Source organism: Urocitellus parryii, unplaced genomic scaffold, assembly GCF_045843805.1.
Source record: "Urocitellus parryii isolate mUroPar1 unplaced genomic scaffold, mUroPar1.hap1 Scaffold_67, whole genome shotgun sequence".
NCBI lineage: Eukaryota > Metazoa > Chordata > Mammalia > Rodentia > Sciuridae > Urocitellus > Urocitellus parryii.
The window spans coordinates 1,328,330-1,400,418 of NW_027554122.1; the positions used below are offsets into that span (position 1 = coordinate 1,328,330).

The 72,089-nt window shown below is 38.1% G+C and overlaps 2 protein-coding genes and 1 long non-coding RNA gene across 3 annotated transcripts in view; all 3 read right to left on the minus strand.

Moving 5' to 3' along the window:
- Nucleotides 1-23,960: 23,960 nt before the first annotated feature.
- LOC144252929 (uncharacterized) lies at nt 23,961-32,264 on the minus strand. Its single transcript, XR_013343081.1, has 6 exons — nt 32,204-32,264; nt 29,018-29,064; nt 27,954-28,010; nt 27,722-27,791; nt 26,588-26,661; nt 23,961-24,226 (listed from the first exon to the last, which is right to left on the minus strand). It is a non-coding gene; the product is annotated as an uncharacterized LOC144252929 (long non-coding RNA).
- A 2,876-nt stretch (nt 32,265-35,140) lies between these two features.
- Nucleotides 35,141-52,075, minus strand: LOC144252904 (uncharacterized). Its single transcript, XM_077794948.1, has 11 exons — nt 51,963-52,075; nt 51,446-51,921; nt 46,089-46,243; nt 45,590-45,632; nt 43,137-43,221; nt 41,551-41,604; nt 40,485-40,605; nt 38,020-38,112; nt 37,336-37,400; nt 36,339-36,475; nt 35,141-35,301 (listed from the first exon to the last, which is right to left on the minus strand). The coding sequence occupies exons 1-3, from the start codon at nt 52,073-52,075 to the stop codon at nt 46,101-46,103; spliced, it is 732 nt and encodes a 243-aa protein (XP_077651074.1). The 3' UTR covers nt 35,141-35,301; nt 36,339-36,475; nt 37,336-37,400; nt 38,020-38,112; nt 40,485-40,605; nt 41,551-41,604; nt 43,137-43,221; nt 45,590-45,632; nt 46,089-46,100.
- Nucleotides 52,076-68,273: 16,198 nt separating this feature from the next.
- Nucleotides 68,274-72,089, minus strand: part of LOC144252905 (PR domain zinc finger protein 8-like) — a 17,538-nt gene continuing 13,722 nt past the window's right edge. The window contains 2 exon segments of the mRNA XM_077794949.1: nt 68,274-68,822; nt 68,825-69,936. Coding sequence (XP_077651075.1) covers nt 68,274-68,822; nt 68,825-69,936 — 1,661 coding nt within the window.

The window sequence follows — 72,089 nt, forward strand, 5'->3', positions numbered from 1 at the left end:
TTATATGAAGCTCTAAAAAGATTAACACTTAAAATTCATGACATAAAGTATAAAAGTTAATAACAAACATCATTGTAATAAAAAAAAAGCATGCCAGGCATGGTGGCATATGCCTGTAATTCCAGTGTCTTGGGATGCTGAGAAAGGAGGATCATGAGTTCAAAGCCAGCATCAGCAAGGGAAAGGTTCTAAGCAATTCCGTGAAACTATGTCTATAAATAAAATACAAAACAGGGCTGGGGATATAGCTCAGTGGTAGAGTGCCCGCCTAGCACATGTGGAGCACTGGGTTTGATTCTCAGAACCACATGAAAATAAAATAAATGTACTGTGTCCAAATAAACAAAAAATTAAAAAATAAAAACATTAATTGAAATCAAATTTTCCCATTATTCTCACAATTAGTATTACTGTCTTTAATCTTTTAAATATCCTCCAAACAGAAAAGAGACTCATTGTCCAAAATATGCCAACACAGAAAACCCTTTGAAAGCTTTTCCCATTATCTTAAAATGCAAAGGTTTTACCATGTAAATTAAAGTAATCCATGATCTTATCCCTGCTTACCTTACAGTATCACTGCTGACTAAAAACATATCCAAATCGTTAAACCTTCTATTTGGTATGATAGGTAGGTGTTCAGGGAATAAGTTGCAGGGAGGAATATAAAATGTATGAGATAAAAACATAAAATGTAATGTGGGTGACAGCTAAGAAAATGTTGCAGTAATTCAGTGACAAGCTAATTGGAAAAGGTTAAGTGTAGTAACTGGAGTTAATAATAATGGTTCACTGTTAAAAATATCATTTCACATGGAACAGATTTAGCATATTGGAATTAGTAAAATAATGCTTTACAAGTTTTTGACATGGGAAGCTGGTGTTACAAGGACATGTATGAGACATCATTATAACAAAACTAGCAAGAGTAGCTTACCATATTTAGTAGCACTTCTATAATTACTTCTTTTGTCATTACAGTTACTATTGTTAACCTACTAGATATCAGGTTCTATACTACCTAGTACACACTGTATACCAGGTTGCATGCCATTCACTTCTATATATGGTCTATAAGCCACACAAATCTCTATAAAGAAGTTATGGAAGTTTAAACTCACTTTACAGAAAGAAATTATTTTACTGAAATTTTGCCCTATCTAGAAAGAATTGTGACCAGGAATCAAACCCACATTTTAAATTTCATAAAACTACAGAAAATATAAAACTAGAATTCAGCAGTGTTGAAAGCTAAAGAGACAGGATAAACAAAGGAATAAAGGTAGAGAAAGATGAACAGAAGATAAGGGAAAGGAGGAAAAACCAGAGATAGACATATTAGATTGAGTTTTCAAATAAGAATGGGTGATTAAGAAAATCATTAAAATATAATTGAAATATATTGCTTTCATTCTGTTACCATTAAACTATAGAGGGTCCACAAGATAAAGGGCTTACAAGTATAATAAAAGGTGTTAAAACTCTATTGAAATATTAAAGTATCTAATTTATACATATGTATTTCCATACTTGAATTTCTTTTCTCCAAATATTTTAGCACCCTCTTCAATATGTGTTCCTGTGTCTGCAGCATTGTTTTCTCTAATAATCTTATAATTTTTCATCCATGCCTAAATCAATTCTTTTTTTGATATCTTGCTATACAGACTTACCTAAATTTGGGGCAAGTCAAGTAATTGTTAATCTGACTGAATAAAATTAAAAAGGAAAAAAAAAATTGAAAACAGAGAAGGTGGTATCTTCAGAATTGTATTCTACTGTGAATTAATTCCTTCTCTGAATTCTCTGACATTTCAGTATTAACCACTTCCACTTATATGACCAAAGTATCAGAAATCACATTTCCAATTCTGGAGTTCCAATGAGTGGCAACCTTAGAGTAACAATATTAGGAGTATTTTACATACCTTAAAAGGTTTTATGCTTGACATACAATATATCGATAATTCTAAAAATAAATTTATAAAACTGTATACTCCCATTTTATACATAAGGAAACTGAAGGTTACATAAATAACCTACTTCCTCATAGTAAAAAAAAAAACTGGTAAAGATAGAAGTTGGATTAAAATACTATTGTCTCTGACTTGAACTATATGCTCTAGGAAGAATTTACTGCAAAGTTTGCCTCTTGGCTATCCAAATATTAAAGACTAAATCCCTTATTTCGGGGCTGGGGATGTGGCTCAAGCGGTAGCGTGCTTGCCTGGCATGCGTGCAGCCCGGGTTCGATCCTCAGCACCACATACAAACAAAGATGTTGTGTCCACCGAGAACTAAAAAATAAATATTAAAAAATTCTCTCTCTCTCTCTCTCTCTCTCTCTCTCTCTCTCTCTCCCCTCTCTCACTCTCTCTTTAAAAAAAATAAATCCCTTATTTCAAGGAAGTACTGGGAGGATGAGTTTTAATGATGTCTTCTTGTAGTAAGAATACAAACTTATACAGCTTAAAGGTATGCTTTCTCATAGAAGTGACATCTAGGCCACATCATTTAAAATTTTCTAGTAGCCACATTAAAATAATTAAAATGGATAAAATTAATTTTAAAATATTTTACCCAATGTAACAATAATATTATTTGAACATGCAATCAATATGAAATTTGAGATTTCACCTGCATCTAAATTCAGAATAGCCACAAATGCCTAGTGGATATTGTAAGGGACAGTGCAGAAAAGAAACAGTTACCTATACATGAAAAACTTTTGTTTTGGTACTTTGGGTTGAACCCAGGAATACTTATCGACTGACCCATATCACCAGCAATTGTAAATTTTAATTTTGAGACAGGGCCTCACTAAATTCCTGAGGATGGTCTTAAAGTTGTGAACCTCCTGCCTCAGCCTTCATTCTCTACCACCTTTCCCAGTACTCACTTAGTCATTGTATATAGCAGCACATAATAATCACTAATTTTTGGAGCAAATTTTCTTTTTTATTTCTTTTCTTTAGAGAGAGAGAGAGAGAGAGAGAGAGAGAGAGAGAGAGAGAGAAGAGAGAATTTTAATATTTATTTTTCAGTTTTTGGCAGACACAACATCGTTGTTTGTATGTGGTGCTGAGGATCCAACCCGGGCCGCAGGCATGCCAGGTGATTGCGCTACCGCTTTATCCACATCCCCAGCCCTGGAGCAAATTTTCAAATATAATTTTCTAGCCTACTTTAAATCAAAAGGTTTAGATAAAGAAAACTAAAGTCGTATACAATAGTGAATAAAAGTCACTGGAGAAATGAAATGAAATTAGTATTTAACTGTTAAATAATCTACAAGTACAGAAAACACAAGGTTTTCATTTTAATAAAATTATTAACAAGCAATTATCTATAATACACCAATATCACTATTAACATATTGCACAACCCTAATTTAACTCTTTTTGGAAGAATGTTCTGAAAGTTACAAAATGAACACATTTTCTTTAGAACAGGGTCATCTATTCCACAAAACCATGTTTGTTTTTATGTTGTTTATGTGCTTGAAGTACCATGGGAAAATACCATATGTAATTTATAAGAAATAGTTAGGAAATATATCAAAGATGCCAATTATAGCCTATGTTGAAGAGATCACTAACAAGTCAATGTGAAATATTAGTAAGTAGGTTCACTATTCTTCTCCATTCTGTACTATGTACTTCATTATAAATAATGGCAAGTAAGAATATATGCAATGTGTAAGGACAGGCAGAAGAAAAAAATGAGGGCAGAATAAATTTCTAGGAAAATAAGAATAAAAAACTTGATTTAAAAAATAGCATCATATCTCTGATTGTATATAAGGTATGCTGACACCAAATTCATGTCTTCATACATGTATTTTGTATAATGATTAGGGAAGAGTTATGAAAAATGGAGTTGTGAATGGATAATTGTAATAGTAATGCATTCAACTATTGTCATGTATGTAAGAAATAAAAACAAAATTAAAAATAAAAATAGCATCACTTGTTTCCTGATGGCAAAAAACGATAGTATTTAAAGACACTTTTACTATCAAATGGCCTGCACTTGTCATAAATCTCTACTCACCTATGGGATTTACACTCAGTATCTTCTCATTTTCTAAATTCATTTTTATACTGTTTTTTCATTTCACTTGCACTGATTAAACAAATTACCAAATAGAAGACTTCCTTTAGTACCTATTTTTTAAAACACAAAATTTTAACATTTTCTAAACTGATAAAATAATGTAAATCCAACATATTTAAGAACATGGTAAAGATTACATAATTCTATTTTGGGGGCTCACTGATGATTGAATTCAGGGGCACTCAACCACTGAACCACATCCTCATCCATGTTTTGTATTTTTTTTTTTTTTTAGAGACAGGGCCTCACTGAGTTGCTTAATGCCTTTCTTTGCCTGAGGCTGTTTTTGAGCTTGTGATCCTCCTGCCTCAGCTTCCTGAGCCACTGGGATTACAGGCATACACCACTATGACAAGTTCAGTTCTATTTTTATGAGTTCAATTTATATTCCAAGAAACCACGAATAAATTAATTAACATTTGATTCAAATTTTCTCGACAAGTTTAACTATATGAAATACCACAAGATTTCAGTGTGTGGCAGTGCACCCTTTAAACTTGGAATTAAAACATACATTTTCTGTATGTATATATTTCAAGTTAAAGACATACACATATCCCAAATCTTTTAAGAATACCAAGCCCCAAAATCTGATGTTTTCATACACACACATACATAAATATGGGGAAGCTCTCTACCAATTACTTACAAGAACTACTCATTATTTTAAAGAAAGACTTTACAATTTTGTTTCTTGGGAATATATTTTAAAATATATTGCCAGATGTCAAATCTGAAGTAAGATTTCAAAATTTCTGGATATATTTTTTTTAAAAAATAGTTTAAAGTACATAAGTGTTGTATACTGTTTAAGTCATAAATTCTGGATATAAGTTCTTCCAGTAATTTTCAGTGATTACAGTTGCAGTGTGCTTATCTTTCAAAATAAAATGCAACAATTAGTGAAAAACTAACTTCAGAATTTTTTTTCATATACAATGACTTACTGTTAGATGTCATTCTAGGATAAAATGATATATGATGCTTCTAGGAACACAAAGATGAGCTGACTTTTTAATTCCTCAATACTCCTTAAGTCCATAGCTCTTTTCTCAAAATAAGAGTCTATGAAATTGTGAAACCAACACAAATACTGAGTATGCTAAAGTTATAAACATATGGTAAACCTTAGTGTAAGATGTTATCATATTATAGATTCAGAAATTAAGAAAACAGAAATATCATTATCTAAGTCTATTCGGAATAAACTGGCATATGTGATTCTATATAATCACTTTTCATTATAATTCCAAGCAACTCTGGATTTAGGGGAAAACTGAATCTTGAAATATGAATAAGAGGGCTGTGGTCATAGCTCAGAGAGCTTACCTAGCACAGGTGAGGCACTAGGTTCCATAATCAGCAACACAGAAAAATAAATAAAGGTATTGTGTCTGGCAACAACTAAAAATAATTTTTAAATGCATGTACACTGATTCAAACACATATGAACAAAAATAATCTGTAAACCAAAACATTTAGCCCTTTCCATGTCTAAGAATGCCACACACTGTTTAATTTCAGTATATTATAGGAAAGGGATAATGTGTTATATTTGTTATATGGTATATGTTGAGTTTTTTTAAACTAAAGTTATATTTTAAAGTGTTTCACTCTTGATGCAAATATAATCTATGAGATTTTTTCCTACAGAACCTTAGAAATAGAAATATAAAGCTCATAAAGAGAAATATAGAAATATAAAGCTCATAAAGCCTTTATATTTCAAAATCATTTTACATTCTTCATTTCATGCACCTCACAGGACAATTTTGAGGTAGTTTATTCTGCATTTCACACAATTAAATAGATTGAGAGAAGGTAGGTAATCAGTCCAAGGAGAGACAGCTGCTCAATGGAATAACCAAGGTTAAAATTCAGACCTAATAAATGAAGTAAAAGATTTTATAATATTCTTCATGAAAATTCTCTTTAGAGTTAATAGAGGGAAGCTTATTAAAGCATAGACTTCTATTGTTAAATCAAAATTTTAAGTACTGCTTATTGAACAACAAAATTATTTTAAAATATTATACAGAAGACATTGAGTTAGATAAATAAAATTATCAGGTTTTGCTTATTATCTATAACTTACTAAATTTGTTCTTATTAAGTAATTCTTTAGACAATGATAACCTTATGAAGAAATCAAGAATTCAGCCACACATTTGGTAGCAGCAAAGTAGTTGAAAGGATCAAGATTAAAACATTTTTAAATAAAAAAAGAAAAAAGAAAGGATAAAAAATCCCACATTCCCACTCTTCAAAGTAGATTTTTTTTATTTAACAATCTTAAAATATTCTCAACTTCAAATTAAGAAAATGTATAGGGAAAACCCCTAAACCCTAGTTCTTTCATACTAATCTATAAAAGTTAATTTTCAATGAGGAAACAAGAGGTGGAAAAACATTAAGTTGGAAAATATTAAGGCTGAAATTGAATATTTTTTTGTCTCCAATGTTCTTCCTGATATTTATCCGATAAATTACTCTGCCATTTTTGGAAGTCATTTTTTAAATAGAAAATTACATGTTTTTTAAAATATAAAATGACATTTTTGCATTCCCTGGCTCCAATCGTCCTTATCAGCAACATAAAATCACCCGGAAACACTCTAGGAGTGTAACGCAAAAGTTTAGAAATTATCCAAGTAGCACTATAGAAATTATCCAATAGCACTTATTTTTGAATTCCTATTTTCCCTTGACCTTTACTACTACATGAAAACAAAGTATATCTTCACACCTACTGAGATACTTAGGAATTAAATTAACCATAATGAAACGTCATTAAAGGCATACATAACAATAGTTAAATTTAGAACATATCTGCTGTGGGCCCTTTTTTAAAATGTATAAGGCGGCTTCCCAAAGAGTATCCCTTTAATAAAAACACTAAAATTTCTGGAAAACAACAGTAACAATTTAAAGTTAAAAACAGGTGGCAACGTTTCATCCTGACCGTCCTGACGCACTGCATTGTTAATCACCTGTGGATCCTATGGATGCTGCTTATGCAGCCGGTTGGCACAAGGGCAAGAGGGAGATGGGAGACACCGACGACTGCAGAGCGGCTCTAAGCGCTTAAAAAAATATCCTGCATCCTACAGCAAACTGATATATGCAGCAAAACAAGGACCCCTTCCGTCCTGTTTCTTTGAGATTATATTTAATTTACCCAGACCCTTTTCCAGTGGAGGGACACAGGACAATCAGAGCGGGGCTGGGCGGTGGGCACGTGTCTGACTCCCCATGAACGTGCTGCAATGCAGCCGCATGTTCTGGACTCCCAAGGCCCCCAGCCCCGAGACTCCTGGGAGGTGCCTGGGCTTCTCTGGGGGAAGGAAAAAGGTGGGGACCGTGTAGACCATCCTCCCAGAATTTCAGCCTCACGGAAACACACTTTGATCCTTCTCCAAAATTAAAACTCTTCTGCAAATATAACTCTTGATTCAAATATAATCTGCATCCCTGACAAAGCGCCCACGCCCACAAGCGCCCCGTCGGTGGGGAGAGGTCTTGGGAGAGGGGAAGCGCCAACCCCCTGCAGCACAGGGCCATGGGACAGGCCAGCCCGCTGGCGGGTTTGGATCAGGTGGCGCGCCCTGCCTGCCAGGACCCTGCGCCAGGACCCCGCCACATCCTCCATGCCCCTTTCCCCTCCCCATAGCGTGGTGTCCTCCGAGGAGGCGCCAGGACGGGGTCAGAGGACATGGTCTTCCCGAGCCTGCAAGCGGTGCCCAACATTACTGACCCCTAAGTCCCACCGCCACTAGCCCACGCGGGTGGGTTTGGAGGGGCCGAGAATCCCTGTCCACCGGCCAGGCCAGGACCCCGCCTCCTCCCCAGGTGCTGTGGCCTCTGAGGAGGGTCCGGAGCTCCGGGAGAGGGCAAGGTCTTCCTGGCCCTACAAGCCGTGCCCACTGTACTGACCCCTCAGTGTTGCCACCACTCCCCAGGTACCTGGTCGTCCGGCCTAGACCTGGCTCCTCAGCCTCCGCTGCCACCTCGGGCCACCAGGGCCCCTCTCACAGTTTTTGTATTCTTCTACCCAGTAAAGGCTGTGCACACAGTGGAGTTTATTGGCCAAGACACAGAGGTCCTCTGGTCAATCATAGCTGTGGAGCTAGAGTGCTGAAGGGAATTGGGGGGAGGGGCACAGCGGGGCACCTGCGCATTTTGCTCCTCACAGTGGAGGCACTGGGATTCCAGGAGCTCGGAATTGTTGGGACACTTGTCTGGATGAAACCTGGGCAGAACCTGGGATGGGAGCTAGGGCAAGGCTGCCTTGCCCCAGCTCACCCATTCTCTCCAGAAGGCGTTCAACAGACTCAGCTGAAGCCAGGGTTTTGGGCTTCCTGAGCGCCCAAATTTCGTTCTGAACTGCCAACTCTCCAGTTCCTTCTCTCAGTGTCCCATGCTCACTCCTTGGCTGTGTGAAGTTCCCGTGCTAAGAAGTTTCTCTTTGTGAATATCCACAACCGTTTGATATAGAAATAGTTCCCATTTCACAGATAAAGAGACTAAAACAAGCTTTGAAGTCCCTTGGCAAATTAGGCAGGTTGCTGGAATTCAAATGCACCCATACAGAATTTCAAGGCTGTGGTTCTCCACCATGCAGGCGGTTTTTGTATTGAAACAGTCTCCTGTGGCTGGTCTCTGTGACTTTTCCTCACAAGCTGTCTGATGGACAATGTTTGAGTGGTGTGTTGGTCTCTCCAAAACTAACTGCCTCCTCCCCTACCAGTTGGCTCTTTCTCCTGTCTTTAAACCTCACCATGCCTACATATCACCTCTAGTGCTACTATTTCTCTGCACAAAATAAAACACTCTTCACTAGTTTCTCATCAATTTCTGGAGTGTCAGAACCTCAGCTAAACTTTCAGGAACCACAGTGAGGTTGAAGGCTTTCTGGCCATGTCTCTATGCTCTTTCCAGTACATACCCACCTTGACTCCAACCCACTTGCATCAAACACAGCTACATATGCTTCCCCATTTTCTTCATCATATCACCTTGAAATGGGTCTGCCCTACTCCATCTCTACCTGGTGCAATCCTATCCACGCCTCATGCTGCACCCACTTAGTCTTTATTCTGCCTCATAATTTTCATGATCTGTTTTCCTGTTCCCTGATTTCTCCCAGTACCACAGGCCCTGATCAAATTTTACCTAGTTTTATTTTATATGAGTCCCTGTCTGAACTCTTCTCCCTAACAAGAATGTAACCTTGATGAGGACAAGATTTGTCTCACTCATTATTATTGTGGTGCCTAAGAAATTGCCTCATCAACTTAATACACCCATGCAATGAATACATCTTGATACGAGTCCATAAAGGTTCTCAGCAGTTGGTAGTCTTCCCCATCATTTAGACAAGGGCGTCTGAATTAGCCTCATGGGTCATGTTTGCATGTTAAGATCACAGCTTCCCACTCAGTTTTATGATTTTTTTTAATCATCTGCAACCATCCTTTCTTCTCTCAGTCTCAATTCCATCGAGAGGCTATTTTTTCCCCAACCCTCTATTCTTTTCATGTTTTTTCCTTCTCACTTGATTTCATTTCTTGACCCTTTCCTTCTTCCTTCCTGTGATCAACCTCCTTTTAAAGCCCTTCGAGGAGCTTTCACTTCCATCCTCATTTAGCATAAATACTAAGTACCAGTGTCATAGCCATGCTGTGTTGGGCAGATATCCTAAGATTTATTATATAAGAATAGGATATAGATACCATTTTTAAAAGAACATACAAAAAACTCTGTTTTAGCAAATCAACCCAAGAAGAACTCATAATGGAGTAAGAGGTTCATAGCACTACCCATGATGCCTGGCATCCTAGGACACATCTTAGGGTACAGATGACCATTTAGGCCAAATAGTCAAATAGGAGATGGGGTTCTAGTTTCAACTTCCCCTCTAACAATATCTAAGAACTTCAGCCCCTCTCAGGTGTCTGTTTCTCCATAAGTAAAATTCAGAATTGGGGTTAGGTCAATAGTCCCCAAGGTATTTTCCAAAGAACACAAATTTTGCAGAAATTTAACAGATGTCATGCAAAAATGGGGTAGGGATTGTTCCATGTCCAAAATCTTGGGAAAACCTCTTTCAACAAACTTAAAAACTTTCTTTTCTCCTAACTCTTCACAATACTTTTATTAAACTATGCACCTTAAGACTCTTGGCGGACAAGGTAGGAAACAATGTGTTGACTGGTAATTCTCCTTTTAATTATAGAAATTATTTCCAGAAGCCATTTCTGTGCATATTGGAGACAATAAAGACGGATATATCAGAAGATTTTGAACAAGGAATAATCTACAAATTTATTTCCCCTTTCTAAAGCCTTATTGAAACTAACAATTTAGAAAATTTTAATGCAAAGATAAGGGAGGAACAAAGGAAGAAAAAACTTTCTAAAACTGAGTAAACCAGTTTGAGAAACATATTTTTGAGTAGAAGAATTTTGCAGGTGACACTGAATTTTAAGTAGGAATCTTGGAGAATAAGGTTATTCTCAAATATAGAAGAATTAACAAAAAATAAGAGGAAAATATATAAAAATACACTTAGAAATGTCATGTTTTCTAAAGAAATCTTAGTCAAATGGATATATAATAGGAGAGATTAATTTAATTGACTTTAAACTTAATTATATGGGCTAATTTAAAATGCAATGTCAGTCCATATTTTGATGTGTTAAACTGATTTCTCAATGGTTCTGTTGAAAATCAAAAGGAAACAAAATTAGTTCACACCATTAATTTGGCAATTTGGGGGTAAAATTCACTTTTTTAGCAGAGATATACAAAGCAATGTCGTGAAACATCCTCAAAAACGTGTTCCAACTGGAAAACATGCATGTATATTTATATATGTATGTATTCCAATAGAAGCATATATGTGCATTATATATGTGTGTGAAAATGTGTTTGTACACATACAGATGTCATGGACATTTACTGGGACTTAAGAGGTTAAGCAGCTTATAATTTGAAATGGTGATTTTAAAATACTTTAAAGCATAAAAAGGGACCTATGTCAATAGGAAGGAAAAGACACAGAGTCTAGGGTATGCAAACTGCTATTCTCTTTGGTTGTTGAGTCAATATGTAGGCAAAGCTTTTATGTGGAACATTGTGCAAACATGAAACAAAGTGATTACTCCTTGGTTTGCCTTTGGACTGTACTATTGTCAGGGTTCAGAGAACAGATTCTCCACACCCAGGGTTCTTTTATGAGTCTTAATTATGAACCCCTGAGGAACTCAGTGGAGCCTGGGGTTACTGGAGATGATGTCTTTCTTGGCATATTTATCATCTACAAATCATCTTCTATAAATATACCTCAGCAGGCTCATCATCAGGCCAGCTCAGGAACCTGTGATTTATGAAGGTTACAGGAAACAGTGTGAAGGCTGAAACACTTTATTAAGGGTAGCTTTCTTTTCTGATCCAGCCCTGCACTCTACTTGAATAGAAATGATCCTGAGAATGAGTGTTCTTTTCCATTTAGAATTAAGCCTTTTAAAATTCTCTTTGGATGTTATTCTTACATCACTGAGTTTTGACATTTAAGAATTTCTTAGAAACATCAAAATCACTATGTTAAAGGATAATGTGAGAAACCACTAAATGTAAAATAGAAGCATATTTAAACCTTACTTTTCTTTCATTTTTTTAAAGTACAAACTGTGCAAAGCATTTTTTCTTAATTTTTATTACATATCTATCATTAATCTGTATTTTTCTCTGGATAAAATAACAGAACTGACCAAAATGTTTTGTAGATACCATGATTTCAATCTCTGGAAGTTGAAATAAATAAAATGTGTACCTTCTTTGTATTGCTGAATGTTCTTTATTTTTTAAGAAAAATGTGTTTGTTTTATAGAGTTTGCCCTGAACATATAAACCATATATTCTTTGCACATTTGTTTCAATGAATTAAAATTGTTTTAATGAACCAAAAATGACACAAAACAAAAATGCCACCCAAGTTTCTCTCACTGGTGATTTGTTCCTGCAAATACTCTTAAAGCCAGCCAGGAAATGATTAACGTTTCCTTTGCAGGGTTTTTCTTTAAACACTTATCCTAGAAAAGAAAGCCTTGAAGAGGGTCATTCTATTAACATGTATTAAGAAGCAAAGGGCCAATTTTAATATTTCAAACCACTATGTTGTTTTCACTCAGCTGTTTTCACTCTCTAACATTTTAATAAAATATCTTTTTCTTGGCTACACAATCGCCCCAGGAGAGAGGAATAAAAGAATAAAAATGCAGAAGAGCAAGGAGACAAAATGATAGTAAATTGCTTTATTCAACTTTACCTGTGGCTCAAGCAACTCACCCTTAAGAAGACTCCACACTTGAAATGAATTACCCTTTATGGCCTCCTCCCACACATCACTGAACTATTTGAGCACTTGTTTTGCAAACCACCAATTGAGTCTACAAGCAGAGACATAGTAAGGAGTCCAATGATATTTTTGCAGCCCATATTTGAAGCTAGTTCAGCAAATACTTCAAGAGCCTACAGTTTAGGAGGCTAAATAAATAAATAATAAAATATGGGGCGGGGCAGTGGAAATTTAGCTTTTCCTTCCCTCTTACATGGAGAATCAGGTCCTTCTCTTGGTTTTCCCAGGTTTCTTCCCACTTGTTCCCCAAGCTTGTTACTAGGGAAAACTTGAAAAAGAAAAAGATACATTAAGACCACAAAACAAAACAAAAGTTTAGATGTCACAACCATGATCCCATTCCCATGCAGAAATCAATGCAAGATTACCAACCTAGGTCTCTGCACTGCAGTCCCTACATAACCTGTACCGAACCTGAACAAATTAGATGTTAAGTGTGTCCTTGCTGAGAAAAACTACTATTTCCAGGCCAAGACCCACAGCAATGGAAGCTGAGATATAGCCCCTTCTGCTCGGCCTGGATCAATTCTGAATCCTGATGCTGAAATGACGTGCTGAAAGACAGAGAAGGATGGTCAAGTCCAGCGTTTACTTCCCACCCTTCAGAGTCGCCTTCCCATTCACCATACGCTCCTCACCCCACCGGACCCCCGCCTCACAGTTTCTCTTACAGTTGGTCGCTGCCAGCCCGAGCGTAGGAACCAAGCACACAAAACATTCCCAGACGCAGAAACTACCCCTTTTGGCACTTGCCTGGGTTTGAGTAGTGGTGACCTGCAGGCATGGCCCTGGCTGGATCTCCATGGCACACTCCTCCAGCATGCTCCCTCTCTCACCGGCCCGCCCCTCTCCCTCTCTCTCCCCCTCGCCCCTCTCTCTTTGCCCGCCCCTCTCTCTCTTTGCCTGCCCCTCTCCCTCTCTCCAGCTCACCCCTCTCTCTCTCTCTTTGCCCACCCCCTTTCTCTCTCCCGCCTGCCCCTCTCCCTCCCGCCCCTCTCCCTCTCTCTCCCGCCCCTCTCCCTCTCTCTCCCGCTCGCCCCTCTTGCTCTCTTTGCCCGCCCCTCTCTCTCTCCCGCCCGCCCTTAGGGCCCTCCCTCTTCTCCCACCCAGCTGCTCTCCTCACATGCTCTCACACACACCCGCCCTCTGGAGACAGAGCTCCTAGAAGGTTCCCCAAACGCGCGGTGCACAAGGAGCCTCAGGCCAGCTTTTCGGCGCACAGAATGAGTGCTGGCAGCGGGTGCGGGCGCTCACTAGCACGCAGGGGGACATCTTGCGGGCGCGAGCTTGGGGAAGGGCAACTCTCTAGCGTGTACCCCGGGGAGATGGAGCGCAGCTCGCCAGCGCGCACAGCCAATACTGAGCTTTACCGTCTCTCAACGTCTCTCGCCTCCCTCCTCGCTGAGAATTCAAATAGCTTTCTGATATCACCAGCCAAAGATATTTTCCCCACCTCTCCTTAGTCACCTTTTGTCCATCAGTACTTATGGGAGATGGGTGGGAGGAGGTAGAGAGAGGAAAGCGGAAAGAGGGAAAAGCATAAGCTTGAGCCTTTCCATCCAACCAGGAGTACTCCTGTAATAAATCCACCAGCCCAACAAATCTGCCTTAGCAGCTGCCACCACCACCACTGGTCTCAGTGCTTTCTTTACTTCTTGGCTATTCGGTTTTGGGGGGGATAGATTTCGTAAAGCAAATCTTTGTTCTTAATCCACTTTCATTTTTTTTTGTGTGTGTGTTTATTTGTTGAGAGATTTATATCTGTGCACAACTGGGAACATATCTGCCACTTAATGATATAAAAAAGCTAGGGTAGACTTAGGCCTTAGTCCAGCCTTAGACAGTATGCTACATAATTGAAACAAAAACATCAACAGCCAGTGTCACCCTGAGAAAAGCAAGATTGGGACCATTTATATGACACCCTAACTAAACAGTTTTCTGTGCTTTCTATTTTAATTTACATTGTGCTGTGAAAGGATCTACACGTTCATAAGTGCTAAGATCAGAGAAAAAGTGATAGTTGTCTATGTTCAGGCAAGGACCTCCATGGACTTTAACTCCTGGGATCAGGAGAGAGAAGTTAAATCTAAAAGAACTTGGCTTCTACCTTAATGAGTGTTCAGCAAACGAAGAGCTCCAATCTTGGTTTTTCCCCTGTAAAAATCACAAGACTGCCAATTATTTCCAGAAGGAAAAATTTTCATCACTGAATGTATTCTCTCTTAATAGCTTCTGTTCAATGAAAGAAACTAATTTTCTCACATAAAACAAAGATTCCCAACCTACGTGGCAAAAGAATAGTGAGAGGCTTAGGCTGAAGGACCCCAAATATAAAGCCATTTTAAATCCTCAAGCGCTGGGAGTAAGCTTACTGAACACGTGCAAATCTCCCCTAGATCACAATCCAGTCATTTCTCATTGCTGTACAAGTTTCTCAATGGGCTGCTAAAATCCCAAGCAATCGTGCAGAGAAGGTGTTATAAATAATACTTGCCCATTAATCCCCCAAAAGGTTTGTAACACACACTTTCTTTGGCTACATGACAGACTGAACTCTACAATCTTTCATCAGGGATTTGATACACAAGTCAAACAGTGGACAATTGTATACAAAGCACCATTGTTAAAATAACTTTTATCACCAGGCATGGTGGTGCATACCTATAATTCCAGCAGTTTAGAAGGCTGAGGCAGGAGAATTGACAGTTCCAAGCCAGCCTCAGCAACAGTGAGGAACTAAGCAACTAAGTGAGACCATGTCTCTAAAGAAAATACAAAATAGATGTTGGGATGTGGCTCAGTGTTTGAGTGTCCCTGAGTTTATTTCTCAATAGCCTTCCCCCCAAAAGAGAGAGAACAGCTTTTGTCAATAATTTAATAATAACCAAGACTCAAGAAACTACGAATATGGGAAAAAGAAAGCCCTTGTACACTGTGGGTGAGAATGTAAGTTTAAAAATGTCATTTTTGAAAATAGTGTAAACTCTGAACCATTTAAAACACAACTAAATATAACATGGTTAAATTGATTCTGGGTGTAATTTCAAGGTATTAGAATCAGGAAGATAAAGAAACAACTGCATGCCAAATTTTATGTACCAGAATTGTCAGTAGTAAAAAAAAAAAAAAAAAAGAAGAAGAAATAAAGTTTCTTCAAATGAAGGTTGTACCAGGAGATTACTTGTAACTGCAGGGCATCTAACTACTCCCCTGTTAACCCTTACACCATATTTCAGACCATTTTCTCTTGGCAACAGAGGACACTGAGACTCAAATTAGCTAGACACTCCAAAGTATATAGACATGAGAGCTGTGGATAGCTCAGAAACCTCTGAGCCAAGAGAAAGTATAAAAGTGACACGAGGACACATCATTCTGTCAAGTCTACAATGGGGAATCCCCACTCAAAGACTTTCCAATAAGGTATCTGTATCTATGGAAGACAAAGAGGGGGCAGAAATGAGCATTGTTTTACAAATGAGCCAAGTGATCTTCTCTTTTTTTTCCCTCTCATATAAAGTACAACAGAGAAAAATCCCATAAACAGTGCCATCTAGTGTTGGAGAAAATAGTTACACAATACTGTGTCTGTCTGAAATATAATAGGAGAAACTGTTTATTATACTGTGGAGTAATAAAGTTAGCATTAGGAATGTGAACAAGAAAATGAAAATATAGGATATATTCTGAGATACGAATATAAAGCTAAAGATCAGTTCCAGCATTCTGAATTTGATGTTCTGCTTCTCAGAAATTTCAGGAAGAAAAAACAACTCAATCACCTATATACCAGCAAAGCCTTATGCAAAGAAACAAAAATCACACCTGGATTTGGGATTCTCTCCTGAAAATCACAGCAATCATTAGCATACAGTCTGGGGAAATGCCAGGTTGCCAGAACAAAGCTATACACATGGGTTGGGGCCATGATTGAAGATACCATGAATGGAGAAAACAGAATTTCCAAAATTTCAGCTGCTGGTATATTTCCCACTTGATTTCCCAGAGGAAACTCAGAAATGAACTGCTCCATAGGAGGATTTATTTTGTCAGACACTAGAGACTAACTGTAATGGATCCACAATTTTTTTTCATATGTAAGACCATTTTATTTAAATGACCCATAGACACATTCCAAATGTTTCATTAAACTCCTTTGTCCTCCCTCCCCTTCCCCCCTACCTCATGATCCTGGAGATTGAATCCTGGGCCTTATGCTTACAAGGCAAACACTGTACAAGCTTAGCAATACCTCCAGGCCCATTTGAGGGAAGGAAACAAGGGAATGAAATCAGGGGCACTCCACTGTGAATGACTTTTGTTTTCATTTTTTTTTTTTTTTGGAGAGAGTGAGAGAGGAGAGAGAGAATTTTTAATATTTATTTTTTAGTTCTCGGCGGACACAACATCTTTGTTGGTATGTGGTGCTGAGGATCGAACCCGGGCCGCACGCATGCCAGGCGAGCGCGCTACCGCTGAGCCACATCTCCAGCCCTTGTTTTCATTTTTAATGTGAATAGTAGAAACTTTAAAATTATACTTATTGAGTCACTTTTTTTGAGGGGAGGAATATGGGAACATTGCTGACTCAGGGAATTACTAATGAGTTTAAATCTTAAGCTGTTTTTTATAAGAGCAGAGAACAGAAAAGTTAAATAATTTTTAATGTCACTGTGATATAATTTCCATAAATAAAAAAATATATACATATTTATTCACAAATTACTTTAACCATATATACAGTGATAAGTGTCAATGCACTTCTCTATGGGCTGAACTCTAGCAGCAGCTGGTCAGTCTCCTTGAATGCTGAGAGCCATTAGCCAAGTAGGTATGACGCATGGCAATTTCCTTGTCAGCATACCCCATGTTGCTTAGAAGGACTCTCCATTGTGGAAATGGGCTTGCCTTGGTCATTTGCAGTGACATTGCATGTAAGGTGACCTTGCTCAAGGACCAGGGCAGATCCGGGTTTAGGGCGGATTGGGGTTTAGGGCGGTTCCAGGTTTAAGGTTATTCCTGCTGGGAATAGGGCGTATCCTGCTGCCTGAGTTCCCGTTGAGTTCTCAAGGGATTCAGAGAGTGGAGGTGGAATTTGGCCAGAATGTGGATTTCCCCAGAATGTGTCTGTAGAGTGCCAGTGAGAGTTTCGAGAATAAAGAGTTGCTGTTTGAATCTACAAGGTGTGAGTGGCTCATGATTTTGTGCCCAGCCAGACTGTAGCACTTGAAGCCTCCATCCTGCTGCCCTCGTTTTCTTTTTAAAAAATATTTTGTTTTTTTAGTTGTTGATAGAACTTTATTTTTATTTATTTATATATGATGTTGAGAAACAAACACAGTGCTTCACACATGCTGGGCAATTGCTCTTCAACTGAACCATCACTCAACATCTCATTGTTTTCTTAAGTGAATGAAATTTGACACAATCAACCAGACCTTGTACTTTTTTTTGTAACACATGTGATTTTATTTATTGCCCATTTATTTCATCTGGAATCTAAACTTGGTTTACCTGTTGATTTGTGTGATAAATTTCACAAGGCCTTAGTTGTCACTCCTGCTTTGTATGTAGTTCATTGATGGAAACCATTCTTATTTGCACTAGTACATAGATCTTGGATCTGAGACTAGAGATAATAGATACAAGATTTTGCTGAAACAACTAAAAAAATCCATATTCATCTTTCTCTCTGACATATATCAGCATGTGGAAAAATAGGTTTTTGAGATGGTAAGCAATGGCAATTTTTTGTTCACCATCTGTACTCCTCTGGGGCTTCATCGGGTAGTTGGGGGAGGGGAAAAAGGGTAAAATCTTTGGCTGCGCTCCTAGTTTTTTCCTCTACTTTGCATAATCAATTTCTACAACATAACATTTTCCCCTGCTTCATCTTCCCCATCCTTGTAGCTTTGATTCTCACTGACATTGCATTTCCTGTTGCTAAAGCCTGTTATTCTTTATTCCTGGCTTTCCTATACTGTTGGCCTGGAAGAAGGTACAAGGTTAGCCCAGCTGGAGAATGACTTGGTTTCTGGACATTTCCTCACACTAGGTTAGATTGTGTGGCCTCCTATGGAAAACTACTTGAGAACAACACAAGGTGTGATATATTTGAAACTTCTTTATGTGATACTAATCATCACTCACTATTACTGAGGTCTTCTATGTGCCAGGTGCTGGGCTAAGTGGCTTGCCACAATGCTACTATCTTGGGTGAGGATCACAGCAGCCTTTAAAAGAGGCAAGCCCTGCCATTCTCATTTCATAACGGAGGGAAGCGAGGCTCCCAGAGGTGCAGTAACGGCCCAGGTAGCAAGGTAAAACCCCCTCACCTTGACTCACTGTGCTCTCCCTCTTTTGCCTGGGTAGTGCCCATTCATCTTTGGGAGATGTGTCCCCTCCCCTAGGCTGCCCTGGGAGCCTCAGACGCTGCACTGCGGTCACACACTGGAATCTCTGGGTTCAGTCTCAGTGCTTCTCAAGGCAAATCTGGCATACGTCACCAAGACTCGGGTCAGGTTCTTCAAACTAGACCACTGGACTGACTCGCGGCTCCCAGAAAAGAGGAGATATCAGCAAGCACCACAAGTCACTGCAAGCCAAGAACTTTTATGACAGGTGTGTGTGTGTGTGTGTGTGTTTGTTGGTGCACACACACTTGCTTGTGAGGGGTGCTCAGGGCATGGGGGAAGGGGCTGTCTAACCAAGAAAAGAGTAGTTTGCTCAAGTTGTGGGGAGGCCTCTTCCTTAAGGAATGGGGGAAGCAGGTGGGGGGCTTGGCTGCGGGTGGGAACATGGCTGGCACTCTCCCCAGGGCATCCCCCAGCCCAGGCCCCTCCTACCCTGGCCTCCACCCTTGACTCCCACTCTCTCCAGGGCTGAGTATCTTCACGGGAAGCATGGGGTGGACATGGAAGTCCAGGGGCCACAAGAAGCACAAGATGAGCAGCTCCTTATCTGCCTGGATTTGAACCACAAGGAGGTGCTGACCCTGAGGCTCCTGAACAGAGGAAACAAACCTGCTACCCTCAGTCACCTCTTTCCTCTCTGCTGGACACCCCAGTTTGCCTTCTACTATGGTGACCAGAAGCTGCCCTGCCTGCTGGGCCCTGGTGAGTAGCTTTCCAAAGGAAAGAACTCTGGTAGGCAGGGCTTGTCCTTGCAGGGCTGCAGCTTTGGAGCACACGCTGTGGCTGTCCAGTGGTCTCCTCTCAGGATGGGTCCGGCTGCGGAGTGTCGGGGTCAGCATGTTGGTGGGAGGGTCTCTTCCTTCCCTCCCCCATCCCATTCACTCAGCCTTCTTCCTGCAGGTGAATGCTATGAGTTGCATGTGCAATGTAAGACCAGCTTTGTGAGCTACTTCCCAGCCACGGTGCTCTGGGAGCTGCTGGGACCTAGGGAGTTGGGTTCAGAAGGAGCTGGCACTTTCTACATTTCCCGTTTCTTTGCTGCCATCGCCCACAGCCCTCTGGCTGCACAATTGAAGCCCACGACTCCCCTCAAGCGCACCTGGATCACTGGAAACCCTGTGTTGACCAACCAGATAGAGGAAGGAGAAAGACCTGACTTGTAAGCCCTCCGTCCAGACCTGATGGGTCTTGGCATGTCCTTATCACAACAGTGTGGGCCCTTGGGAAAAGCCCAGACCTGGGAACCAGGGGCCCCTTTATTCCCTCCTCTGGGCTCAGAAAAATTTTTCTGCCTAGGAAGCAAATTGCAGGAGAGTAGCAGGAACAAGGGCAGTATGAAAACATATTTTAAGAAGTGTTTTCACTGTGTAATGAATTATCAGGCAGCCCATTATAGACAGACACACCTCTCTCTCTCTCTCTCTCTCTCTCTCTCTCTCTCTCTCTCTCATAGCATTGGGAATCAAAACCATGCATGCTAAGCCCATGTTCTACCCAGCCCCCTCTCTTCTGTTTTTAAATTAAAAAAATTGGTAGTACTGGGAATTGAAATCAGTAACACTTTACCACTGAGTTAGAGTCCCAGTCCTTTTTATTTTGAGACAGGATCTTGCTACATTGTTGAGACTGGCCTTTAACTTTTGATCCTTCTGTCTCAGCCTCCTGAGGTGCTGGGATTATTGGCATGCACCACCGCACCCAGATCTCTCTCTTTTTAAAAACAACTTTACTGAAATAATTCACATATCATACAGGTCAGTGATTTTTTTAGTATGTTCACAGATATGTGCAACCATTATTACAGTCAGTTTTAGAACATTTTATTATGCCAAAGAAGAGTGAACCAATACACTTCAGCTACCACCCTTTTATCACTCACCCACCTGATAGTCCAATGAATGTTTTAATTTTTTTAAAAAAGAGTCTATATACCATTCTACTGTTGAAAAATACCCACCATAAGTAATTAGGTAAAAAAAAGCAAATGACAAGCTAAGTAACTTAGGGCCTTACTAAGTTGCTGAGTCTGACCTCAAAAACTTACAATCCTCCTGCCTCAGCCTATGAGTTGCTGGGGTTATAGATGTGTGCCACTCTGTCTGGCTAGAAAAAAAATCTTCAAAGAAAAAAAAACAGTCCATGTTTTTTCTAATGCTAAGCAGCAATGAATTTTTCATATATGCAAGCAGAACAAAATTTAATTCGACAAGGATTTTTAAGCTCAAATAGAAATGGTACTATAACCATACTATGAAGAACATTTTTATAGTTACTATTATTTGAAAAATACAAAATGAATTTTTACTCTATATTTAGACTTTTCTAGTCTTAGTATATACAGGGTCCAAAATAGCACAAATATGATTTTTTTTCATAATCTAGTGTTTTACAAGGGTTAGAATCAAATCTCTCAACAGTGCACATTAGTACTGGTGTGGCTGTTTAGTAAAGATGAAAGAAGTTATAATGAAAGATGCTAAATACACTGAGATGATGAGGCTCAACATCATTTCAGTTTCTTCAGTTTAAGAGATTTCTCTTCTCTTTCAATATCTGGCCCCCCTCAAATACCTCAGACTCTAAAAGGGATAGTATTCCTATACCTAACCAGAGATGAAGTAGTAGACACACATATAAGAGTAAAAAATAATAATAAAGTCAATTACATCAGGGATATTAATAGTTGTTGTGTGTGTGTGTGTGTATATATATATATATATATATATATATATATATATATATATATAAATGTTACTCTGTGTATATACAACATTTTCATAATTTGATGATCATCACTATTATCTCAAGTGGTCAAAGAAGGACATGCAGAATGCCAGGGCATGTCACCATCAGCACAGAGGAAACGACGAGGATGGGAAAGACATTTCCAAGGACATTCCCATTCTGCTATTGAGAGTACCCTTTGAAAATCATGTTCACGATTCTTATTTCAAAACATCACCTTCATGTGTAATACACTGTAAAACTACCAACGATCACCTTGACTCTCCTCTATGCTGCAGGGCTACATGAGACCTCTGCCCTATACTTTCCTCAAATCTGCAACAGTACTTAACCTTATGTGGCTAATAAATCTCAGCTAACACTACTGAGGTGCTATTAGGAAACAATAAAGGCAAAGTACCTGTTTCAACTACATAAATCCTAAAATGTTACAAAGGGCCTTTAAAAAGAAATTAGACTAAATTCCTATTTTAAGATGTTACACAATGGGGCTGGGGTTGTGGCTCAGCGGTAGAGCTATCGCCTTGCACATGAGAGACCCTGGGTTCAATCCTCTGCACCACATAAGAATAAATAAGTGAAATAAAGGTATTGTTTCCAACTACAAATAAAAAAATAAATATTAAAAAAAGATGTTACACTAAAGTCAAGAAAAGCTTAATTTATAGTAGTTAACCCCATATTCTTGACTCCTTGTCCAATATTTTTCTAGTCAACATTCTTTTCAAATATAAAAGTTTAATTTTAATTTCCTTTTATACTTAGCCAATAAAATAAGCCATCATATGTTTACTTTTTTAAATTTGGTACCAGGGATTGAACTCAGGACGATTAACCATTGAGCCACATCCCAACCCTTTTTACTTTTTATTTTGAGACAGGATCTCCCTAAGTTTCTCAGGGCTACACTAAGTTGCTGAGGCTGGCCTTGAACTTGCCTCCTGAACCTCCAGAATGTTAGCTGTGCACCACCACACCCAGTTTACTTTAGAAATTTCAAGAATTAGGTTTTAAGATATACCTTCCTATAACTTCTATGTTTTCTACTATGATAAGATATAAATTTTATCTCAAAAATAAAAAAAAACAAATCAGACTACTTTTTTCTCATAAATCTGTTTAATTTCTTCCCACTTCAGTGGCAATAAATTCTTTAAGAAAGAAGCTACTAAAAACTACATATTTTAGCTTCAGTTTTGGATGCTTGAAGCAAATTCCAAGATATTTTAAGAATACCAGTGTAATTTTATAAGTAAATATTTTGTCATCTAGGAGTCCTATGGAAATATGATTTGCTCAGTATTTCAATTCTAAGGAAAAATCACAAAAACGAAACCCAATTTTAACTAGACTGAATGGCAATAATGGGTTGAAGAAAAAAGAAGAAATGACCATAGTATGAATGAGTGACAGAATTTTCAGGAAAATAGTTAGTTTTAAAATTAATTTCTTAATAGAGATCCTAACCCTCAATTTCTTAAACAAAGCCTTGTGTACTGCTTATTAATGCCAATCTCAGAATGGTAAGCGGTTCCCTAGATTTTATCCACCCTACTCAAACTTCAATTGTTAAATTTTGCATTCATATTTTCAATCCTAAAGTAACTCACACCCAGTCACTTATAAAGGAAAGTATGTTGGGGCTGAGGTTGTGGCTCAGCAATACCACACTTGCCTGAGGTATGTGAGGTGCTGGATTTGATTCTCAGCACCGCATATAAATAAATAAAATGAAAGTCTATCAACAACTAAAAAATATTTTTTTTAAAAAAAGGAAAGTATGTTTCTCTTTTGCATCATTTTCAGGAAGTCCAGTCTCTAATAGAAGACAGGATTCTGTATTTGTACTATTAACACAGCTGAACAATTATAATCCAAGCTGAAGTACTAATAGTATCCTAGGATTCTTTTCCCCAATAAAAAGAGTAATACTTCACCAAGCTACATAATTGAGATGCCAATTGAGATGCTGCATTTTGAGATGCCAAGCCACTGCATCCTTCAACATAAGAACAATGAGACCAAATAATCATATTATTCTGTCAAATGAATACCTAGGAATTCATGATAAAAATATTATAGCTGAAAGCTTTGCTTTTCGTTTCTATCGAGACATACCAGAACAATTTTAGAAGTATCTATATTAGCAGTTCAAACTGTCAAAACCAAAGATTAGTATGACCCTAAATTTAATAATTAAAAATCCTCAATTAACTACATGTAATATGTGGCAAATGTTCTCAGAATATTCTTCCCCAGAGATTGTGAACCAATAAATGAGTACTGTAAAAAAAAATTACTTTTGATTTTTAATTGGCAGTCTTAGTATAAGGAATATTAGTTGTAGCAATATTAATCTACTTACTCATACAGAGTTGAGCATTTTTGTTTTGGGTTAATATCCCATATTTTCTTATTGCAGACAACATATTCATTACTGTGCTGGTCATAGAGAGCTTCAAATTCTTCTACATTTTGCTGAAAATGGTTAGGCACAGCAAATGGGCCTGCAGAATCTGAATTGCGTCTTCTAATTAAAAAAATAATTTTGTTAATAATAAACTTTTGGATAGGCTAGGTGAACTTTTAATGGAAAAAAACAACATGATGGTAACGAACATATGACTTGATTTTATGTGGAAGGAAAGTACTACCAGAGAGCTTAGTGTGGAAAAGATACCCTTCATAATTATAGTCAAGAAACATTATATCTGACATTCTAAGTAAGCACTTTTAATTTAGCCCTAAACCAAGCACATTTTCCCACAGCTCCAGTTTAAAAAAAAAAATCAATGTTGTATTAATTGTAACTTGTTAAAGGGTTGAGAGACAAATGAAGATCTTATAATTGCTATTAATTTAAGTGATATTGAGACTGGTAAAAAGTACTAATAAAAAGATTTCTTTAAAAAAAGAATATGAGGGCTGGGGTTGTGGCTCAGAGGTAGAGTGCTCAACTAGCATGCGTGAGGCACTGGGTTCGATCCTTAGCACCACATAAAGTAAAAAATAAAGACACTGTATCCACCTATAATTAAAAATAAATAAACAAATATTTTTTAAAAAAGAATATGAGATTTTAGTACTTTCAAAAGATACAGTCGATTGAGTGTGAGACCTAAACCAGACAGTATGGTTTAAATCCTGGCTCTGCTATTTATATAAGCCTTGTGCCTGGAGCAAGTCATTCAACTACAACTGCCTGAGTTTCTTTATTTATACTATGGACACAATATCAGTACTTATATCTTAGAGTGGAGGAATGGATTAAATTAATTTATATATGTAAATGCCTTAGAGTAATGCCTCATACATATTCGTTCATTTCAATGGAGACTGTTATATTATGATCTGTATGTCTGCGTTCCCCAAAAACTCATAGGTCATGAGGGCAAAGACATGATGAATGGGATTTGTACCTTTACAAAAGTATCTTTAGAAAGCTGCCTTATTTTTATGGTTTAGACATGATGTGTCCCACAAAATCTCACATGTGAGACAATGCAAGAAAGTTTTGAGGTAAAATGATTGGGGTCTGACAGCCTTACTGCTTTCCTCTACCACCTCCTTCCACCATGATGTGCTGCCTCTGGTACAGAACAATGAAGCTGATGTCAATGGACTGAGACCTCTGAAACCATGACCCCCAAATAAACTTTTCCTCCTTTAAAAGTGTTCTTGTTAGATCTTTTGGTCACAGCAGCAAAAATGCTGACTAAAACACTTGTCCATGTACCATGTGAGAAAAAAGTGAGAAGGTACCATCTATGAACCAGACCCTCATGAGACAACAGACATGTCAGCTCTTTGATCCTGAACTTCTTAGCCTAAAGAACTGGGAAAAGCCAAATTGTGAGAAGTAAATTTCTGTTGTTTGTAAGCCCCTCAGTTTATGGTATATTGTTCTGGCAGCCCAAATGGACAAAGACTGGATCTTAATTCCTCTACTTAGAGAATTCATGAAAATGAGTGCAATTTTTTTAAGAGAGAGAGAGGGGGGGGAAGAGGGGAGAGAGAATTTTTTAATATTTATTTTTTAGTTTTTGGTGGACACAAAATCTTTATTTTATTTTTTATATGGTGCTGAGGATCGAACCAAGCACCCCGTGCATGCCAGGCAAGCGCGTTACTGCTTGAGCCACATCCCCAGCCCCAATGAGCGCAAATTTTAACTGTTCTTTTTCTTTTTTTGGTGCTAGGGATCGAACCCAGGGCCTTGTGCATGCAAGGCAAGCACTCTACCAACTGAGCTATATCCCCAGCCTCTGTTCTTCTTCTTCTTTTTTAAATATATTTTTTAGTTGTAGATAGACACAATACCTTTATTTATTTTTATGTGGTGCTGAGGATTGAACCCTGTGCCTCACAAATTTGAGGCAAGTACTCTACCACTGAGCCACAACCCCAGCCCAAATTTTAACTGTTCTTAAACTCCCTAAGAAATGTGAGCTTCTTTGTTTGGTATTATCAGTTTCTTTAAAACTGATAAAGTTAAACCATAACATCATATATAGATTCCAAAATAGCTTCTTTCTCCTATTATAGTAGCATTAGTTAATTATCAATAGGACAATCTCTTTACTGAATACTTTAAAGGACATTTTCTAGACATTTTTCTAGGGATTTCCCATAGTGCCCTGAACACAGTGCGTCCTCAATATATGCTTACTGAATAAATCACCATTCCTGAGACTTTAACTCATAAGAATTCTTAATGACAAGCCATGCTATTAATTAAATTGAGATATATTATATCAGGTTGTCAATAAGTAAATCTTTAAAAATGAAAGGGAAATAAAACACAAGTTTAGAGTACATTAAATTAACATGCCTTATCAAGTGAAAAGCATGTGAGTTATAATGAGGCAATAATTCTAACAATCATACTTACTTATAATCTTCACCTGAACTGATAGTCTCATTATTTGGTGTTACTGTAGTTGTTCCAGAAACAACTAACATTGGCTGGTTTAAAAGAAAAAAAAATGACAATGACATCTAATTTAAAAGTCTATGAAAGAAAAACATTATCATTAAAATTTATAAACATTTGTATAATATTTAAAACCTATTTTTAATATTTAAAACAATATTTAAATAATATTTAAAACAATATGAAAAACCTATCCAAATTTTCTTATAAATAGGAACACATAGTAATATAAGTTTCAATGGCCAGAAATAAATTCAAATTAACATTTGGGATAGTTTCCAGTCCTCCAAAAAACTTTAAATGTCACTTAAATTTCCATATTAGTTAAAGACACATGGTCAAAGGTACAAGGAATCTTATACTGGAATTCCAAGCTGCCTGCATCCTCCTTGAACACTTGCTCATTCTCTCTACCCCTGTTCCTCTTTTGCCCCCAAGACATGCTGAAACCAAGAGGAATGCACTATGATGCTGAAATAATGAGAATAGAGCCATAGGTGAAAAGGAAAAGTTCCCATCAATTCTAAGACTGATATGATGACTAGAATTCATCATTCTTATTTGAATATTTTAGATAATAAATATTTAAATAAATAAGTCCAACAAGAGCTTTTGAATACTAGAAACCAATATCTTATCTGCTCTTATATGAGATATAGAAAACAATATCTTATATATTCTTATCTCTCCCTAAAATTCAGCACAGAAATAATAATAAATAATTATTAAAGATTTACTACCTAATAAGCAAAGGTTATTATAACAGGCACAGGAAAGTCAAATAACTTGCTCAAGGTCACAGAAAATAATTGGTAGAACCAAGACAGGAACTCTACCCTATGGCTATCCATAATAGAGTACTACATTATATTTTTACTCAGAAATATCTATAAAATATAAATAACTATAAAGATTAAGAGTTTCTTTCAAGAGTTATTTATGTGCAACATGAACCTTAAATTTCCTCAAAATATAGAAGACTGCCAAAATAGACTAAACCCTAGAAAGTCTTTCTCTACAAAATGTTTCAAAATACTGCAAGAATTGCTTATTTCTGGGCTGGGGATGTGGCTCAAGCGGTAGTGCGCTCACCTGGCATGCGTGTCGCCCGGGTTCGATCCTCAGCACCACATACCAACAAAGATGTTGTGTCCACCGAGAACTAAAAAAAAAAAATAAATATTAAAAATTCTCTCTCTCTCTCTCTCTCTCTCTCACTCTCTCTCCTCTCTCACTCTCTCTTAAAAAAAGAATTGCTTATTTCTAACTTATATATCCATTTTTGAGAGTCTGGGCAGGAATTGATTCAGAAAATATTCCATACCTTTGTGTCTTTTGGCTTCTTTTTCTTGCCTTTGTTTTTAACCTTGGTAGAACTGAACTGAAAAATGTGTGGGGGGGAACAAAACAAAACAATGAACACTCAAATAACAGCATTATGTATGTCAACATAAACAAACCACATTAAGTTTCACAGACTAATCATCAGTTATATGTATATAAAATGTTGTATATCAGCCCAAGTGCTATGGCTTATAATAAAAAAGAAGAAAAGGCTTAATAATGCCAAATGTTATGATTAAAATTAAATTGTCCTAACATTTTAATTTCATTTTCAACAGGGCTTATGTTATTCTAAATAATTAACTAAACTTTTAAGTAATTCTGATTATGTGCTATAATAGCATTTAATGATATCCCTTTTACTAAGCAAACAGATGTTCCACACCCAGCCAGATAACGGGGCACAAAGAGTGAAAGGAGCAGTATTAATTTCTCTATATGTGTATGTTAGCTGTACTTCCATACTTAGCAGGGCAAAATCTGATAGAGCAGAGTAAGACAGAATTCCATATATTTGATCCTGAAAACTGATAAACAAGTATCTTTCTCTTTGAAAACTGCCACAGTGCTATCCTTTTCATTATTTAATCATGTTCCTCAAATGAAGAATTTCTGGCCTGCCAGAAAGAATAAAAGACAACCACAAGTTGTCAAGGAAAACAACTCTTGAATTACTCTTAAGTTAAACTCATGTTGGAGCTAAGTGAAACAAAGTCTCTTTATTTTCCTTCAGCACAAAAATACCACAATTTTTTTCTCAACTAAAGAACTTTTCCTTTTCTCCTTCTAATATTAACATTTATTAGTTGTAAAACTTTATGGAAAGTATTTAACTTAAGCCTCAGAGTTTGCTGAGGAACGCCCCATTCCTAAGAGGATGAGTGGAAATAACTTTCTAATGAAATGGCAGACATATTCAGAAATCCTCTCAATTTGGTTCTGAAATGCTACCTGTGATGTAAGCAAATACTGGCCTCGTTGTTCCTCTTCTCCTTTGGCTAATGCAAATTAGAACATATGATTTAAAGTGGTCAAGTAGCTTACCGGAGCTTCACCACTATCTTGTTTCCTTAATACAGTACAGCGGTTATCTGTAGAAGAAACAGAAGGTTCTATGAGGAAACTAAATATTTACATTACCATATAATATACTTAAGTCTTAAAACTACCTCAAGACCACTATCACAGACTATATTCTATTCCTTATTTGGCTCTGATAAACGTTTAGTTTAAAAACCAAGGGTAGTAATGTAGTGGGGCAGGTGGCTCACTCTTATAATCCTAGTTATTAGGGAGGCTGAGGCAGAAGAATCACAAGTTAAAGGCTAGGGCAACTTAGTGAGACCCTATCTCAAAATTTTTAAAAAAGGGGTTGTAGGTGTAGCTCAGTGATTGAGGAACTGCCTAACATATGCAGGGTTTGGGGTTCAATCCCTGGCACTGCAAACAAAACAAATCCAAGGGCAAAATGACTAACTAAACATAATGTTACAGGTATGACAAATAAGATGTCAAAAAACCTGATGAAATAATAGTCTTCAGTCAAGAGGCCCAAGGGGAGTTAGAGAGGGCTTTGGGGAAGAGAAGAAATTTAAGTTAGACTTGGAATAAACAGGCAAAGGGAAAGCTGTGGCTAGAGCTGCATAAGCAATGGCAAGAGGCATGAAAGCACAAGACAGGTCTGGATATAGCATCAGTAGGTGTAAGCTCAGAGGGCAGCTAGAGAAAGTGCAGAGAGATGGTGAATGTAATCTGCAGGCAGAACTAATATTTCCTTTGCAGAAAGCTTTCAGTAACAGATATTCTACAGGAGTCTCCAGTAGGAGTAAGAGGAAAATTACAGGCATGAAAGCCAGTTTGGAGACTTCTATAATGGTCTAATCATGGAAAGAGAATTAAGGTCTTCTCTTGGCTTAGGAAAATGAGATGCATAGGAAAGGACAAATTAAAGATAAAGCTTATTTGGACCTGGTGACAAACTAGTTAATACTAGTAATAGGGAACAGAACTAGTAATAGGGAAAAGAATAAAGGGTAATTTTAAGGTTTTTTTTTTGCTTAAAAATTAGATTTACGACAATGGTCACTATAAGGTCCTTGCTTATAGTAGACAATCAAAGGTCACTTCCCCAGACATCTGGACGGCCATCCTAAGGGACAGTCACCATTTTCCAGCTTCCTCATACCAACCCAACCCTTCACCACCCCACATTCTTTCCCACCCAAGGGTGTACCAACCCCACCCATAACAGTCCACATTAGGACCCACCTGGCTCTAATCCCTGAGCCTCTCCCAGGAAAGTCTTGAAATCTAAGCCCGTGTTGCCTCTCTCCTTCTATGGAGAGATGGCCTTTATTTATCAGCTCTGACAAACAAACTCACATATGTATCTCTGTCTGGTCTCCATATTTCATTTATTGCTCTCCCATTTGCCGGTTCCTCACTTTCCTTTCATTGGTGCCGAAACCTGGGATCAGGTTCCACAGAGTGCCTGATCCCCTCTTTGAGGGTCACTGAGCATCCTTGAGCCCCGAACTGGATTCCATCATGGGACCAGGCCCTCTATTCTGCCAAACGCCCTCTCTGCACACCATCAGACATTTCAGGAAAGACCCATGTCTCCAGTCAACCTAAATGACCTACAGGTCCTGGAAAGTGACTGTTGATCATCTAGCACTCCCAGGGTTACTGGGTGGTTGGGGGCACCCTCAGCCACAGCTTTCACAGCTATGATCCCTACTGTTGACCTCAGAAAAGTCTTGAACCCCAAACCTGTGTTGCCTATCTCTGTCTATGGAGAGATGGCCTTTATTTTTCGGCTCCACCAAACACTTTTCTGTGTGTATCTCTGCCTTGTCGCCGCCTTTCATTTCTCACTCTCCCATCTCCCTGTTCTTAGCTTTCCTTGCAGTCACTAACAAAAGTTTAGGAAAAACAAGTCTTTGAGATGTGGTAAGTGGGTTTAGTCATGTTGCTTTGCAAGGGCCTTTAGCTGACTACACAGAAATTGTCTAGGAAAACATGCATCCAGATTTCAGAAGTGAAACTTGAGTCCCAATATTCATGTCATTGGTGGAATTATTGAATACCCTGATATAAAAGATCAGTGGATTTTGAAAAGTTAATACTATCCTCCTTTTAAATAATAAGACATAATACTCAAAATGTCTGGGGTGAGGGTGGGAGACACAGCTACTAGAGTTGAAAATCTGTTGAGATCACCATAAATTTGATTGGTAGCTTCTGACTCCATGGATGACAGCAGTGAAACTGGCAGCCAGATGTTCTGAGTATTTTAGGTATAGAACATAAGAATTGGGAAGAGTGGTCACTAAGAGAAAACTGTCTTTTGTAGTGGTCCTGTTGTGTGACTCAACATACACTGGGTTTTGTAGGCTTAGTTTCAAGATAAAATTTATTACCAACAGCAATAACTGATGGCACTAAATTCAGGCTATCAAGTAGCACGTCACCTCCCATTAGAAAACAGTATCCTGGAAAGACAACGCCATCTATATGCAAATGTTCATTTTGCTAAGAACCAAAACAAAAGCAAGCTTTTCAGTTTTTTATACTGTATTTGAACTTTATAATGTGTGACACTGTAATACAAGGTCAGATTTTTAAATCAAATGGCATGAAATTTGAATCTAACTTCTAACAACATACAGAGGAGACTGATAAAAAAAAGGAGAGAAGACTATTAGGGTGCACACACAGAATGAAAGATAAAAACATTAAAAATTAAGAATATTAGAATTTTGAAGTAAAACAGGATCAGAGATCACTGGCTCCAAATCATTTCATTTTTTTAAGGATAAGGAAACTAAAATCCAAGAGAAGCCTAGGAAATTAACTGCTAATTAGTCTACTGTGTCAAACTGGACTCCATGCAGTTATCCAAAGAGGCCTCTCAGCTCCCCTCTAAGCCACCTCTCTAAGGCCCAACTTCCACCTGTCCAATTAATTCTATTTCCACTTTTACAGGCTTTCATAGGCCATCTCAAGATTCTATCCCTGCTCCACAGTTTTCCTCTAACAGGGAGAACCCAGTGCTGGGTTTTTCCTCCGAAGCCCTCAGCACTTTCATGCTCTCTCATCAATCATCTTTTCCAAGTGAACTGATTGTACTATAATAATTCTCACATTAAGTATTTATAGGAGCAGCTCCTTTTTCAGATATTTTCTTTAAGATTAAATACAATATAAATCCAAGCTTGGTCCACATACCCATTATATCAAAGAATTCATCTAAAGCACTATGCAATGCTGGGAACTTGTCTCTGTGTTCTTCCAATAGCCATATTAAACAATGTGCTTCTTTTAATGATGCTGGTTCACAGAAGTAATCAAGTTGCTTTCCTTCTATAGAGGCTAGTTTATGGCCATATTTCTCACTCCAAAGGAACGTCATGATGCTAAAATCAAGCTCCTTAAGAGATGCTCCATATCGAGAAAAAAAAGGTCCCACGGCATCTAAGCCTACAATGAAAACAAAATACAAATCCCAACTGGGAAAAAATTTTTACTGTAAAATTACGTGGAGTTTCACATCTTTGAAAGTGGTTCCATTATAGTTTGCTTATATTTTCAGTGAAAATGTTCCAATACTTGAAAACAGACTTGTTTGAGTTATTATGCATTTGTAGAAACACACAGAACACTAATATACTAAAATGCAATAATTTTCAGTATGGTAAGCCAAAGACTTCTATCATTACAAATATCTTTTTTGCTCTTAGGAGATGACAAAATGACATTAAATTGCTTAAGAAAAATACTATGTTTTTGACTAATGTATAATAACTTTTCATTCTAACTGATAAACTAGTAAGATTTTATAATGTCTTTTTATGTATATTCCATAGCAACCAAACATCAATAACATGCAAAATTTTGCCTAACTGCCTTTAATTCTTCCTCCAATACCTCCAAGAACTGCTCCTTATCTTCCAAAATATCATGGTTCCTCATCATGATACAAAAATCAAGGTGGTCACTATTCCTGTTTTCTTTTTTTTTTTTTTTTAAATATTTTTAGTTGTAGATGTACACATAACTTTATTTTTTTTACATGGTGGTGAGGATTGAATCCAGGGCCTCAAACATGCAAGGCAAATGCTCTACCCCTTGAGCCACAACCCCAGCCCATTATTCCTGTTTTTACTCCCTGTTCTCCACATCAGAAAATAGGGTGGCTGCAACCTTATAAATTCTCACTGAAAGGATGGTGAATCTTCGTTCCTTCCTAACACAGCCACCAAAAAGCAAAGAGGAAATTTATACAAATTCCTCATCATACCTCTAAATACAGCACTGTCAACCATGCATGGGCCTGAAGTTCTCAAATCAGTAAATGGAGCAGCTATTACTAAAGTCAAAATTACCCTGGATTGCTCACTGCTATTTCTTTCAGTTGAAATAGCTTACAAAGGACATGCTGCATGAGAAATTAGCATAAAACACCAGAATGGGTGGCCACATAAAATATTCATAGAACAAAATATCCAAAGAAACCTCCAGTTAAGAAATACATTCACATTCCCTATCCAGTCTCATGTGCAGGCATGTGCTCCAGGAAGGGGGTGTAGGCCAACCATAGTACTACTAAAACTAATATTCTCTTACTTGTGCTCTGCTATTTCTTTCTCCCTCCATCTTTTGCTAAACATATAAACTGGCCTTCTTGTGTCAAATATTCACGATGTGACTTCTGGAATTGAAAATTGCTTGCTTTAATTAAATGTATGTGAGTTTACATCAGGGCTATAATAACATCTTTACTAATTAACAACCTTGAGCTAATTTTATACTTTAGTATATATACAAACTTATTAAAGTGATACCTTTACTCCTCAGAATATACATGGGTTATATCACAAGACATAGTCATATTTTCCTGCCAGTCAGCTGCAAGACTGCATTTACCTGAATAAACACTGACTGGCATTCTTCCAATGTAGTCTAACCTATAAGGCCCACTTCTCCAGTTGTGACTCTATCCTCTATGGAAGATTAAAGTGTTAAGTGAGAACTTATGAATTTACTTTTCTATTGGACATTATCGGCAATCTTATCACTTAAGAGTGATTTTCTGAGACCAGAAACTTATTAAGACCTATGCTCAGAGCAGGAATATGCCAAGCTTGCTGCCATCTGACTTTCTCTCTACCAACAGAAATTGACCAGAATCTTCTTTGAAACCCTTAAATTCTACTAACTGCATTTCTGTAAAAGCTCAAAAAGGTGGGGGTAGCTGGTAGAAGCTGGGCAGGTGCTATTCTTGGGTCTGAGAGCACTACTCTCTTTCCTGTGGCCTCCCGTAGAACTTTATCAATAGCTGCCAGCTGAATCAACAATCATGCTAGCCCAGTTGCCGTAATATATAGCATCTTGGGAGGTACCCAAAGCATCCTTACTCGTGTTAGACAGCTACCATACCTGAGGGCTCATTCTGCAGTCCTGCATGGCCTTGGGCAAGAAGCCTGAATGGGAGGTAGGGGATGTCTTCCACATCCTTCCCTTGTGATTCAAAACCACCTACTTGAACCCCAGGGTACATTTCTTCTCATCCTTCAATATAGATTTGCCTGAGGTACTCCTAAACAATGAGTCCCATCTGCTTGTCCTAATTTTTCTTCCCAGAATCTTAATCTTTCTCAACAAGGCTATTGAGGTGCACAATCCCAGAAGGCACTCAATAGCTCCTAGGTTCCAGGGTGTGTTGGTTACACAGGGTAGTGTCTAGTACTCACAAATGTTTAGTATAATACAAGTCTAGATTTCCCTACTGACTGATTTTTATTTTGTTTAGATCTTTTTAAAAAACATACTGTTCCATTCTATAGAATAACCTAAAAATTATGTGTGGATGGTAGTATTTTTCACCATACACGTGTATTCCACATTTAAAATATCATAAACGATAAGATAGGAAGATAAAAAGAAATCAGAGACCTACATTTATCCTTCTTACCAGACTAGAATATAAAGGGACATACCAAAGCTATTAAGTTTCTGGATCCAGGTAGCTAATTTGGGTTCCACTTCTTTAAGCTCACTCAAAACATGAAGAAATACCCTTGTGTTTACTCTATTCTTTTCTTGAATCAAGTGACGAATGACATAGTCCACTGCTTCATTGAGGACATTTCTGCTAGAAAAACACATTGTATAGTCTTCTGTGCTCAAAACTTTCCAAGAAAGCAATTCTTTGAGAAGCTTGGAAGGGTTCAGTATACCCGATTTAATCTTGTCAGCATACTGCTTTATGCACTGCAGAATTCTGTCATCAATGAACTGACAATTCTGACTACTGTCTACAGTTTCTAGGAATAAATAACAAAGGTTAAAGTGATAAATTACACTAATTTGCAAGGGCATAACTTAGAAAGAAATAACGTAACATTATATTATATCATAAGATACAATTAAGATTGATTGCTTTATTTTACATAGACAACTCAAGAAACTTTAAATTAGGAATATAAATATTTAACAATACTTCTATATTCTCTTCATTTCACACCATTCATGTAATAACATCTAAAATTTTATTTCCTCTAAAATAGGTTTTTCCCTCAACAATCCCAACCCAATCTCATCACCTCCAAAATATTTTTAGTTCTTAAACATGCAAAATTAAAATACATTCACAAAGTTAAAAATACATATTTCAGTAGCAAAGATAATTATGATCAATCTGTAAAACAGTACTGGTATATTAGATAAAAAAAAAAGACAGCAAGTGGTAACTATTTCATTTTGGAAATCCAGGCACAATGTAGAAAACTGAGAAAACTTACTTCAACTTAAAACTAAAAATAAATATACTGGTTAAGATGTATACAGGAATAGTAAAAACACCTATGAGACATCCCCATGTTATTAGAGAATGAAAATACAAGCTGGGCGAGGCAATCTCTATGATACCTTTTATGAACTGCCTCTTTATTTCAACTATTCCAGACAATTAGTAGTTAATTTACAGTTCAATATTTTGGAACTTAAATTCACATAGCAGATTGTACAATGCACTGTCAAACATACAATATGCAGGTCAGATATTATGTTCCAATTCAGTTTGAAGAAGAGGAAACAGACACAGTTTGCCTAGAGTTAGCAGCAGGACAGCATCTGAATCCCTGTGTACTGCTTCTAAAATGATATTCTTCACACCAATCCCTTCACTATCTAAGAATAATAGAAGACAAAGATGCCAACTGAATTCTATATTTTAGTGATAGTATGAAAATACTAACTGAAATCTATACTTCAATTAAATAATAATATGAGCCTTATAATTCTGTATTTGTACTTTTAAGCAAATGCATATTATTCTTATCATGTTTGGACTTCTGCATACCTTTCTGTTCTTCGTTTTTGGGTGGATTACTTTCTCTTAAGTCCTCTTCCATTCTTTCTTGTGCTAATTTTTTTGCTTCTTGTTTTTGGATCTTTCTTTTCAATTTTCTGTCTTCTTTCAGTCTTAGCTTCTCTAGGCTGATAAACATTTACAATTAGTGATAATTTACCTTTGTTAATTGCTCAATGAACTACTTTCTGTTGCTTACTATAGAAAACATTCTCCAAGCAATAGGCTGTGACTTTTAATTAAGAAAGCTATGTATAATTTGTATAGATGTTATTTCCACGTACATAATGTATATAAATTACTGTGTAGGGTAAATAAGAATAGTACATGTACTCTGCAAGCAAGATCCCATAATAAAATATTATTTTCACCCCAATAACAACATGGGAATTTGGTTGATTTGGTTACACTGATTCCTTTTCAACAAATAATTCTATACATCTTTTCTTTTGGTTTTTCTTGGTCACAAATTATAAGAAAAAAAAATCAACTTTTAGGATGAAAAACAAGAAGCAGGACCGAAAAGAAAAGAAAAAAGGATTGGAATTATTTGATCTGAACAGAAAGATACAGAGGTGAATAATTTTGACAATACACTAAGTATTTCAAGGTAAGAAATAGTCATTGGTTCAAAATGTTTAAAATGGAGGAACATAAAAAGCAAAAATGCTTTTGAAATTAAAAGCCAAAAGCTAACTATATAATTTTTGTTAAATGCCAAATCTGTTTAGAAGTAATTTCATAACATGAAATGTTATAATTTTACTTACAAGTTCAACCAATAAATAGTGACTTTTTTCAAATTTTCAGTATTTAACCATTCTAAAGCTAGTTCTGTTTTAAATATCCATAAAATAATTTTTAAAATACTTATTTATATATGTGTACACAGCCAATTTTAAAAAATAGCACAATTTAGAAATCTGCATTTAACAGAGTTATATACTAAGAGAAAATATAAAAACTGATTGATTGTTAAAAATCTTACCTAGAACATTTCTGTTTCAGAATAGGTCTTGGAGGAACCTTTTCTTTTATGACCTTGTGTTCAAACTTAAAACAAAGACATCCAAAATTTGTCTCACACTCCCATGACATAAAGCACAAAACCACAAGTAATAAATATTCCAGAAGCACACACAATGTTCAATTTGATAGAGAACAGTGATGATGTTTTGACTCAGACAAAAGCCCAGAAAGCTTTAGCAAAATAATTTACTGAAAAGAGGAACAAGAGAGTAGACACACTTTATGAAGAAACTTTAAATAATTAAGGGTAAGCAGAAGATCCAATAAATTATATATATTATAATTACCCACTCCTGCCACATTCAGATGGTGAAGTTAAAGGTAATCCCTCAAGGCACTCTTCCCCTTCTCTAAAACCCACACCTCCACCACTACCCCTTTTGGGGTATTAATAAAATGGAAGTTATCAAAAAGAGTAAAACCAAAATATAAAAATTATGCTTTTCCTAGGAGGAAATAAAAGAATGTGAAAATGCTTCACTGCAATGCATGTCCTAATATTTATTTTCTTATGATATAACTTTTTTTTTCTTACAAAAGACAAGATTCAAATCACACAACTTCCTCAAACTTAAAACATTTTAACAGGTTTAAACATTTTGGTTACAAATTTAATAAAGTTTCTCCTTTATTAGATACTTACTTCACATTTAACTTGACCACCACTGCTAAAGATGATAATCTTAGAAATGATACCTTCACAGTCAGGGGTAAGACAAATTCCTTGTAGAAAATCCTATTTGATTTAAAAGAAGAAGAATGTTATGTGTAGGAGGGATAAATCTATGCATGTATACCAATTTTTTAAACTTCGTTTTTAACTGTAGATGGACACAATACCTTTATTTAATTTATTTATTTATTTTTGTGTGGTGCTGAGGATCGAACCCAGTGTCTTACACATGCTAGGTGAGTGCTCTACCACTGAGGCACAATCCCAGCCCCAACACATATACTATTTTAACCACAAAGTACATTCAAAATATACTATGAAATTTCCTTTAGGGAGGCAACGAAAGTGCCTGATTGCTGCCATTTCAGAGCCTTCTTATAGGAAGACTGTATCCACTCGTATGGGGCAGACCTGTCCCTGTGACTTGCTTTGTGGTAAAGGAAGTCAAACTGCCATAGCATACACCAGGTCTAAATGAGCACTCTAGGAAACACAGTGTGAACTGGCTATTGTTATTTTTCCCTCTGTTAAAGAAACATGTTCCAAAAAAGTACAACTTGGATTTGGAAATAAAGAACATGGCCACAGAGAATAGACCCAACTGCAGCTCAACCCTGGCCAACAACGACAAAACTTCAGGACAAGTAATATAACCAAGAAAAGACCCTCTCATTGTTAGTCATAATATTTTGGTTGTATATTACTTCAGCATATCATAGTGAAAGCTGAAAAATTAATAGAAGGTATTTAGAATTCTGGGCTTTTCCCCTCTTATGTGCACTTTTAATTACACTTTATCAAATAATTCAAGTATACATAAAAGTACAAAGAGTAACATTAACATAATGAACACCCATGTACCAACTGTGTACCAACTTAGCAAGAAATTAACATTTTGCCATATTTACTTCAGCTTCTTTTGCAGAAGTTTGTTACAGTTGACATCCACTGTGTTAGTTATTTTCCCTCCTTTACCCCCAGAGATAGCCACTCCCCTGGTGTTCAACATGCCCATGCATTTTTAAAACATTTTGAATACATTCTCTGTATTAAGAATATGCATATTGTTTTGCATGTTTTTAAACATTATATAAATGGCATCATACTGTACAAATCATTCTGCAACTTGCTTTCTTATCTAAGTTCTACTACTTACTAGACTGTAGAAATCTCTCTTAACCTCATAAGTCTTAGATTGTTCACTTCTACAATTAAGAATAATAGGCTGGGCATGGTGGTGCACGCCTATAATCCCAGCGGCTCGGGAGGCTGAGACAGGAGGATCACAAGTTCAAAGCAAGCCTCAGCAAAAAAGACACTAAGCAACACAGACCTTATCTCTAAAAAATAAAAATACAAAAAAAAATAGGGCTAGGGATGTGGCTCACTGGTCGGGCCTGTGAGTTCAATCATCAGTACCCCCGCAAAAAAAAGAGAGAATAACAGCCACCCCACAGGGCTATTATGAGAGAATCAGAAATGGGCCCACAATAGTGGCAATACATGATATTGCTTCTCCACCTCTACCCTAAAACCTGGTCCAGAATCAGAGGCTTTCAAAACAATGAAGAGAATAACCTCTATCAGTATAATACATCCCACTATCTAGTGAGCCTAACAGAAAGAGCTATCTTTATTTAATTCCTCTCTATTATTTAAGTCAATAGACAAATCTTCCCTCTTCACAATGGAGATTGCAGATTATGGATTATCATCAACTAAAGAGTCAAAACATTTTCTGTGTCAAGATTCCTATAAAATATACTCTAAAAAATTTACTGCTAATATTCAAATGCTTTAAAGAAAATCATTTCAGGGCTGGGGACATAGCTTTGTGGCGGAGGACTTGGCCAGCATGCATAAGGCCCTGGATTCAATCCCCTGCACCAGAAAAAAAAAGAAAGAAAGGAAGGAAGAAAAACATTTCAGAAAACTGGAGAAATATGTAAGGCTATTTCTCCATACATAAAAGAATAGCAGATTTATCAAGAAAATGAAAATCAGAATTTTACCTTCTGTTATTTTCTCATATGAATAAAAAGACATGGGTCCAGTTGTGAGCTTTTTATTTGAGTATTACATATTATAACTTATGACAACTATTAGATAGGATTTTTAAAGTATGATGCCACAATAATCTGAATGGTAAAAAACAGGATAAAACTAACTATAAGGTTTAAGTTCTCTTATTCAAGTTATACTCCAGGTATGGATAATATGTCAAAATATACTCTGTCACTATTAAAAAGAATAAAAATAAATAAAGGAAATAAAAAAATAAAGTTCTTTTATTTCATATACAGAAGAAAAACACTATAAAGAAAAACATTTTTTAAATGCTGCTAGAATAAATGAAAAATCATATAATTATATATTCCATTTCCCAAATAATACCTTTAAAAACTGAGTTAACAATTTAAAGAACTTATACTTACATTCAGTGAAGAAAATACTTAACATAGACCAACAATTGTCGATTAATCCTAATTTAGGTAGAATTGTTGTATCGCCTGTGTATTTTACCCAATTTAAAGCTTCTTCCATTGCCAAAATTTTCTGTTTCAAAAAGAGGAAAGAAGAATGATACTCAAGTATTCTGTGGCAATATATATTTATCTTAATCAGTATTTCAAACCTTTATACAAAACTTATGTATTTTCATTACTGCATCACACAATAGAGGATAACTGGACTACAACATACAAGTTAACAGAAACTGTGGACTCACGTGTTCCATCTTTGGGTGACCTCCGGCTACCCTGAGTTCAAAATGCTTTTGCAATGATTACAGACCTGAAAGCTGAGGTGTACAACCTGGTCAAAGGCTATCCTTTGCAGTATGAGAGTACAAATTTACAAGGTAGAAAAGAAGTCTCAAATCTCAATTAGACTAGGACTTCCCTCTTTACCCTAAGGTTAAAGGTATAGATTAAAGTTCTCCACAGGGACTACATATTTTACATAGTCTGTGGCAAAAAGAATTATTATGAGATAATCAAGACTATGGCTAGGCAAATGGATGCTCAGAGCATTGATTCTCAGGAAGGGTCAAGAGTTAACAGAAATGTTTGTTCTTTTAATGTATGAAATAACCTCAGAAATTAAATAGCTGAATTGCCACTGCTGGTATAAGGCTTAAAGGAAACATGAAGACATTTCTATCACCAGTACCATTAAAATTTGGTTTATCACTGCATCTGAGGATTACCTAGTAATTATACAGTAAAAATATTCATACTGGGGACCTAATAATTTCATTTGGGGGAATATATGCTAGGAAAACAATCTAAAAGACAAGAAAAAAACTTGTAACATATATGGGTAAAAAAATGTAATGAAACAAATCTGCAAAATGAGATTACACTGAGTAAAATATAGAAACCATACTACCAAATATTACATATAACTTTGAATATATGGTCTCAATACATGGGAAAATGGGCAGTGATGTGACTGCCATTTATTCAGTGGGTGAGCTGGGTTTCCACATTTAACACTTACATTTTCTATTTTATAACCAATTCTCAATAAGCCTTCGATAAGGAATGAATCATTCTGCAAAATAAAAAAAAAGAACAAAAAAGCATTTTTTCCTTATTCCTGGATTTTGTAATAGAAAAAAAAAATCTCCATTTTAGGAATAGTCTTGTGTTGCATAACGACATTTTCCATCAATGATGAGCCAAATGGGACATTGGTACCAAAGATTATAACAGAGTTTAAGATTATTATTACCTAATGACATTGTAGCTATGGTGACATCCTACATACCACAATAAAATGTACTGTTCACAAGCTTATGTGATGCTGATATAAAACTTACTGCCCTACCAATTATATTAAAGAATAGTACAGATAATTATATATATGTATAACACTTGATAATGATATTAAACAACTACATTACTGGTTTATGTAACTGTTATTTTAGAGTGTACTGCTACTTATTGAAATAAAAAAAAAACAAACTTCACTGTAAAGTATCATGCCATATGTCAGCAGCAGTCACAACTTGTGTTCACTTTGTCTCTTAATTGCATTAAGAGGTCACATCCAGTGACTAATCTACACCATCTGGGTCTGTATAAGTATACTATATGATACTAAGACAACAAAACCAATTGATGGTACATTCCTCAGAATGTACCCAATCATTAAATAATGTTTAACTGTATTACATAGTAGTATATTTTCCACAAGCACTTACATGATCAATTTACCCCTTAAGAGCTCTAAAACAAGAATTCATCAAAAGTCTTCCACAAGGCTCTAGTAATAAACTGATTTTGTGTAAATTTTAGATGTGTAGATTTTTAAAGTTCATTAAACCTAGGTTTTCTAACAGGGCACATTGGCTGGTTTGTTACTGTAATGAGTTATCAGCAGAAATAAACACCAGAATGCTTTCTAAATTTAAGTTCGCAGTCAGAATAAAAACAAGTATAACACCTGGCTCCATAACCAACTGAAATAAGAAAAATTATCAAATGGCTTTTTAAAAGAGAGAGGAGGTCAAGGCAGAAGGATCATGAGTTCAAAGCCAGCCTCAGCAAAAGCGAGGTACTAAGTAACTCAGTGAAACCCTGTCTCTAAATAAAATACAAAACAGGCTGGGGATGTAGCTCAGTGGTTGAGTGCCCCTGAGTTCAGTCTCCCACCCCCAAAGGAGAGAGAGAGAGAGAATCACCATAGTACAAAGACACCACCTCAAATCTATCCTGATAAATTTTATCCCAAAGGCAAAGTATTTGTCAATAGTGGTATGTTTTTATGTCAAAAGACGGAGTTTGTTTACTTTTAGAACCTGTGATTAAGGTTTCTATGAACCAGGGCCCCCTTTCATTTGTGACAAATTCTAATTTCTCTCCTTTAATATCAAGAAGCTGTCCTGGTCCATTATGGCATGGCAGAACCAGGACATTGGTCATCAACGTTATCACTTCCATACCATGCACACTCTGACAGCAGAATAATCTCAGGTAAAGAAAACTGAAAAGCTTATCTGTTAACTGCTATAAACTGGTCACACAGTTTATAGCAGTTAACAGTTAACAACTGACACTCTATATTTACATTCTACCACTTACCGCAACTTTCTTTGCCAAATCCACAATATCTTACATCAACTCAAGATATTGTAATTTCTTCAAACTCATCTCAGAGGCACGAGAACTGTTTAAAGACAAATTTATTTTGGGAAAGATTACATTCTCATATATACAAATTCACTGAATTTTATGCTTATATTACACGCTGACAAAAACATTCAGTTCTTTTCTCCACTCTAGGTAACATAAATAAGGAATTTATTAAATGGACCAAACCATATATCCTCTCTCTCTCTCAGTTCTATACCACTGACATTTATAAAAGTATTTTAATTTTTCCTGACTTAACTTCAAGTCTACCATCTAATACTATTCAGAATTATTTCATTATAATGTTATAAATTTTCTTTCATATTCAAATTTCAAGAAATTACTTTTTCTACCTGTTAAACAAAAGCAAAACTGAACAGCATATAAGAATGAAGAGTAAGCCAAGTGTGGTGGCATATGCCTAAAATCCTAGCTATTCCAGATGGTGAGGCAGGAGGATTTCAAGTTTTTTTTTTTTTTTTTCTGTTTCTCTGGAGGACTTTATTTTTTTTTTTTATTGGTCGTTCATAACATTACATAGTTCTTAATACATCATATTACACGGTTGATTCACGTGGATTATGAACTCCCGCTTTTACCCCGTATACAGATTGCTGTATCACATCAGTTTCCCTTCCATTGACTGACTTATTGCCTTTCTAGTGTCTGATGTATTCTGCTGTCTGTCCTATTCTCTACTGTACCCCCTCCCCTCCCCTTTTCTCTCTCTACCCCTTCTACTGTAAATCATTTCTTCCATTTGTATTATCTTGTCTTGCCCCTCCTTTCCTCTTATATGACATTTTGTATAACCCTGAGGATCGCCTTCCATTTCCATGCAATTTCCCTTCTCACTCCCTTTCCCTCCCACCTCTCATCCCTGTTTAATGTATATCTTCTTCTCAAGCTCTTCGTCCCTACCCTGTCCTTGTTTACTCCCCTTATATCAAAGGAGTCATTTGGTATTTGTTTTTTAAAGATTGACTAGCTTCGCTTAGCATAATCTGCTCTAATGCCATCCATTTCCCTCCAAATTCTATGATTTTGTCATTTTTTAATGCAGAGTAATACTCCATAGTATATAAATGCCACATTTTTTTTATCCATTCATCTATTGAAGGGCATCTAGGCTGGTTCCACAGTCTTGCTATCGTGAATTGAGCTGCTATGAACATCGATGTAGCAGTGTCCCTGTAGCATGCTCTTGTTAGGGCTTTAGGGAATAGACCGAGAAGGGGAATAGCTGGGTCAAATGGTGGTTCCATTCCCAGCTTTCCAAGAAATCTCCATACTTTCCAAATTGGCTGCACCAATTTGCAGTCCCACCAGCAATGAACAAGAGTGCCCTTTTCCCCGCATCCTCTCCAGCACTTATTGTTGTTTGACTTCCTAATGGCTGCCAGTCTTACTGGAGTGAGATGGTATCTTAGGGTAGTTTTGATTTGCATTTCTCTGACTGCTAGCGATGATGAGCATTTTTTCATGTACTTGTTGATTGATTGTATGTCCTCCTCTGAGAAGTGTCTGTTCAGGTCCTTGGCCCATTTATTGATTGGGTTATTTGTTACCTTATTGTCCAATTTTTTGAGTTCTTTGTATATTCTGGTTATTAGGGCTCTATCTGAAGTGTGTGGAGTAAAGATTTGTTCCCAGGATGTAGGCTCCCTGTTTATCTCTCTTATTGTTTCTTTTGCTGTTTCAAGTTTAAGGCGGGCTGAAACTTTGTTTAGCTAGACTGCATCTCAAAATAATTTTTTTAAAAAAGGGTCGAAGGTGTAGCTTGTCAAGCACGGGGGAGACCCTGAGTTCAACCCACAGTATCACCAAAAAAAAAAAGAATGAGGTATAAGCCTTCCATTGTATTTGGCATTCCTTAGCACTGTGCAACATGCTTATCACCACTCATCCAAAATGAATAACATATAGTGACTTACATGGTCTCCACACAGGGATGTAATCGTGATATTACAGAACTGTACTGATGTTGAAAAAGAAGTGGCCAGAAGATATATATTTTAATGGCATCACAGTAATCTTGCAGGACAGAAAGTGGTTTACTACACCGTATATTGCAGATGTCAAATTCTTAATTAAAATAAAAAAGTTTAAAATTAATATTTGTGCCCTGATTTTTAATGAATCAACACTGCTATACAGAAAAGGTAAAAATGGATATGAGAAGACAAGAAATGAATTAATGTTTTTTAAACTGCTAGATGTTAAGAATATTTAAGTGTTGGCTAAAACTCAATTTACAAAGAAAGATTTTCGTTTCCAGGAAAAACAATAGTAAGAATCTATTTTTAAGAAGACATATAAATCTGATTTGTTGATATGACTAGATAAATCACCTCCATTTGTGGTCCATCAATAAATTAACGTTAATATGTCAACATGCTCACCTAAATGTTTCTCGCTTTGGGCATAATCTTTATACTTCATACCCTAAAAAAAAAAAAAAGAAAATTATTTCGATTTGCAACTGGTAAAATACACAAGTATACTTTTTGATTAGCAGAACTAAACTGAAAAAAATCTAATGTTTATTTACTTATATGCTTTGAATATATCTGTAGCCAGTGAGTATTAATTTAAGGCCTTTTTCATGTTTCCTGAGTTTCTTTCTACAACTCTATTCAAGAGTTTTTCTAATTCTCAGAAAGCCGCCTCATGTCTTCACTTATTCTCTGAAATCTATTCTTATTGTTGAGGCACAGCTTATTTCTACTGAATAATAACCTCTTCAAAAGCATGTGTTCCTTCTTATAAAAACCCATAGCCACACACACACACACACATATACACACACATACACACACAAAATCTTTACTCTAATGCCCTAAATCAGAACGCCTTTAGGATATACCATGTTAAAAACAAAAATTTAACAAACCTACTTACCACTCCATCACATTAAAGCTGAGTCACACGAACATAGTCATCCGTCTTATATTCAGGAGCAAAGACACAATCATCTTCGAAAGGGCTATCTTCCAACAATGCATAATCTGCCACAGTGAAGTCTCCATCAGTAAAATTGTCCATGGCACACAATCCTAAGGAAATAACAATCCAATTCAGTAATTAAATCATTTGAGATGACATGAGCAGCATTCTTCCTGGCTTCTATAGTATAACTAAAAAATACTTAAAACCTATGCTTCAAGGAACTCCAATCAGAACACTGATTTTTGTCACCATTCTGTGATTCTCCCCCCATTCTCTCCCAAAACTTTATTTGCATAGCTTCACCATGATTGTTGCCATTTCCATATATCACATGTATTTTTACTAATATTTTCCTTTCATTGTACTCACTTGGCCTAAGTGATAATGTCCATGATGTCATAGGTTTGATCCACAAGTTATGTTTTTCATACACATAAAATCCTAACTGGGGCTGGGGATGTGGCTCAAGCGGTAGCGCGCTCGCCTGGCATGCGTGCGGCCCGGGTTCGATCCTCAGCACCACATACCAACAAAGATGTTGTGTCTGCTGAAAACCTAAATAAATAAATAAATATTTAAAAAAAAATCCTAACTATTAAAAAATTTCAAGTGCTTATCCATGTACCATTTAAAATTATCTCATATGGTACTGTAGGAAAACAATGGCTTCCAAACTGCCAAATGCTAAAATCCCAAATCCTTCTCTTAACTTCTAGACCCTCTGTGCCAATTGCTATTGGATCTTAACCAAGATGTCCCATAAGTCCCTCAGTAAGTTTCAGTAAGTTGAAAAGCAAACAACTTTTTCCTCAAAAAAAAAAAAAAAGCAAATGAAACCAAGTTCTTTCCTCTTTCTATATGCTATTTATCAGTTAATTGCTCTACATGCCACATGGTTACTCAAACCAAAAATCTGGGGGTCAATCTAGACTCCCTATTTTCCTCAACATTTCTATCCAACTGACCACTAAGTCCTCAATTTCTTCTTCCCCAAGATCTAAATCTAGCACACACATACCTCTTCATGTCCAGTGCCACTGCCTTAGTTGTATCTTTACCTTTATTCCTCTCAAAAATGCATAAATGATCTCCTAACTGTGGTTTACTGTCAAACCTGGTATCCTCTAAAACACTGATCATATAATATTACAGCAGAAAATCATTCAACATCTTTCCTTCATTATCAGAATAAAGTCCAACCTCCTTACTATAAGCATAGGTTTCATGTGATCCTATTCCTGTTTCTATCTCCAGTCACTTCGTGACATATAACATGGAATCTAGTCATACCCAACTGCTCATCATTCCTAAACAAACCTTACTCTGTGACCACCTAGTGCCTACCAATCCTTGACACTCAATTCTAGGAAGCATTTTCCACAGTACCAAGTTTATTTTTGCACTTCTACTCTACAAGCCTAGAGCACCCTGCCCACTCCTGACACAGTTCTTACACTGTTTGACCACCACAGGTTCATTTCTGTAAGGTCACTATGGGTCCAGAGGATACACTGTGCAGTCTGCTTGCCACCTATACTATTATTTATTTAATATCTCCCTCCAGAATAACCCAGCCTTTTAAACAAATTTATTTTAACAGAAAATTGATAACATAAAGAAATACTATGTTTGATACAACAAAAGTTTTCTAATACAAGCTAAATATATTACTAAAATTAATCTTAAAATACACTTCTGATCACATCAGTTATGATGAACTAGATTCTGAAGGAAACTACCAATGCAAGAAAAGCAGATCTTGGATTTCTTAAAAATACTTTTAAGTAATTTCAGCTCACGGAAATACATTTCAGGAGACCCTCTCCCCCCAAAAAGCAGCAAACTTTTAGACAGGAACTTGGCAACCAAAAGCAGTAAGTAGTAGGAAAGCAGATCTTGGACTTTTTAAAAATACTTTTAAGTACTTTCTGCTCACAGAAATATATTTCAGGAGACTCTCTCAAGACAGTGAACCCTAGCCCGGAAGCAAAATGTCAGAACTGAAAAGTGGGTCAAATTAAACTCCTGTCTCCCAGCCAGAGCTAATACAAATGCTTTCAGAAAGAAAAGTAACTTCCAGTTAGGCTCTCAAGACTCTCACAAATTCCTACCAAATAGATCTTTAGAGTTTCTAAAAGGGGATCACCAAGCACTGGAAATAAGAAGCCACCATGAGGGGCAGACAACAGATCGGGGAAAAAAGCAATAAATTTGGATCCCCTAAGGATAGAAACATTGAGATTTCCAGACACAGTCTGTGAATAACTACAAAATGAGCAAGTAACATGAGACTACAATGAATGAATGTGTATATATGAAAAATAACCAAGCTGAACTTTGAGAAATTAAAAATATAATTGTTAAAAGTGAAAAAAAATGGGGGATTAGAGAGAAAATTAGGCACACCTAAGAGAAAAATGGCAAACTAGACCATAAGAAGGATGAAATTACCCAGCACTAAAAATTTTATTAAGGAGAAATAAGATGAAAAGTAGGATGGGGGGAAGAGTAAGTGATCTAGAAACAGTTACACATACATATAGCCAGTTAAAACTCCAGAAGGGGAGAACAGTCCAAATAAAAAAGAGGCAATATTTAAAGAATACAAGGCTCCAGAATCTTCTAGATCTCATGAAAGACAACATTCAGAATGAACATCAAGTATCCAAAATTGAATAAAAAAATTAATTTCCATCTAAACTTAGAAATGAAATGATATAAATCAAAGACAAAATCCAATGCAGCTATAAGAAAAAGATATTTTCTTCAAAAAAAGCATAAATAAAACTAGCAGCAGACTTTGCATAATATTCTCACCACATTCTTTTAAGAAAAGGGTTATAAAATAGTTTGAAATAAAAACTGAGTTGACCACCAATCAAGAGTCTTGAACTAAAGGAACTTCTAATCCTACCAATTAAAAGACACTGATTGTCTGATGGGCCTGAAAGATAAGACCAGCAATATGAAAAAAGTGAAAATCAAATGAAAAGCACATTCTAGATAAATTACCACCAAAGACTCTAAGTCAAAAAAAGCAAAATTAGGAATAGAGAGGATCACAACAGAGTAGATATGTTGAGAAAATATTAAGCTTGTATGCAGCTAATATAAGTACCTCAAAATACATAAAAACAAAAACTGTTAGAAGTATAAAAAGTCTATAAGAAGGTAACAGAAGATTCCAACATACTCTTCTCAATTAATGATATGATAAAAACTAATATAAAGACTGAACAACACAATTTCTTACCTTTAATGATTACAGGAAAATTATAGAATTTACTATGGACAAGGTCATAAAAATAAGAATGAAAGAATAACAAGAACACATTCTCTAACAACATAGGTGAAAAAAAAATTAACGTTGATACACCTGAAAATTAAAACAATGAAAAAGTTAATGCAGATACATTTGAAAAGATAAAACACGCCAGGTGTGGTGGCACATGCCTGTAATCCCAGTGGCTGGGAAAGCTAAGGCAGCAGGATAGTGAGTTCAAGGCCAGCCTCAGCAATTTATCGAGGCCCTAAGCATCTCAGAAACAGACTGTTTCTAAATAAAATATAAAAAATTGCTGGGGATGTGGCTCAGTAGTTAAGCCCCTTGGGTTCAATCCCCAGTACCAAGACAAAACAAACAAACAAGCAAAAAGCATTTCTAAATAGTAAGCCAAAAAAAAAAAGAAAATTGAGCTTTTTATAAGAACTTAATTTCTGAAAATTAATGAAAGCATTAGAAACTTAGATGAAGAAAATAATGAATTTCAAGAAAATTCATAGCATTACATGCTTATACTAGAAAACAAAAATGGCTAAAAGTGATGTTAAAACTTGCAATTTAAGTTAGAAAAAGAAAAGAAAGGAAAGGAAATCATAAATAAAAGAGGAAAATCAGCATGCACAAGGACCTGGGTTCAATCCCTAGCACCCACCTTGCCCCTGTAAAAAGTTAGTCTTTTGTGAAGATTAATAAAACAGACAAACTTTGGCAATAATAAAAGAGAGAAATAGAGACAGAGAGAGAAGTCAGACATAAATAATATTCAAAATGAGAAAAGGGAACATCCAAATAAAGAAAAGATTGAAAGGGATATTAAAATATTGTTAACTTGATGCCAATAAACTTTAAACATGCTAATGAAAGGACAAATTTCTAAAACTAAAATAAATAGAGAACCTGAACACTCCTACTACCACTCAACTGCTAATGACTACTCAGCTTCCACAAAGAAAATACTAAATCTAGGTCATTTTCAAATAGGTTTCACCAATTTTTTTAAGAAACAAATCAGACGAATCCAAACTCTCTCAGACAACTGAAAAAAGAGGAACTACTTGCAGTGTCTTTACCCCAACACCCTCGGGGTCCTGACCTCCCCGACCGCTGCACACCTCCCACGTGGGGGCTTCTCCCTGCATCACTGCACTCAGGTACCCGCCCCAGAGGCCTCCGCGGCCTCGCTCGCCCCGCGCGGTGTTCCTTCCCGGTGCCCGCGCTCCCCCGCCCGCGCAGCCTGTGTGCGGCGGGCCTCTTCCGGCCTGCCGGCGGGGCGGAGCGCGGCGGGCGGGCGAGCCTCCCGCTGTGCTACCTGTACCTGTGGGCGCCGGCCTGCCGCGCCCGTGCGCACCACGATGGGGCGGCTGCACGCCTCGCGCTGCTCCTTCACCTTCACTGCGTGGCGGCGCTGCCCGGCGGCGCGCGCGTGTGCCTGAGCCGCGGCGGCGCGTCTTCTGCATCAGCGAGAGTCAGGTAGGCGGGCGCGTCTTCTGGGTCGGCAAGAGTCAGGTGGCCGGGCGCGGGGCGGCGGGGCGGCGGGGCGGCGGGGCGGCGGGGCGGCGGGGCGGCGGGGCGGCGGGGCCGGAATCGCCTTCGGCTGCCCGGGACCCCCGCCGAGCCTGGCGGACAGGGTCCCGCTCAGCCGAAGGCGCTTCTGGCCCCGCCGCCCCGCGCCCGGCCACCTGACTCTCGCCGCCCCGCCGCCCTGCGCCCAGCCACCTGACTCTCCCTGACGCAGAAGACGCGCCCGCCCACCTGACTCTTGCTGACGCAGAAGACACGGCCCTGGCCCTTCACCTTCTGCGGCCTCCTGCTGCGCTCAGGTCCCCCAGAGGCCGCGCACCACGCGCGGCGCTGCGGGGAGGCCGGGTTCCCTGGCCCGCGCGCCCCGCCCGCCAGGCTCGGCTGGGGCTCCCGCTCAGCCGAAGGCGCTTCCGGCCCCGCCCCGCCGCCGCCCTGCCGCCCCGCCGCCGCCCTGCCGCCCCGCGCCCGGCCACCTGACTCTTGCCGACCCAGAAGACCCGCCTACCTGACTCTCGCTGATGCAGAAGACGCGGCCGCCTACCTGAGCGCAGCAGGAGGCCGCAGAAGGTGAAGGCCCTGGCCCGGGGGCCCCTTCCGCCAGGCTCGGCGGGAGTCCCAGGCAGAGGAAGGCGTTTCCGGCCCCGTGCTTCCAGCCCGCCACGCCGCCGCGCTGCCGCCCCGCCGCCCCGCGCCCGGCCACCTGACTCTCGCCAACGCAGAAGACGAGCCCGCCCACCTGACTTGCTGACCCAGAAGACACGGCCCTGGCCCTTCACCTTCTGCGGCCTCCTCCTGCGCTCAGGTCCCCCAGAGGCCGCGCACCGAGCACGGCGCTGCGGGGAGGCCGGGGTTCCCTGGCACACGCGCCCCGCCCGCCAGGCTCGGCGGGGCTCCCGCTCAGCCAAAGGCGATTCCGGCCCCGCCGCCCCGCAAGCTTCCGGCCCCACCGCGCCGCCGCCCTGCCGCCCCGCGCCCGGCCACCTGACTCTTGCCGACCCAGAAGACGCGCCCGCCTACCTGACTCTCGCTGACGCAGAAGACGCGCCGCCGCGGCTCGGGCACACGCGCGCGCCGCTGGGCAGCGCCGCCACGCAGTGAAGGTGAAGGAGCAGCGCGAGGCGTGCAGCCGCCCCATCGTGGTGCGCACGAGCGCGGCAGGCCGGCGCCCACAGGTACAGGTAGCACAGCGGGAGGCTTGCCCGCCTGTCATTTTGAAGAGTAGCTAAACAAATGAGAATTGGAACCAAATTAAACATTAGAAATAAATCAAGATGGCAGGAATTAATAAACATTTCAATATATAAGTGGTCTCAACTCTCCAATTAAATCACATACACTGGCAGAATGAATTTAAAAACAAGACCCAACTACATGTTGTTCTCAGGAGACTCACCTTACAGGCATCAATAGTCACAGGCTAAAAATGAAAGCATAGAAAGTGTTATACCGTGTGAGTGAAGCCCCAATACAAGCAGGAGTAGCTACTCTCACAATCAACAAAGCAGATTTCATGTTAAAATTATCCAGAAAAAAACAAAGAAGGTCACTGTATACTACTAAGGGGAACAACCCAACAAGAAGACATAACAATAGTAGCTATGTATGTGCCAAATATTGGTACACCTAATTACATAAAACAAATGCTATTCTAATTAAATATGCAAATAGAATTGAATACAATAATATTGGATGATTTCAACACAGATTCTTTATAAATAGATAGGTCATCCAAACTTAGTAAAAACTCTATACACATAAAAAATGTTACAAATCAAATGAACTTAACAGATATCTATAGAATATTTCAACCAACAACAGTTGAATATACTTTCTCCTCAGGAGTTCATAAAACATTCTGTGAAATAGACCACAAAGTTCCTCCTAACAAATACAAATATATATAATCCCTTGCATCTCATCCGATTATAATGAAAATAAAGTAGAAATCAACACCAAAAATCCCTATAGAAACTATATAAACACATGGAGATTGTGCAATACACTTTTGAATAATGAATGAGCAATAGAAGAAATCAAGGGAGAAATTTAAAAATTCTTAGAATCCTACAAGAATAATGATACAACATACCAGAACCTGTGAATGATTATGAAGGCAGTTCTAAGAGGAAAGTTTATAGCTATGAGTGCCCACATAAGAAAACCAGAAAGAATCCAGATAAACAACTTAATAATGCATCTCAAGGCCCTGGAAAAAGAAGAGCAAACCAATTCTAAAACCAGTAGAAGGAAGAAAATAATTAAGATTAGAAACAAAAATCAATGAAATTGAAAATAAAATAATAATACAAAAGATCAAAGAAATAAAAAGTTGGTTCTTTGAAAAGATAAACAAGCCAAACTAACAAAAATAAAAAGAAAGGAGACCCAAATTAATAAAATTACATGTGAAAAAAAAAGAAATCACTACAGAAATCTAAAGGATCATTGCGGATTCTTGAAGCTTATACTCTAATTAATCAGAAGAAAAAGAAATGGGTACATTTCTGGACACACACATCCTGCCAAAGTTGAATCAAGAGGACATACAAAACATAAATAGACCAATAACTAGTAATGAAATAGAAAGAGTAACATAAAGCCTTCCAACAAAGAAAACCCATTACCAAATGAATTCTTGACTGTAATCCACCAGTCCTTTAGAGAACAACAAATACCAATGCTCCTCAAATTATTCCATGAAATACAAAGTGGTGGAACATTAATGATTTCATTCTATGAAGCCAGTATCACCTCATATCAGATAAGGACACATCAAGGAAAGAAAACTATAAACCTGATGAACATAAAATGCAAAAGTCCTTAATAAAATATTAGCAAATTATATTCAATAAATATTGAGAAGATTTACATATTATGACCAAGTTGGTTCTATCCTGCGTTGCAAGGATAGTTTAATACATGCAAATCAATAAATGCAATTCACCACACATATAAAATTAAGAATAAAAATCATGCAGTTATTTCAATAAATATAGAGAAATCCTTTCACAAAATTCAGCATCCATTTATGATAAAAATGCTGAAGAAATTAAGGGCAGAAGGAACTTGCCTCAATATCATAAAGGCTGTATACAAGAAAACCGAAGCCATCAACATGGTGAATAGGGAAAACCTGAAAGCATTTCCTTTAATATCTGGAATGTGACAAGAATGTTCATTCTCACCATTCCTATTCAATATACTACTAGAAATAATCATTGTTTGCAAATGATATAATTCTATACTTAAAGATCTAAAAGTGCCACTAAAAGACTGCTAGAGCTAAGAAACAAATTTGGCAATACAGCAGGTTATAAAATTAACATACAAAAATCAATAGCTTTCCTGTACACCAATAATGAATCCTCTGAGAAATGAATCTGGAAAACAATTCCATTCACAATAACCTCAAAAAAAGTCTAGAAATAAATCTAACCAAGAAGGTTAAAGACCTCTATAATGGAAACCATAGAACATTGAAGAAGACAAAAGAAGATGGTAAGACCTCCCATATTCATGGATTGGTGCAATTCCCTCCAAATACTAATGATATTCTTCACAAACTAGAAAAAACAGTGTTAAAATAATAAAAGATCCAAAAGAGCCAATGCAATTCTAATCCCAAAAAGCAATGCTGGAGATATCACAATACCTGACTTAAAATTATACCACAGAGTTATAGTAACAAAAACTGCACAGTACTGACATAAAAAAAGACACATAGACCAATGTTTTAAAATAGAAGACACAGACAAACCCACAGAAATACTGTCATCTGATCCTTAACAAAGATAGCAAAAACTACACTGGAGAAAAGACAGCCATTTTTAACAAATGATGTCGGTAAAACTGTTTATCTATATATAGGAAAATGAGAGTAGATCCTTATCTCTGACCCTGCAGAAAAGCCAACTCAAAACCTAACAATTGATTAAAAAAAAAAACTAAGAATTAGACAATATATGCAACTTCTAGGATAAAATGAAGAGTCAACACTGCTACATATTGGTGCAACCAAAGACTTTCTAAATAGGACTCCTAAAACTCAGGAAATAATACCAAGAGTTAATCAATAGGATGTCATCAAATTTAAAAGTTTCTGCATAACAACAACAACAACAAAAAAACAAGAATGTGAAGGGAGAACTCACAGAATGAGAGACTCCTCTTCTGAGAGAGAAATAGAATCCAAAATATATAAAGAACTCCAAAAACTTTACAGCAAAAAATAATAATAACCCAATTAATAAACTGGCAAATGAACTAAACAGAAACTTCTCAAAAAAAGAAATGACCAACAAATGTAAAAAAAAAGTATTTCAACATTATTAGCAACAAGTGAAATGCAAATTAAAATTACACTTAGATTTCATCTCATTCCAGTTAAAATGGTAGCCATCAAGAATACAAATATAATAAATAAATGCTACAGAGGATGTGGAGAAAAAGGGACACTTTTACATGGTTAGTGAAATTGTAAATTACTTCAACCACTATGGAAATCAGTAAGGAAGTTCCTCAAAAGACTAGTCAGGGAACAACTGTGTGACTCAGATATACTGCTCCTTAGTATTTATCCTAAAGAACTAATGTCAGTATACTATAGCAATACTAACATATCCATGTTTAGAGCTGCCCAATTCATGATAGCCAAACTATGGAACCAGCCTAGGTGTCCATCAATGGATGAATGGATAAAGAAAATGAGGTATCTATACACAATGGAGTTTTTTTCATCCATAAAGTAGAATGAAATTGTGTCATTTTCAGGAAAATGGATGGAACTTGAGAACATTATGTTAAGTGAAATAAACCAAACTCAAGAAAATACAGGGTCATGTTTTCTCTCATGTGGGCAAAGTAGAGAAGAAAAAAGACAAGAAACATAGTAGCATGAGATCTCATGAAGATGGAAGGGAGATCAGTAGAGGAAAGAGAGCAGGGTAAAGGAGGAAATAGGAAAAGAGGAACTAGAGGGGAATGATATTGGTCAAATTATGTTGTTGTATAAAAATAGAAGAGATATTACCAGTCTTTATAATCAACAGAAAATAAGAGATGCTTGTGGAAATAAACATGGGGAACTTATTTTCTATGGTCAGTCCATCACCCGTCTCAGTTCTATCTGGGTTTCAACTCTGAGTTTTGTCTCAGCCTCTTCTGGTAAAGGCTGAGATCAGCTCCATGCTTTTACTTACAGCTTGTGCATGGTATTCCACCGGCTGTAACTTTTTCCAACAGTGTACTGGGTTCCCAGAAGACAAGAAGTGTATATGCATTTTAAGTATTTGCCAACTTTTGTCTTCTTCGAGGGTGCTATTCTAAATATTTTTTTTTTTAACCAAAGGGTCAAAAGAATAGATACTATACCATGAAAAAAGAAGACATTCCCAGAAAAAAAATGTACAGAGGTACACCAGTACATATTTAACCATCATCTAGGGTGGGGCTGGGGAAGAGTGTACCACTTGACAGTTTCAACTTGTGAATAGTCCTGCCATGTTCTATCTCAAGCTACCAAAAAAAAAAAAAAAAACCTTGAGGTGGGATACATACATTTGGCTTCTGTCATTGAGGGAACCCATTTGAACATACCACCAAATATGATAACTGAACACTGAAAAAAAGGAGATTTTGACCAAGGAGTCTTAAAACTTATGGTGAAACAAGGTTTCATAAATATAAATAAACTGGTCCCTCAAGATCTTTCTAAGTAGCCACTAATGATTGAATGCGTGTAAATATCCTACCATTAGTATACAGTCCTTGCTAAGCACCTCCCCACTCCAGCCAATTAATTACCATTAAATCAGAGTTCTCTGTGTCCTGTCATACCTCACCATTATCCATCCACCTCTTCATCAAAACTAAGCATGAAAATACACAAATTCACCCTTTTTTTGAGTCTTCAATTTTGAAGGCTCCCGATTCACATAAAACTTACATTGAGTATATTTTTATGCTTTTCTCTTGTTATTATGTCTTTTATTATAGCTATCTCAGTCATGAACCTAGGAAACATAAAGATGGGTGAAAAAAGTTAGTATTTCCTCCTCAACAGCACAAACTTGATTCTGAAAACTTGGTGAAATTCTCACTTGCCCTTGGATTCTTCACCAAATTTCTCATATACTAAAAGATCTGGAGACAAAAACAGGTTTCTGGAGGCAGAATTAGCTGAACCAAGAGCCTAACTGAATCAAGCAATGGCACCTGCTATAAGGGGTAGAATAAAGGAGTTAAGTTTCTATATCTGTGTTGCCTAAAAGGATTAAGCTGCCTAGTGCTTTTAATTTTTCTACTCCAACCATGCAAAAATGGTAGTGCCAATATAATTTCTACCCATTTCACACGTCTTGAAAATCTTAGTTGCATCAATAAAATATTGTTTCATGTTACCTACAGTAATTGATAAACTTCACATGCAGATAAGTGTCTCTCTTCCAAATGCCAACTTTCCCTAGACTATGGATTCCTGTTTAATCAATTTAAATGTTAACATACCCAGGGAGTAAATCAAAACTAATTTACACATAAATAACACACACTTTTATGTATAAGTATTTAAAGTAACTTATTGACGGTATTTTTTAAATCACATTGCAATGCTATTCCATTTAAAAAATTAATTTTCTAAATGCTGAAGTATATGTGGTATAAATAGGACTTTTCTTCAGGAAAAAGCTCCCAGAAGATTGAATTAACATCATAAAGCTGAAAGATAGCATCTTAGTTCATTTGATTTCCACATTAAGTAATATCCAATCTATTTAAACTAGTGACTTTTATAATTTAAAATTTATTTGAATGTGTATTAAATTTTACACTAATACTAACGAATAGCTAATATTGATTGAATGTTTACCTTGCTCCAGGTATTATATAAAATACTCGACCGTCTTTCATCTCCTTTAAGCCACTCAGCTCCTGAATAGGTTTCACCATTTTGTACTAGATAACTGAGGCCTACACCTGTCAAACTTTCCCCACCACAGAACCTTATTGAGAAGTGATGAAAACAAGACTATACATCAATATTCTGGTCTGAAACACCTGGTCTTAACCACTACCCAGTTATTGTTGAATTTGCTTGAACTTAGGAATCACCTGAAGCACTTCTTAAGCTTATAGACTCTGATTCAGTGGGGCTGAGGGGAACCAAGAAACCAATCTGGCCCACCAGATCTTTATGATTTGGCAAAGTTGGGAAATCCCAAGTATGCTATACTGAATCTCTGAAAATTCTAACCCATTGTGTAACCTTAATCTACAGTCTAGCTTTTAGATTCACTTTTTTTCCTGAGGATGAAGAAGAGCAGACACTCTTTTATCTTTTATTTTTTTTTTTTTTAGAAACTGTTAGAAAACCCATGTCCCAACATAAAGACTGTATCGACAGCCTTCTAGAAATCACAGCAAAATATAATGCAATAATATGTGAACCTATATAATAAAAGTCAATAATAAATATAACATCTTTTATCATTTTCATAATTCCCTTAAAAATTAACTGAGAAAGGAAGTAGTGCTGCGTACTAAAATGTTATATGCATTTATTGAATATGTTAAAATGAACCTCCTATTATGTTTAATGCACTAAAATATTAAAAAAAACTGATATAATCTCCATCTCTATTAATTATAATAGTAACATAATGTTATTAATAATTATACTAAATATAATATATAATATTATAAAATATAGTATGTATATTATAAATATTATATTGATAATTATTTAAGTAATGACCATGTCCAGCTAAATAAATGTAGAAATGGTAAGCATGTTAATGTCAGGCTTGTGTTTCTGAAAAATTAAATTAAAAAAAAAAAGCTAAAAGCTTTGAGACCTCCATCAAGCTATATTTCTTCATAAATTTAATGGACTATAATGATGTGACCAAATTTTTAGTATACATAGTTGTTGACTAAATGATCCCTTCCTTTATGTACTTGAGCAAAAACCCAATTTCATCCACAAAGTTAGACTCACAGACACACACGTCTAAAGCATTTCTGGAGAGATCAGCTTTCATCCAGCTTGTTTACCAGACTTTCTCACTTTAACCTAAGATTCTGCTATTTTTACACAAGACCATAATCGTTCCCCAGTGTAAAATCACTTCCTGAGCCATTTGGGGGCTTAAATGGCATCACCGCCCTTTCACTAACAACTCCACAATAAAGGAAGTGTTTTTAAAACAGTGAATATGTAACAAGGCAACAAGTGATTAAAATTCAGCACATTATCTCTCTCAGATTTTATTGCTGCAGGTGCAGAGCACAACTGTTTTGAGGCTTGCTAAGGGCAAGGTTCCCTTTAAAGGAAAACAATTCTATTTATACACCTGCATTTACAAAGATTCCAAGTGAACCAACCTAGGGGCAGAGACAATGAAACAAGAAAACAACACTAAACACTATCTTCACAGATGCCCAACTCACACCTTCCCCAAGAAAAAGGGAGAATAATCCTTCATCTAACAGAGACATCCCCAAAGCTACTTGTGTTCTTAGAAATTCATGTGTACTTATGTGTGTTACATAAGGGGGAAATATTTTTTTACCAGCCCCAATAGCATAATAGTTACCAGGAGCAAAAGCAAAGAATTTGCTCCATGTCACTTTGCTTTGTAGTAATGGCTTTCAATTCAACAAGTGTGTGCTAAACATCTATTGTACATTACACACATATTTATTGACAGTAAGATATTGTGCTGAGCATACAATATGAAAAAAGAATCATGTAGAGATTACAGTGTAAGCCTAGGAAAAGATAAAGAAAATGACTAATAAACAGACATACTAATTAGCAACACATACAATCCAGTCACTACCAAAAAGCATGCTATCCACCAGGTGTCCAGCCATACAGAGAGAGAGGAGAATTCAGGAGAGGGGAAGAAGGACAGGCAGATTGATTCAGTAAGGATTCCCTGTGCCTGATAGGCCTTAGAGTACTATATGTCAACTGACTTGCTTGCATCTTTTTTTTTTAATTTATAAATTTAATATACAAGGGGAGTAGTATATTGTTTACCAATTACACACCACCCAGTGTCCACAATTATGAATATTCCAACAATCTTATCAATCATCTCACATTCTTACCTAGCACTCAAGTATTTTAAAGGCAATTCCACATCTTATTATTTTTTTTGTATTTTATTTTTTTATTCGTTGTTCACAACATTACAAAGCTCTTGACATATCATATTTCATACATTCGATTGAAGTGGGTTATGAACTCCCAATTTAACCCCAAATGCAGATTGCAGGATCACGTTGGTTACACATTCACAATTTTACATAATGCCCTATTAGTAATTGTTGTATTATCTTATTATTTTTAATTTATCACCAACAGCTCCAATCTTGACCACATGTATGTACACACACACATAATACAATTATCACACATGAAAATATTAAAATAAAATTTTTATGCTATATAAATGCTATCTTCCTGTTAATTAGCTTAATTTAATCTCATTTTCTATATGGACTTTGTTATAGAATTTAATTTACTTTTTTATTTCTTTGGTTTTGCTTTGTTTTTGTTTTTCTTTTTTACTTCTACACAGAGAAAAGGACATTTCTTCTGTCACTCTTTAGGTGTCCATGGCTATCTTAATTTTTTGTTCTACTTTAAAAGAATACCTGACATGGGGTAATTTATAATAAATAAAAATGTATTGGAGCTCACAGTTACAAAAGCTAGGAAGTCCAAGATCAAGGTGCCTGCAGATGACAAGGGCCTTCTTGCTATGTGGAAGAGCAAACACAGGATAAGAGAGAGACAAAAGTTCATCCTATAAGAAACCCCTCCCCATCATGACACAATTGGCTTTCATTAGGCCTTAGCTCCCAACACCATTGCTTTGAAAATTATGTTTCCTTCACACACTTTTTGAGGTCGAGACATTCAAGCCATTGAAATGGCCACAACCTGGGTAGGGCTTATGAATTCTCAGATCATTAAAAAAGATGGCATCCCTCCACAAGTAGATAAGCACTGAATGGCCTCCTGAAAGAGATGCACACCATTACTTCTGGACTAGCCTTGGGCTGTGGGCTGGTTCTGACTCAGCTCACTAGAGTGTGCAGGACCCCTGTACATATAAACAATTTGATTTAACAATGAACTAAAAATCCATAACACATGATGTCTAATTACTGATGACAATTTAATAAAATGAATAGAGAACGGGTAATTAAGTATTTTTTTTTAAGTTGCTTAACTGGTGAATGTGAAGATTCCTCCTAATATCGTGGTGCCTACCATCTTTAACAGAATGAGTCTAGGAACTGTCTTTTCATGTCCTTTATTGTTATGTGTTGTTCCTAATTAATTCTCACTCTCAGCAAGGAAAAGGTAGCAAAACTGTTGTTACTTGTAATTTCATGGCTTAGAACTTGAAATTGTTTGTTCCAAGAAGAAAATTGAAATTTGTTTATACTGAAACAATATAAATCTTTTTTATTATTATTAATACATATGAATTATGCAAATTAATGGGGTACACAATGATATTTCCATTCACACACATATATAAATATGGTTCACTGATCATTAATTATGTCCACATACCCTTCTTCTATCCTTGCTCCCTTTACCCTGCACCCTTCCCAATTATTACACTTAGACTTTCAATTCTACTTTTTTCTCCCCCTTTTCATTTTTTCAAGTTTCCATACATTAGAGAGTCTACAGTTCTTCTGTGTCTGGCTAATTTCACTTAGCATTATATCCTCCATTTCCATTCATATAATATACATCTTTTTGCCTCTGTTATTCTTCAATGCTAACTTTTTCATGCCAGTTACATCCTTCCTTAGGAAGCTGATTCATCCCTGATACTGTCCTGGCTGCCAGTGACTATCAAGAGATAACACTGTACTTTATTAATGATGACCACAAAAGCAAGCCTTATTCAGAACATGCAGGGAACAATGAATGATAATTCCCTTTTTTTTTGTTTATGCTAAAATGTACCTTTTGAAATTTTATAACATAGAACAAACATCTTCCAACAATGTCTCTTGAACTCCTCAGTTCATAATAATTGCATTCCTAGGATATGATCTCTTTCTATTTTTTATTAATTTTTAATTTGTTTTAATTAGTTATACAAGACAGTAGAAAGCATTTATGCATTTTGGAATATCAGACATAGATGGGATATAATTTCTCATTTTTTGAGTATACATGTTGTAGAATCATATTGGTCATGCAGTCACACATATACACAAAATAATATCTGTTTCATTCTACTATCTTTCCTATCCCTTCCTTTCACTTCCCTCTACCTAATCTAAGATAATGCTGTTCTTCTCTAGTGCCCCCTGCCTTATCGTGAATTAGAAACTACAACACTGCCCTTGACACACCACCAAAAATGTAAGTTAATGAGATGAGCTGGGTCAGAGAAAGAGTTCCATTTGAGAAAGATATATCTCTCTTATAATATGACTTAAAACTGACTGAGAGAACATGCATCCACATAGATTAGGGGTAAGAGATAATATTAATAAGGAGGGCCCAATGGTGTTACAGAGCCACAGTCTCTAAAGTTCTCAAAGGGCCTGGGATGTGACCACCTGCAGAAAGGTGGATGGCTTCCCTGTCTGCCAGCATGGGGAGATAACCTATCTCTCTGGTGCAGTAGACTAGAGAGAGCTCTACCATTGGAACACATGGGCAATAATGTGATTCCTACAAGCAGCTTAAACTCAAGGTTCCATCTCCCAGAATCCTGCATTCATCTATTGGTCCTATGGCATTGTAGAACAGAATGGAAATTTTAGCAGTTTTAAGAGCTGACAGACTGTAGTTTTGCATGCTAACACACAGCAACTCTGCTTGTTGACATTTAAACTTAGAGGCCTGCAGCAGTTAACAGGTACCTGTAACAAGATAGCCACAGTAGCAGAAGCAGTAAACAAAGTAGCAGGGAAAAAATAATCCCCCTTTAGACTGAGTGCATTAAAAGCCCCTAAGCTGTATGAGCTAAGAATCCCTCGACTGTTGACAAGTTTGTACCCATATAAGGAATGTAAAATGCACCCTCTAATAAAATTGTACCAACTCCATTTCTTGATTATCTCAAACTTGCTTATATATAGAAGTAAAAGCCCTTCTGTGTTCGGGACTCAGACTTTGGGAATTATTCCTCTGGGTCATGGCACCTCTAATAATGTGTTGCTTCCCAGTCTCAGTATCCTGACCCTCATTTCCCTCTACAATGGTAGATAAGTCAGCCATAATCAGTGTATCAACACCACTCTGGTGGACCAGTCTTGTGCAAGATTCAGGAAAGAAATACTGTGCCAGCCAGAATATGCTCAGCATAATGACCCCTGTATATCTGTCCCTTCTGTGAGCAGAGGCCACCCCACAGGTTCCAGTACTAGTCCTGGGGAAATCTATTTGGCTCGCTGAGCACAATAGAAGGTTAGAGAGCTCCTCCAGCTGGAGACAATTTGCATTTCCCTGACTGCTAGAGATGGTGAGCATTTTTTCATGTACTTGTTGATTGATTGTATATCCTCCTCTGAGAAGTGTCTGTTCAGGTCCTTGGCCCATTTGTTGATTGGGTTATTTGTTATCTTATTGTCTAATTTTTTTAGTTCTTTGTATACTCTGGATATTAGGGCTCTATCTGAAGTGTGAGGAGTAAAAATTTGTTCCCAGGATGTAGGCTCCCTATTTACCTCTCTTATTGTTTCTCTTGCTGAGAAAAAACTTTTTAGTTTAAGTAAGTCCCATTTGTTGATTCTTGTTTTTAACTCTTGTGCTATGGGTGTCTATTAAGGAATTTGGAGCCTGACCCCACAATATGTAGATCGGAGCCAACTTTTTCTTCTATCAGATGCAGAGTCTCTGATTTGATATCAAGCTCCTTGATCCATTTTGAGTTAACTTTTGTGCATGGTGAGAGAAAGGGATTCAGTTTCATTTTGTTGCATATGGATTTCCAGTTTTCCCAACACCATTTGTTGAAGATGCTATCCTTCCTCCATTGCATGCTTTTAGCCCCTTTATCAAATATAAGATAGTTGTAACTTTGTGGATTAGTCTCTGTGTCCTCTATTCTATACCATTGGTCCACCCGCCTGTTTTGGTACCAGTACCATGCTGTTTTTGTCACTATTGCTCTGTAATATAGTTTGAAATCTGGTATCGCTATACCGCCTGATTCACACTTCCTGCTTAGAATTGCTTTTGCTATTCTGGGTCTTTTATTTTTCCATATGAATTTCATGATTGCTTTATCTATTTCTACAAGAAATGCCGTTGGGATTTTGATTGGCATTGCATTAAACCTATAGAGAACTTTTGGTAATATCGCCATTTTGATAATGTTAGTTCTGCCTATCCATGAACAGGGTATATTTTTCCATCTTCTAAGATCTTCTTCTACTTCTCTCTTTAGGGTTCTGTAGTTTTCATTGTATATATCTTTCACCTCTTTTGTTAGGTTGATTCCCAAGTATTTTATTTTTTTTTTGGAGGTTATTGTGAATGGAGTGTTTTTCCTCATTTCCATTTCAGAAGTTTTGTCGCTGATATACAGAAATGCCTTTGATTTATGCCTGTTGATTTTATATCCTGCCACTTTGCTGAATTCATTTATTAGTTCTAGTAGTTTCTTTGTAGACCCTTTTGGGTTTTCTAGGTATAGAATCATGTCATCTGCAAATAGTGATAATTTAAGTTTTTCTTTTCCTATTTTTATGCCTTTAATTTCTTTCGTCTGTCTAATTGCTCTGGCCAGTATTTCGAGAACTATATTGAATAGAAGTGGTTGCTGGGTCCTTGAGAACTTTCTCATGGAGAAATTGATTTGTCTCTCCAGTTCAGGTGAACTCAGAAATGTCTGTACGTCCCTTCCCAGACCCTCTGGTTTTCGCAGGCCTGTGGGCATAAGCTGTACCCCGCACGCACATCCTGGAAAATACTAATGACTCTGCCCACGAAAGCCTCAGAGAAGCACAGACAAATGAAGAGAAGAACTAGGAATCTGCTTGACTGTACACCTGGAGTTCGCAGATTCTAAGCGCCGGGTCAATCCTAGGTATTCTTCCACTGATTGGGACACAATAATGCGGGTGATGCAATTGGCTGGTTTTAGGACCCGCGGTTCTGGCACTTCATGCTCGGGCCACCTGGCGCTGACTTTTGGGATTAGCTTGACTCCACGCCTACATGACCCTGTAACCTTGCTTCTCCAGCAGCTGTGTGAAGACATTTACCTTCACAGCTGCAGCCAGTGACCCCAGCGAACTAGCAAGATAGGCGGGATCATAAAATATGAGAAACTTCCTTCTGAGAAGGTCGAAATAGAGGATTATTATACATCTGAAGGCTTGAAAATGCAGCATTAAAATAAAACATTTCTGAGTTTGCCTTGGCTAAAGGAAAAACTAGTCTTGGAAAACCTTTACCCCTGCTTCCCACTAAAATGGTCTTGTGGGCCGACTGAGCAGCACACCTACCCAGCCCTAAAGTGTCTGCCAGGAACACACCTACCAGGATCTCCTGGTCAATAGCTTAGCCAAAGCTCTGCATCCTTTCTGATTGTATGATTAAACGATGGGAAGGAACAAAGTGCTCCAGAAGGGATTAAGAGAAAGACTACAAGTGAGGAGCTGAGGGAAGGAAAATCAGGAGACACTAAAGAAGAAGTCCAGCTGGTTCTAGAACATGAGCCTGTGAAGAACCACACAAAAGAAAACACAGGGGCTGCTCTGAGTGTCTGCATTCATCCTTCAGAAAACGTGATTCCAGACCATGAGGAAATCTTTGACAAAAAGCAATATTTGTCTACCTTTGTCCAGAACCCATTTCATTCCTATCTGAATTCCTAGCAGATAATGAAATTGCCTTGCTGAAAGAGATTCCAGAAGAGCCAGATGGAAAAGAAAAAGGATTTACAGGTTTTTTGAAAGTTAGACCCCAGGACAGAACACGCTTCTTTGTTTTTAATGGATTTTTTTGCTCCAGAGACCTGATAGTGTGGACAATGTAGTCTGCCTGTTGGGTATTATGATTTATGACTCTCTTGAGGCCCATTTTTCGTTCATCTTCAGATATCTTTCTCACTTCTTGTCATCCAATTTTCTTCACGACCAGTCTTGTTCTTTCTTTAGAAAGCTCCATTTAGGTTCAATTGGTTAGCTTATTGGAAAAAAAAAAAACAATTCTTCAGTGCTAAAAGTAATTTAAAGATCATAGAACATACATCACTCATTTTATAGGTGAGAGAACCAAGCTGGGGGAAATCATATGATGTGTCAACCAAGATGCAGGGTCACACTAGTCAAGAGATAGAAATAGAACTGTTCTTCTCACCACACCTTGATGGGAATGAATGTAACAGATCATCAAACTGTTGATTAGGAAAAGTGAAAGCAGGACTCAAAGAAACATAGCACCCAAAAAAATGTATTTGGATGATCCTAAGGAAGCCAATGCTTTTTAACCAAGATGGTCAAACACCCTGTAAATATATATCTATGCCCACACCTCATCTATACCTGCCCCCTACTCTAAATCATAACTTGTTTTGTGGTGGCCTTACGAAAATGAAGGTTTTAAAATACTTTAAGGAAAAGCTATTGAAAAGTCTGTAGACACCTTGTGTAATTTCTGGATTCAGACTTTTTCAAAAATGTCTCTCAGACATAGGGGGAGGTAGGCAGGATGTGAAATAAGGAGGGGAAAAATAGGAGAGCTGGCACCTATGACAGCTTAACCAGTGCACTATTTCTAGAACATACATAGAGTCTTTGGGGATGCCAATAGATTATGAGCAAACTACCATAAGACCTAAGGGATCATTGTTCATTTGGTTTTGTGTCTAATAGTTACTGGATATACCACTCACACAAATACGTTTCCATTTAACTAAGAATATTCTCAGCATACGAGTGCAGAGGAACTTTTCATACAGGAAAAGGAGAAGTATTATCATTTCTTCTGTATGAGAATGTTTCAGGACCAGTTTTTTGTTTGCTTGTTGTTTCCATAAGCTGTGTGGATGGTGAAGTCTTTAGAAGGAAAACTGGGTCCTGCAATACATGGACTCAAACCAGGATCTTTTCATTGTGATTTCTAGAGAAACTTTCTACCAGGGCCTCTTAATAGATAACAAAGGATTGAAGGGTTTTGGAGTATACCATAGTCTTCCACATAGGAATCACTACTAGAACCTAAAGTGGGCCTTTCATCTGTTTTCCCACATACAGTTCTGAAAATTACCTCCCAGCATTTATAAATATGCTCTTTACCCTGCCTTGAAAAGAATGCAGACATCCCAGTGACAGGTTAGTTGCATAGGGCATTTTGTCTAAATGAGTTCTTTGCTCAAGAAGCCCAAAACTTTGCAGCTAAATATTTCCCAAGTGATAATCATAACTTATCTTCTTTTAGACTCAACTTACAGTAAATAAATTCAAATGGGAAAAGGCTATTATCCCTCTCTTCTGCTACCTCTTTCCCTCTTTTCAGTCAATGAAAATAAATGGCATTTATTCAAAAGCATAGTACTTAACTACTAAACAATGTTAAAAACTTTCCAAATAGTTGCTTTGAAGAAAATAGTCATTTATTGTCAAAGCATCCAACATACCCGGATAAACCATAAAGTTTAATCAAATCTTTTCAGGGATAAAAGAAACACATAACTATTCAGACTCCATTTCACTGGCACAAAATTACACTTTGTATTAAAAGGAAATACATATTTACACAATTGATGACATTCTTCATTGAAGCCCATAATCATTTCATGATACATGCACTTTCCCCTGGAAACTTAAATTGAATGGTGACCCCCTTTTTATCCATTTTGTTTACTTTTGTAAGAACACAAGCTGTCATCAAGAAATGCAGAAAGCATTTCATCCTCCTCCATTACTTTGTATCTAAAATAAATTTTGCCCTTACATATAATTATTACATCTAAACCGTAAGTGCTTAATAATTTAAGTAGAAACGTATGACAAATGCATCAATATGTTGCAATATATGACATTTTTAAAAATGTACTTTTGTTTTTGGGAAAGTGAAAATGCGTGCATTCAAAAGAAAAACCCCTCCATCAAAAATCCACCATCGTGTGTGTGTGTGTGTGTGTGTGTGTGTGTGTGGCGCGTGTCTCGAGTAAACACTGAATAAGAAGGCTCCTGGGGTTGGGGCACATTTGTGTGTGCCCTTGTATGTTGGTGCAGTGTTTGGGGGCACAAGGAGGTGGTGGATGTCCTCCCGTGTACTCCCGCAGGTGGCTAGACTGCTCGCCAGCGCCGGGAAAGCTGAGGTCCTTTCCGTGTCAATTGTGCGAGGTCATGTGCCTAGACAGGTGGTGGCGCTCCCTGAAGGACTCATTGCAAATGGGGCACTTGAGTTTCTCCTCCCGCCACGGCTTCACCAAGGGCTCCATCGCATACTCCTTTTGGTGGTGGGACCTCATGTGGTACATTAGGTCGGAGGTCATGCGGAAAGAGGCGTTGCACTTGGCGCACCAGTTCTGCTCGGGCAGACACAGCGAGGTGAAGGAGGGTGGCAGCAGCGTGAGCGCCCATGGCAGCTGCAATTGCAGGGGCCCCGCGGCCGCTGCAGCCGCAGCTGCAGCCGCCGCCAAGCTCTTGGGCCAGAAGGCAGTGGCATAGAGGAAGGGGCTCTGCTTGGGCAGGCTGCCACCGCCAGTCTGCAGGGCCCTGCAACCTCCGTTCAGGTCCGCGGCCCCCTGGAGCTTCACTGCCAGAGGGTCAGCAGCGGCCGGGTAGAGTCTGGTGGGACCCACGCCGTCGCCAGGATGGCAAGGCTCGAGCGCGCCCAACTTCTGGCCCAGCACTAGCGGGAACAGCTGTGAGAAGGAGCCGCCGGCTGCGAGAAGGAGCGCACCGGCTGCGAGAAGGCGCTTTTGCGTTTGTCGGATGCTGAGCCCTGGCCACTGCCCGCACTACCTGAACCTGCTGACCCCGCGCGGCCCCCTGCGCCTTTGCCTCCGGAACCGCCCAGCTGTGGCACCGAAGTGAAGGCGCTGCCCCGCGCGGGACTACCGCCCTCCAGCCTGCTGGGCAACGGGCCCCCGGGCCGCGGGGCCAGCAGCTTCTCTGCGCCTGCCGGAGACGCAGCCGCTGGCGTGGAAGAGCCGCCGCCACCACCTGCGTCGTGGTCCTCGGCAGTGGTGCTCCCACCATCCACAGTCTCCTCCTCCTGCAGGCCGGCCCCTCGGCCAGCCTTCTTCACCTCCACGAAGGCGCTGCGCTTCGCCTCTCCGGTCTCGGGGCTGGGTGGCGTGAAGAGGCGGCCGTTTTCTTCCAGGCTGAAGTAGCTGCCAGAAGCGCGGTACTGCTGCGGCGTGCAAACCAAATCCTCCTTGGAGGCTGGCAGGGGCCGCTGGGCTACACGCGCCCGGCCCCCCACCAGCCCGGCCCCACCGCCTCCGCCGCCCTCCACAGCCTCCTCTGGGAATTTCCTCTTCCCTTTGCAGACGCCGGTGGCGATGCCATCAGGACTCAGCTCCGCCTCCTGGTGGCCGGCACTGCCGCTGCTGCTGCTGCTGCTGCTGCTGCTGCTGCTGCTGCTGCTGAGACTTTGGGCCAGGGAGCAGCTGGTGCCTCCCCGGGAATTTTCCAGTTCCCGGGCCAGGTTGTGAAAGTCTGTGGATGGCTTTGCGCTGCTGCCACCGGCGGCGGCGGGTGGGTTGCTGCTGTCCGGAGAGGGAGCCGGGTAATGATGGATGGGGCCAGCCTTGCAGAATTTGGGACCCGGACCCAATGGCGTCTCCTGTTGCTGCTGCTGGTGGTGGTCTTTACCGCCTCCTCCGCCCCCGTGGTCTTTGGTGCCCACACCGCCGCTTTGTTCGTCGTGGGGACTCAGATCAGCGCTGTGAAGTCTCTTGGGGCAGCGGAAACGCAGATGCGCTACGTAGGGGAACTCAAACTGGAATCGTTGGCTGCATTCCAGGCATGTGTAAGGGGACGACCCTGCTTAGTGAGCAAACACCACACACACAGCATCTCTCGCAGGCCACTTTGCCATCATCCCCTTCACAAATCCACTTTTATCTTTCAGGGTCTGAGTGCCCGAGAAAAAGAATACACCATCTGAACCTTATCTAACTTTGCCTCCTGATTTGGGGGAGTACAGTAATCAAACAGAATGATAGGAGATTCAGAAAAGAAAAGAAAGAGCTAGGAAAGACTAGATCATTTATTTGTGCAGTACTTTGGCAATAGATGGAGTTTGGGGTGAAGATAAGGAAAGAAAAACATTTTTTAAAACCAACCTATATCAAATTTCTTAAGTGAAAGAAACTTAACCCTTGAAGAAAAGATCTTATCTTTCTATATATTGAACTGAGTGTCTAAGAGCTGTTTTTTTCCTTTTCTTCCAAAGAGGGAAGCAGCATTAGCAAGCAGGCGGAGACAGCGGAGCATGGCGAATGGATTTCAAGTGGAGTGTCAGGGCCACTAATTCCGTGTCAGCTAACCTTTCTCTGCAGCCTACAAAAAGGGACGTATGTCTGCTCATTACCATAATCTAACACTGTCCCTCCGAGGCTTTAATTAAAAGCAGCAAGCAGAGGTAATTATTTTTTCTTGACATGCTTATTTATGGATGAGGGTGAATCCCAGTTACCTTGTTATACAAGAGGGTGTATTGAGTTTCCTGTGGCCCATGAAGTGAGGAGGTACAGGGCAAGTCTGAGGTGTCCCCTGTCTGAAATACCGTTTGTAATGACTGGTGAATTCTTTTTTCCCCAGATATAACCCTGTTTGGCCAAGAGGGGGCAGCCCTGCTTGAATAGTCCTCAGTGGGCTCTCCAGCTGTTTAATCCGCAGCAGTTTAGAAAGTAAAGCCCCAATGGAAGGTTCTCTATTAAGCTGTCATAAAGGGACATTTCCCTTCCTCTGTCACTAGACACCCCCTACAAGGCTTATCACTTAAAAGAAAAAAAAAAAACTCCAGATATTTAAAAATTTTAGACTAATTCTGAAGTAGCTGCATTGTTTGCTCTTTATGACTAGTCAAAATATTTCTCCAAGTTGGTTTTCTCCTAATCTAAAGGTAGTTTTTCCCCCACCCTTGGCAACGATCTCTTTATATTTTGTATAATTTAAGTAGCGGGAAAGAGTAGACCTCATTCTTTTCCTGCAAAGCTATACTTTAGGTAATAATATTAGCAAAGTCTATTTTTATCTTAATGTCTATTAACCAATTAGTCTTTCAAATGTGATGACAAAGTAGTGTCTTTTTCATCGTCTTCCTTTTCAGCTAGCGGAGCCTAAAACTTTGGTCAGCCTTTTTCCCGTATTCCCCAAATGGCAAGTGCTGGTCTGTATCTACCAGATAGCAGAAATAAAGAAAATACCGATAAAGTACAAATTTTATTGTGCTACACAATTTATCCCCGTGCATTTTTAAGCCCACACGAGGTAGCCTTCCTCATGTCCAATTGCAAATTAAAATGCATTTTTTAAAAAAAGGACTTATCATCTTTTCAAGCGAATCCTATTTTCCCTTTCTCAATTTCTTCTAGTTTAGCGTTTTATGTTCTAATTTTTCTCTTATTTTAAAAGTCTCTTTCACACAAGCGTTTCATTGTGCCTGGAGGTCGCCCGCCACTTCGGGCAACAGAAGGGACGCAGTCAATAAAATGCAGTTCTACCTAACAATACGGTGAAAAGGTCCTCGCTATGCCGCGCTAATAGCCGTCAGCTTAGCCACCGCAGCCGCCACGAGCCTCAAGCCAGTCACAATAACCCGTGGGCAAGAGCCTGGGCTCGCTAACCCGCGCGCAGTCGCCTCTGCGACCCAACCTTTCACAGCTCTGCGTCCTGCTCTAGGCCCAGGGTTCTCATCCACCAGGGGGATCCTCCCCAGAGCCGACAGGACTAGCTGAAAGCTGGTCGCTGCTGCCGGTCGCTCGCCCTCCCCTCTAGGCAGGCATTGTCTGGCTGCCGCGCTCTGCCCAGTCCCTTGCTTCTCGGGCACAGTGCTCCCCAACAGCTCCTCCCTTTGTATAATCTTATTGGCAGTAGAGATCCCCTTAATAATCATTTTCCCCTGCTCTTCTAGAAAACCAGGAGAAGAGGACAAAAATTTCCACTCTTCCCACCAAACCTGCCTTCTCCCA

Coding starts and splice junctions, on each gene's coding strand:
- LOC144252904 (XM_077794948.1), bottom strand. CDS start 52,075: ATGGGGCGGCTGCACGCCTCGCGCTGCTCCTTCACCTTCACTGCGTGG. Junction 51,922..51,962: donor CGTCTTCTGCGTCAGCGAGA/GTCAGGTAGGCG, acceptor GGCAAGAGTCAG/GTGGCCGGGCGCGGGGCGGC. Junction 46,244..51,445: donor TCTGCATCAGCGAGAGTCAG/GTAGGCGGGTCT, acceptor TTATTTCCTTAG/GATTGTGTGCCATGGACAAT.